This window comes from Castor canadensis, chromosome 10 (assembly GCF_047511655.1).
Source record: "Castor canadensis chromosome 10, mCasCan1.hap1v2, whole genome shotgun sequence".
NCBI classification, from domain to species: Eukaryota; Metazoa; Chordata; class Mammalia; order Rodentia; family Castoridae; genus Castor; species Castor canadensis.
The window spans coordinates 61,719,766-61,791,854 of record NC_133395.1 but is presented as its reverse complement, the minus strand read 5'-3'; the positions used below and the strand labels follow the sequence as shown (position 1 = coordinate 61,791,854).

At 40.2% G+C, this 72,089-nt stretch overlaps 1 protein-coding gene, 1 non-coding gene and 1 pseudogene across 10 annotated transcripts; 1 reads left to right on the top strand and 2 right to left on the bottom strand.

Moving 5' to 3' along the window:
* Positions 1 to 27,225: 27,225 nt before the first annotated feature.
* Cysltr2 (cysteinyl leukotriene receptor 2) lies at positions 27,226 to 62,693 on the bottom strand. Of its 9 annotated transcripts, none has more exons than XM_074043397.1 (6): positions 62,449 to 62,693; positions 52,576 to 52,680; positions 47,492 to 47,620; positions 44,490 to 45,061; positions 37,205 to 37,277; positions 27,226 to 30,765 (listed from the first exon to the last, which is right to left on the bottom strand). In XM_074043397.1, the coding sequence occupies exons 5-6, from the start codon at positions 37,219 to 37,221 to the stop codon at positions 29,754 to 29,756; spliced, it is 1,029 nt and encodes a 342-aa protein (XP_073899498.1). In that variant the 5' UTR covers positions 37,222 to 37,277; positions 44,490 to 45,061; positions 47,492 to 47,620; positions 52,576 to 52,680; positions 62,449 to 62,693; the 3' UTR covers positions 27,226 to 29,753. The 9 variants fall into 9 exon arrangements, with proteins under 9 accessions (XP_073899498.1, XP_073899500.1, XP_073899497.1 ...); XM_074043399.1 differs by having other exon boundaries at positions 44,490 to 44,591; XM_074043396.1 differs by having other exon boundaries at positions 44,490 to 47,620.
* On the top strand, positions 41,532 to 48,699 carry LOC109691113 (small ubiquitin-related modifier 1-like; annotated as a pseudogene).
* Positions 62,694 to 65,721: 3,028 nt separating the features above from the next.
* LOC141413206 (small nucleolar RNA SNORA51) lies at positions 65,722 to 65,853 on the bottom strand. The gene has a single exon (XR_012438014.1). It is a non-coding gene; the product is annotated as a small nucleolar RNA SNORA51 (small nucleolar RNA).
* Between the last annotated feature and the right edge of the window lie 6,236 nt (positions 65,854 to 72,089).

Below are 72,089 nucleotides of genomic sequence, written 5' to 3'. Positions count from 1 at the left end.
GGGAAAGACACAGATTGTTTTGGGGAGCTATTGGCCAAGTGGATATAGTTAGAAGCTATCAGGCTCTTGAAATATGAAAATTAATTGAATTCATTTGATGGATGAAAATCACTTCAAATAAGGATAATGTGATAAATAATCCCTTACATAAGAAAAACAGTAATTTCAATGCCACACGTGCCTCATTTTGAGGATTGCTGAAATGTAAAAAAATCCAAGTTTATAAAGCGAACAGAATTAATGATAATGAAAAGGCTATGTCTGGCTCCAACATACTCCACCAAGAGACAGGGGCCAAGATCTGCAGTTTGTCTCAGATGCCTGAGCCCAAAGTCGCTGAGTCCAAAAATGGTTGAGAAGGGGAAGCGGAACGCTCGCATAGCGCCCCCTGGTGCTGGTTTCAGACACACCGCCTGAGCCCAACCTCAGCTGGTTCAGAGACCTGGCTTCTGGAATTTTCCTTGTGAACCTCCAGGGACTCTGCAGCTCAAGCCCTTTCCAGTAATCAAACGCTACACCACCCACCAGGAGTCCTTCCAGCCCCAGAGGACCCCACCTCCAGGAGTCTGCAGTGTGGACTCTTGCTGAGTGGCTTCCCACCCACCACAGATAAATGCAAACGTACAGTGGACTGAACACCTGTGTCCCCGTGTTAGCCTGGCTGCACTCCCCCACCCAGACCTCTCAGCCCTGCTGAACGCTGCCTGTGGGCCAGGCCTGGTGCAAGGAGCTTCATAGCTGTGCCCTTCAAGCCTTACAGAAACCTTGCTGAGATTAAAACCAAAACCAAAACTGACTTCACTGTACAGACGAGTAAACTGGGTACAGCGAGATTAAACATGCTGTCTGTGTCACATGGTTTGTAAGAGACAGAACCAAGACTTTAATGCAGGGGAGGGAGGATCCCAAATCTGCACTTTTAATGACCCTACATCCTCTAAAGAGACATACTACTCTCTCCACTGTAATTTGAGAAACAAAGGCTTATGGGAAGGGAGGGTTAATTAGCTAAGCTGAGGACACAGATGATAGGAATGATTTGGACACAAGTCTCTTGCCAAAGTTCGTGTTCATTGTACAGCAGTTGGTTTAGAACAAAAGATGAGTAGACAGACCTACATAAAGAATCAAAATCATTCACTTGCTGGTTTTGGCTCTTGGGTGAAATTAACCTTTGAAAACATGTCTACCACTTAGAGCGTTGAAGTTTCAGTGGGATAAGGAAGGTTCCGGCATAGCACACAGGGAACCATTTCTGGTTCCATCCATATCCTTTGATAATGGCCAGGGAAGCCCTGTCTCCTCCTGAGTCCTCACCCTGGGCCTCTCTGTCATCTCTCTGAGGACTCCAGGGTTCCTCCCATTCCTCTGGCTTCATTGACCCCTCACTGCAGCCTCCATTGCACCATTGCTCACCTGGGAGTCTCTGAGTGGTCCAAGGTCACTGACACCATGGTTCCTCCCTTGTGGCTACCACACCTCGTCAAACTGGTCAACCCAACTATGAGTCACCCCACAACCTACATGACTGTGTGAGGCCTTTGATGATTCAGACACAGGTCAAGCTCAGCCTTCAGAGTTCCTGCTTCTCACCTCCGGGTTTGCTTTCACATCCCAGCTTCCTGAGAATGCTCTGAGTCCCAGAGGCATAGCCATCTCTGAGCTTGTATTAGATTCCTACAGCTGCTGTAACAAATGATTACAACTCTAGTGGCTGAAAAGAGCACAAATTTATTCTTAGTTCTGGCGATCAGATGTTCCACAGGTGTCTCTTGGGGCTAAAATTAAGATATTAGCAGGACTCTGTTCCTTTAAAGGTGCTTGTGTGTGTGTGGGGGGGGGGAATCCATTTTCCTGTCTTTTCCAGCTTCTAGAAGCCACCTACATTGCAGGCTCGTGGTCCCTCCTCTATCATCAAAGCCAGCAGCCAGATACCTTCAAGCCTCTCTCTGACTGTCTCCTGCTTCTGTTATCCATCTCAGTCTCTGACTCTCCTGCCTCCCAGTGTCTCTTGTGATTATATTGCCTTCCCTCATCCTCTATTCATCTCAAACTCCTCCTCAAAGCCCGTTTTGCAGTGTAAGATTCTTGGAATCAGGACATGGGTATCTCTCAGGGGGCTCTATTTCAGCTATGGCAGTGCCCCTTCTGTGAAAAAAGTATCTGAGTGTCCTACTTCCTGTACCACAAATACATACACTTGCGTGGGAAGCAGGAGGCACCATAAGGGACACCCAAAGCAAGTCTTCCTGCCTTGAAGTTCCTGAGATGAGTCACAAGCCCATTGATCCATCCGGCTGGAGAGGGCTTGCCCACCATGCTCCCCCTTCCCCAGGCTAAGCAAGTAGGTGCAGTCCTCCAAGGAGAGAAATCCAGTTTAGCATTTTAAAAAGTCTTTTAGTGATGAATTCACATGTCATACTTGTCTGAACCCATATAAGGTACCACACCAAGAGTTCAACCTTGGTATCTGAGCGGTAATGATGAGTCAATGTAGATTCGTCGATTGTAATAAATGTGTCACTCTGGTACAGGATGTTGATAGTGGGTAAAGGTGGGACTGGGCACAGGAGCTGTCTGTACTTTCCACTCAAGTCTTCCTGTGAACCAAAAACTTCTCTAAAAAAGATAGCATTTTAAAAATGTCTTTTCAGGGAAGAATGATCTCAGAAATGTTCATGCAAGGGCTGGCAATCATTCCAGCCCTTTGAGAAAGGAGATCATAACTTCCTTTAGCTTGATATCCTGAGAGTCACACAAGTGTCTGGTCCATGGTGAGGAAAACCAAGGCTGTGGTGAGGATTCTTGCAGCCTAAGGTCACCAGCTGTGCCAGTGACTTCTCCTACAGAGAGATGGCTCCTCCCACAGCCCAAAGCAAAAGCAGGCAACTGGAACCCAGCACTCCTGGGCCCTGTGCCAAGAGCTTCTGTAATGTCTCCCTTCAAGCTCGTAGTAAGAGTGGGGCTCAAAAAAAGGTTGAGTTACTTCCAATCTATAGGACGATGGGCCTGGATTCACATCTAGGCTTGCGTAGGTCCAATGTCCACGCCCGGCTTCCATCTTCAAAGCCAAGACTGAAGAAGAGCAGTTTTTAGTGTGTGTTCTGAGCTCTGGATGTGGAAAATGATGGGGATGGGGAGTAGAAGGGAGGAGACGGGAAGGGTGGAGCTGCAAACCAGGAGAAGTCCCTAAAGAGAGTTAGCCATTGAAAATGACCTCATATATTCATATGAAAGCCTGGTTGCCACCCAGTTTTGAGGAAGCCAGACTGGACCACATAATGGCTTCAACACAGAGAGGCAGCAGAGGGCGCTGTATAGACATGGCGCACTTGGTCTTGTCCTGGCCTATGCAACGCCCAGAGTAGGCGCCCAGGACTGAACCAGGGATGGAGATGTGTCTTTTTTAACTACATTGGTTTCTTTCCTAGAGATCAAGAAACACAGAGAATCTTTCTCATCATTGCAGAGTGAAGTTTGTCTCTTGTAAAATCCTTAAGTCTTGTGGCCCTCTTTCTCTTCCATAAAACTTCACTTTGCCACAGTGGGTGTTAAGAGGCTATGCAGAAAAGCAGGCACAGCACAGAAAAGTGGGCGTGTCTGGCCCCAACTTTGTCTATCAACAAAGATGAGTTTTCTCGTGGGAATGTAAACTAGCACAACCACTCTGGAAAAAAATTTGGAGGCTACTTAAAACACTAAACATTGATCTACCATTTGATCCAGCAATACCACTCTTGGGGATATACCCAAAAGACTGTGACACAGGTTACTCCAGAGGCACCTGCACACCCATGTTTATTTCGGCACTATTCACAATAGCCAAGTTAGGGAAACAGCCAAGATGCCCCACTACTAACAAATGGATCAAGAAAATGTGGTATTTATACACAATGGAATTTTATGCAGCCATGAAGAAGAACGAAATGTTATCATTTGCTGGTAAATGGATGGAATTGGAGAACATCATTCTGAGTGAGGTTAGCCTGGCCCAAAAGACCAAAAATCGTATGTTCTCTCTCATATGTGGACAGTAGATCAAGGGCAAACACAACAAGGGGACTGGACTTTGATCACATGATAAAAGCGAGAGCACCCAAGGGAGGGGTGAGGATAGGTAAGACACCTAAAAAATTAGCTAGCATTTGTTGCCCTTAACGCAGAGAAACTAAAGCAGATACCTTAAAAGCACCTGAGGCCAATAGGAAAAGGGGACCAGGAACTAGAGAAAAGGTTAGATCAAAAAGAATTAACCTAGAAGGCAACACACACGTACAGGAAATTAATGTGAGTCAACTCCCTGTATAGCTATCCTTATCTCAACCAGGAACACTTGTTCCTTCCTATTATTGCCTATACTCTCTCTTCAACAAAATTAGAGATAAGGGCAAAATAGTTTCTTCCGGGTATTGAGGGGGTTGGGGTGAGAGGGAGGGGGCGGAGTGGGTGGTAAGGGAGGGGGTGGGGGCAGGGGGGAGAAATGACCCAAGCCTTGTATGCACATATGAATAATAAAACAATTAAAAAAAAGATGAGTTTTCTCTCAGTCTCCCTTTTGTCTTCTGGAAGCTAAGATCATGGCTGTGTCTTAAAGGTCTGTGTTCTGAAGACCAAGGAGACAATACAGAAAAGGCTATTGTGTGATCTTGCCTATTGGTTTAGTCTTAAAATCCCTTTACACTCTTAAAATTATTGACATTATTATTAAGCTTCTGGTCATATAGGCTTGAACTAACAACTTATGCATTAGAAGCTAAAATTTATTTCTTGGTTAAATTTCTAGTTAAAATACTTATTTGGTTAGTAAAAATAACAATAACTCCGTCACATGCAACATAAAACTTTTTTTTTTTTTGGTGGTGGTGGTACTGGGGTTTGAACTCAGGTCCTTGCACCTGCTAGGTAGTCACTCTACCACTTGAACCACCTGCCAACCCTGTTTTTGTGGTGGGTGTTTTTGAGATGGGGTCTCGAGAACTATTTACTCAGGACTGGTTTTGAACTGCAATCCTTCTGATCTCTGCCTCTTGAGTATCTAGGATTACAGGCGTGAACCTGGCAACATAAAACATATTTTAAGAAAAATTATATCTTCAAAATAAAAAAATAGAAAAGTGACAGTGTTCACCATTTTTGCATATCTCTGGCTTATTAAAGAACAGCTGCATTTGTACATGTTTCTACACTCAGCCTGTTGTGACATCGTGCCTCTCTTAGCCTCTCAAAAAACTCTAGCATACATTCACAAAAGAATGGTAGTAAAAATGTGAATAATATTTTACTACCTTGTAATAGTAGCTCTGACCTATGCGCTTACAAGCAGTACTGATTACACTGCTTCCTGCGTGGAGTTGTAAGTAAGATATTGGGGTCAGGCTACAGAGGTGTCTCATGGTAAATCCCTGCCTGTAACACAGGAGGCTGGTCTAGGAGGTAACTTAGTGTTTGGAGAAAGCTTCTGCTATGAGGCTATAAGCGATGTTACTTAGCATGCTGACAATCTGATGGCAAATAGAGTAATTGACAAAATGAAGCAGATATTACACAGCTTGAAGGAACCTGAGATAATGTATGCCAAGGTGATGTCTATCCCCGACATACAAAACAAAAACAAAAACAAAAACAACAACCACAAAAAAAACCCCAAAAAACCTGAGAAGCCACTCAGAGAGCAGTTGGTTAACCAGACATTTTATTTCGAATTAACATAAAATCTGCCTTTCAATGACTCCCCATGGTTTCATTTCTCTCCTGCTTTTGATGATGAGATGCACTTACTGTGTTTCCATCTCCTGCCCAGCAGGTATCTGAGCCTGAAGAACCTTGTGTTAACAACCTGCTGCCTCCTGCTGAGACCTGTGCATCCTCCATGGGGCTGAACCATCCTGTGACCACCCAGCACAGCTATGGGTACCCAGTAGCACCAGGGCTTCCCCAGGCCTCCTTCTACAGAGAATAAATCCAGGCAACTGAGTCAACATTTCAGCAGCAGAGCCTGGGTCTCTGTCAAGGTCTTTTTCAGGGGACTCTGTTACATGGGTGGCTTCTCCTCCTTCACTGAGCTTCCCAGCCATCTCCTGTAACAACGCCCCCTTCTCTTGATCCTTTGGCCTTTCTCAGACCTCTTTTAACCCTCATTCCTTCTCTGGTTCTCTGTCTACCCAGCCTGCCTCCCTTTCATCGTCCCCTTTCCCTGTCTAACTCCACTTCTCCATTTAAGCCCTTTTTCCTCTATTCTCTCTCCTCCTTGTGTCAGGTGCTAGGGCCATGCTGGCTAGTTAGTATATAATTAACATGCAGTCTACAAAGTAAGTAGTTTTTCAGATGAGAAAAAATTAAGACACAAAGGAATAAGTGCTTTGCCCAGGACTCCCTAGCTGGTCATGGATAGGATAGAATGTGACCCCACATCTGACTTTCTACCTCATCACTTCTCTCTCTCTCTCTCTCTCTCTCTTTCTCTCTCTCTCTCTCCACACACACACACACACACACACACACACACACACACACACATTTCTCTCAGTAATAGGAGTTGAACTCAAGGAATCTTATTTGCTAGTCAAGTGGTTTGCTACTTGAGCCACCCTGCCAACCCTTTTTTCACTGGTTATTTTTGAGATAGGGTCTCACTTTACACCTGGCCAGCCTAGACCACAACCCTCCTATTTATGCTTCTGTTTACATATTCAGGATGACAGATGCACACCACCATAATCCTTCAGATCACAGCCCCGGCATAACTTGGGATGACAGGCATAAATTGGAATGACCACTGAGCCCATTCATTGGTTGAGATGGGGTCTTGTGAACATTTTGCCTGGACTGACCCCAAAGAGCAATCCACCTGATCTCCACCTAGGATTATAGATGTGAGCTGCCACACTTAGCACTTACATCTCTTTTTGCTTCTTCATTTGGCACTGTTCCTGTTCACTTATTTTCTAATATGCTACCTTTGCTAGGTCTCACCCCTTTATACACACATCTATAAGGCACCCTGGACATTTACCTTCCAGCAGACTGGGTACCTGTGGTATGCCAGGAGCTGCTCTAGGCACAGAGGAGGAGGCAGTGAGCAAGCCTTATGTTATGGAACTTTCCATCTCACTTCCTTTCTATACTGGCTGTTGGCACATTCAGGCTCCTTTGCTTCACCTGTTGTCCTCTGTCTTTATCCCAGAAACTCTTCTCTCTGGGTAGATATGGTCTGGACAAAGTTTTCCTGGGTGCTTTGTCTTTGGCAAACCCTGCCCACCCTCTCCTCCTTCAAGGCCACTTTCCTGCCATGCCTCATTTTATCCTAAGCCATTATGATGTTAGCCAGCCACAAGTCACTCTATTCTTCCTCACTCTTACTATCCATACTACTACAGGAGAAAGCAATGCAATTTCAGGGAAGCTGGCCTTTCCGGTGTCTCTCACATATGGCAGCTCTATCCTCTTATTGTCTACAGAAAGCTGAGAACTGGCATGGCTGGACAAGTTGCAGTCATGGCACTTCCAGGCTCTGTCTGAGATGCCGCAGTCCAGTGGAGCCCATGGAGCCCAGAGGCCCCTAAGGTCAGGACCTGAGTAAGAAAGAGCCAAGTCATAGAAGGAGAAATTTTGGTCAAGTGCTCTGTTCATTCATAAACATTCATTCATTTATTCAGTTTATTAAAAAAAAAAAACTTAATCGAGTGCTTTCTTTGTTCTGAGGACTATTCCAAGCATGGGACTGAACAATGAGTGAAATACATGAATCTGCATTTGCAGAGTTTGCAGTGTATTAGGAAGCTCAAACCATAAGTAAATAAACATATGCAGTTTTGTCAGATAGTGATCAATATTATAAAGAAAGATAAAGTAGTGTCTGTAGATAGAGTCTGGTAGATCTAGAGGATGGGCACTGTTTTAGATAGCATGATCTGAGGAGAACTTTCTGGAAGGAGTAGTATTTAAGTAATGTGTTAAGTACAGTCAGGGAGTGGCCCAGGCAGATATCTGGGAGAGAACATTCTAGCTAGAGGAAACAGCACTTGTAAAGTCCCTGAGGTGGGAGTGTGCTTGCTGACCGTGAGGAGAAGCAGGACGCCAGCAGTGTGGGATGGAGGGAGGGAGAGAAATGAGATGGGAGCTGTCACTTGAGAATTGTCGAGTCATGCTATGTAGTTAGGATTTGCGCTTAGGACTTCTGACCCCAAATATAATGCTTTTCTTATTGCACCATACCGCCTCTGGAAAGAGTTATCATAAAGAATAGTCTAGCTTTGCAGGTGAGCAAAAATGATCACCTGAACTCTTGATGTTTGTTTCAGCTTACTTGCAAACCAACCAACAAGCAAAGCAAAAGCAATAAACAAAATCAAGAATACACCTGTAATCCTAGTTACGCAGGAGGCAGAGACCAAGAGGGTCAAGTTCAAAGCAAACCTGAGAAAATAGTTTGAGAGACCCCTATCTTAAAAAAAAAAAAAAAATCCATCACAAAAAAGGGCTGGTAAACTGGCTCAAGCGGTAAGAACACCTGTCCAGCAAGCATGCAGTCCTGAATTCAAACTCCAGTGCCACCAAACACCAAAACCAAACCAAACCAAAAAAAACCACACACATACACACACACACACACACACACACACACACACACACACGGACAAACTTCCTAGTAACTCCCTTATTCTTTGTAGAGGTGTGCCCCAAGTTCTGAGTCAGTGCTGCCCATGAGGGGTGAGAAATCTGCCTTCAAGAGGAGCCCAGACATATATCAGAAAGGAATGTGCTCCAGCATACAACAGAGCAACTTGCACACCCATGTTTATAGCAGCACTATTTACAATAGCCAAGCTTTGGAAACAACCCAGCTGCCCTACAATTAATGAATGGATTAAGAAAATATGGTATTTGTACACAATGGAGATTTATTCAGCCATAAAGAAGAACGAAATTATCTTGTTGGCAGGTAAATGGATACAACTGGAGAACATCATGTTAAGCAGGTGAACCTGGCTAAAAAAGTCAAAGGTTACATGTTTTCCCTCTCATGTGGAAAATAGACCTGTAAGTTAAATGTATCTATAAGTACATATATGATCATATATATACATACATATATATAGTGAGAGAGAGAACAAGATTGTATTAGTGGGTCTGTCTGAAAGAACAATGGGAGGTGAAAGAGGGAAAGAAAATGCTAGAGACTGAAAGATATTGAAACAACCCCTCTATATATGAGCATAATACAATGTAAGTTGCTGAATATTAGGGGAACATGATGATAGAGAAAGAGTAAGTAACTGGGGATGGTTAATTTGATTAAAGCACAATATATACAGGCCTGAAGTAGCAAGGTGAAACCCCCTTGGACTATCAATATACACTTAAAGAAATGAAGGACAGGAGAGCAAAACAGGTCTTTTCTAGGGGTGAATACCAGTGGGAGGGAGGTGGGCATAAGGAATGAGGATGACTTTGGAGGATGTATTTTGTATTCAGATATGAAAATAGAAGAAAAAAACCTGCTGAAATTGTTCTAAGAAGGTGGAAGGGAGAATGGTGGAGGGGATAAATCTCATTAAGATATATTGTAAGCACATATGTAAATATTACAGTGTATCCCCCTGTACAGCTATTATATACTAATAAAAAAAAGAGAGAGAGAGAAGCCCAGAACCATTGGGCTGAGGAGGGTCATTGCTATAGTTCGGATCTTGAATGTCTCCCAAAGGCCCATATATTGAAGGCTTGGTCCTCAAGCTAGTCCTGTTGGGAGGTGGGGCCTAATGGAAGGAAGTTAGGTCATTGAGGGTGTGCCCTTAAAGGGAACATTGGAACCCTGGCCTCTTCCTTTCTACTCTCTCTTACTTCCCTGTCACCATGAAATGAATAGACCTCTTCTGCCATGAGCTCCCATGAGGATGTACTGTGCTGCTACAGGCCCAAAGCCACAGGGCCTAGTGACTACAGACCGAAACATCTGAAACCATAACCAAAATAAAGCTTTTTGTCCTTGAAAGTTGATTATTTCAGGTATTTTGCCATGTTGTGGAAAGCTGACTAACCTAGTCATGCTGCCCTCATGGGCTCTGCCTCCAACGTATTGCTATATACACTTATGGACCGAACTGTGACTCCCCAAATCCTATATAGAAATCTAACTCCCAAGGTCACTGTATTTGGAAATAGAGCCTTTAGTGGGGTGACTAAGGTTGGTGATTAAGGGAGGACAAGGCCTTAATCAGAGCACTCTCATTATAAGAAGAGGGGATGATCTCTCTCTCTCTCTCTCTCTCCACAGAGAAGAGGTCATGTGAGGACAAGCAGCCAGCTACAAGCCCAGCTGAGGCCTCACCAGAAACTAACCCTGACAGCACCTTGATTTTGGCCTTCTAGACTGCAAAATTGAGAGAAAATAAATATATTCTTTCATCTGCCCAGTCTGTCGTATTTTGTGATGGCAACCTAAGAAGACTAATCATTACTCCAATGAGCCAGTTACTCTGTGCTCTGTTTCTCACTGCATCATTGGGCCTCTAGCAAGCTTGGCTGTGGCCTATCTCCATCAAATTGGAAAGGAAGGTTCCCTCTGACTTCCAGGATAGGCAATTTTGTTTGCAGAAGAATTGAAGAAGGGGTGGTTAAGAATCCAAGAAGCTTTAAATTGTTTGTGTTCTGTTTGTTCAGAATATGGGGAAGATGATGCCAGAACTTTGAGTAAAGTTCTAAATATAAAATTCAATTCAATAAATAAATGCTGGCATCATCTATATGCAATGTGTTATACTAGAAAGGATACAATGGTAAATGTGTCTGCAACCCTTATAGGAAACGTTTCTCAGTAGTAATGCATGAGTATAAAATAGTTGTGACAACATTTTGGGAACATGACATTTTAAAAACAGAGGGTTTTTTCCATAATATTTATACTCGTATTACCCACTTAGCGTGAGAGAGCGTTTTTATAATCATTACAGTATTCTCTAGAGATGTTAAAACACTTATAAGTTAATATATTTATGAATGTAGTTGGACATTTAAAAGTGACAGATTAGGATCACAATGTTTAAGTATTCAGGGAAATTTACTTTAGTAACTTACATATTTCGATTTATTAGTTTACCTAACTAATAGTAGTTTGAGCGTATTGTTGCTCATTTAATGTTCAGAAAAAAGCTAATCATTTAATAAATGCATGCAAAAGACTGGCGCAAAGTAACAAAAAAGAGGCGGAGGGAAGGACTGAGAGTGCAGAGTAGACAGCTGTAAAGAAGGAAAGCAAAATTCTCTGGGGCACTTTTGTCAAGGGGTGTAATAAGACATTTCAGTTGCTATTAATCACTCTGGTCTTCAGCCTGTGTTTCTTTGGATGTGACCTTGTTATGGCTGTACCCCAAGACTGCCTGGCTTTACAAGGATAAATGTGTGAGGAAAATGCACGGGATCATTACAACAAAGCAGCATTCTGTTGTACCATCTAAAGACATGGAAAGACTTCCCATCTGGGAACTTTCATTGCAAATTTACAAATGATCTACAATGACTTCCTAGACAGATGGACAGACAAAAATACACAATGAACAGAGGTGGGAATATTTCTTGGTTCCCTGTCACATTGCATTCTTAAAATGCTTAAAGTTTTCTGACCTCTTACTAAAATAAGCAAAATTTCCTTGAGGGCTTGCTCTCTACCCAGGTCTTCACTGGTTGCCTATGCATATGTTGCTTCCTAATGCTTATCTTTGCAACAGTGTGAGGCAGATTTTAGTCTTTTCAATTTTATGGAGGAGGAAATGGAGGCTAGAGAGACTGCTGTCCCTGCCTGAGAACTCTGAGGCCTGAGTTCAGGAATAGGTTTCCCAAACGGCAGAACCCTGGTCACCCACCACACTAGCCTGCTTCCCAGAACCCTTTGCTTACACATTTTATTGATCCATAGCTTAACCCCACAGTTCTGTGGATTTCTCTTTTTTAAAGCTTTGTGTCAAAATGCTAACCAACCAACACAGAACAGAACTCCAAGCCTTTGATTTCAACCATCCCTAGTGAGCAGGTGCCAGGACTGAGTTCAACCAAGTTCAGATTCCTTACAGTTTCTAGCACACAGCTTCAATAGTCCAACATTTTTCTTTTGAGATTAGGGCTTTCTTCTCATGTTTCTAGAAGTTACATAAATATACTGATACAAGAAGCTGCTTATAGCTGTCTGCATATAACAGGTTAAGGAGACCCAGAGAGCTTTGAGTCCTAAGGAGCTTGGCTTCCAAGACATCACTTCTTACGCAGAAAGGACTGAAGTCATTTGTTCCAGGAGTCCCAAGGGGCCATCTGGAGTTTTCCACTGGTCTGCTTCTCTCTCATCACAAGGGCAAATGCAGACTTCTGAGCTCCCTTCTGTCCAGCATTGCATTGGGCTTAACATAATCACTGAGATCTCTTAAGTAGCAATGAGCATATGCTATTTTCAGAACACTCAAAATAGCAAAATTCAAATAAAGGGAACAAACAAATCAGGGAAGACTCTAAACACATAATGATTAGTTGTTTTAAGTAAAGGTTCACAGATAACTTCATTTATGTGGCAAGCTCCCCAAAGGCATTTAAAATATAATTTGAATAATAAAAATCTTATGTATACAAAATATGAAGTAGCATATGATAGCATATATTTCTGTGGGATTTTATCAGTGGACTTCATAATTTATTTTGTCTTTGTGACTAGTTTGCAAGTTAGGGCAAGTATTGCTAGTTCCATGTTACAGGTGAGAAAGCTAAGGCTGAGGGAGCCTTGCCCAAGGTCACAGAGCTTGAAAGTGTCAGAGGTGAGGCTAGCTGTCTGCTCATTTGAGTCCTCATCAAAATGCTCTTTCCTTTATAAGCACACTGCTTTTTAGATTTATATTTTTCCTTCAGGCAGAACTGCGATATTTAGCAACTATTTCAGAGTATATTTAAATTTGGAATGGGGAACTATGTGTAAAAAATAATTTGACTTCCAGAGAGACTATTTGGAGATCTATTAGTTTCTGGAAAATTCTGTCTGAATCACCAATGAAGCTTTTTGTATTCATCAGGATTCAACAGAGAAATCAAACCAGTAAGATATGGATATGGATATATATATATCCATATATACACAATAAGTGTATGTATATAAGTGTATATACATATATATATAAAATGAGGAATTGGCTCAAGGGATTATGAAAGCTGAGATGTCCCATGATCTGCTATCTGCAAACTAGAGACCCAGGAAAACCAGTGGTATGACTTTCAAAAAAATTTTGGTGGTACTGAAGTTTGAAGTCAGGGCCTTACACTTGCTAGGAAGGTGCTCTACCACTTGAGCCATACCACCAGCCCCCAGTGGTATAATTTCAATGCAAGTCTAAAGGCTGAGAACCAGGAGGATTAAAGGTGTAAGTCCCAGTGTGAGTACAAAAGGCCAATGTCCTGACTCTAGCATTAAGAGAGAGAAAAAGAGAGAGAGAGAATTTTGTTCAGGCCCTTCCTCAATGAATTTTATGATGCCATTCTCTTTGGGGAAAGCCTGCTTTACTCAGTCCCTTGTTTCAAACACTAATCTCTTCCAGAAACACCCTCATAGACACATCCAGAAATAACATCTACCCAGATACATTGACTGGGTCCAAGGCCCAATCACGATTGATAGAGTAATAATGTCGCCATTTTGCGAATCAGTGGCCATTTTATCCTCAGGCTTCACTTCTTGAGAAATGAAGCCTCCCCCAGGCAACCTCAACCCCAAAGGCAGCTCCACCCTTAACAGAAATTCCTGCACTCTAAGACAGCTCCACTCCTAACAGAGACTCCTGTGCATGCGCTAACTTCCTCAGGCTCCCTCTTCTATAAAAGCCACATCTAGCTCAGAGTCAGTGCTGCGCCATCTTTCCCCGGCCAGCCTGACAGCTGGAGCTTGTCATTAAACCTTGCTCTTGGACGTGAGACTTTTCTCATGAGCTTTCTTTGCGAGCGGCATTTTTCCTAACAAAGATAACACACAAAATTAACCATCACACTTAAAAAAAAAATAGGCCAGACTGTAAACATATTTAACAGAATTTTCGGGTATAGGTTTTGTTGTTTTCAGCCAAAACTGGGAGGCTCCAATGTGGCCAAAGTGTAACACTCTGAGGACTGGGGAAGAGAGTCCTAGATTTGCAATGTGAATGGCTTATTTACTCAAAGTTGAAGCCAGTTTCTTGTAGGCAAACTGGATAAAATTAAATTTGTGCTTTTTTCCTCTAGCAGAGAAGAAAGAATGAGTCACATGCAACTGACAATCAAGAATAAAGTCTGCTTTGCTTTAGGACATGGTTCTACACTAATATTGGAAGTCCAGCCTCTATTTTCTTTCCAGAATAATGTTCCTCGTACAGAGCTTCAGTCATTAGGCAGCTTCACTCAGAAGTCTCCCATGGGTCTCCATTGCCTCCTGATTGCAACTCACCTCTTTGCAGCACACTGACATCCTTCAGAATCCCACACAACCTATTCTAACAGCCTGTGTGTGCTCCTCTGCTCCTTTCTGGGATCTATACATCCACCAGTCTGCACCACAATTTCCAATAAGCACAAGATTTCATTTAGGTCTTCATCTACATCCTGCAACTGAAATGCCTTTCATTTTTCCCTTCTGCAATTTACCTACTTAATTCTACCCTCTTCTCTGAGGGCTAAGCCAAATGCAGTCATGCATCACTTTAAAGATGGGGATAAGTTCTGAGAAGGGAGTCATTAGGCAATTTCATAATAGTGTATATGTCACAAAGTATGCTTAGAAAAACTAGATGGCTGCAGGTTTGCTGAGTGATATAATTTTAGGGGACCACCATCTTACAATGTGGTCTCTCACTGATGGAAACATCATTATATGGTATGTGACAATTGTCCACTTTCTAAAAAACTTGAACTAGAATTCTTCCTTCTCTATGCTCTGCCAGTGCTTTCTGTAACATCCATCACTTCCTGAGTTATGTCTTGGTATTTTATGTATGTATTTTCAGTCCTTTGCTACTCCATGTCTTATTCATCTTTATCCCCTTAATGTAGCCAGGATGGTACTCACAAAAGAAGTGGATACCCAGCAAAATAACTTCATGGAATTGAATTGAATGGTAGGTCTCATATTTTGGAGGTTCATTTCAAGTAAAATTATGAATCCTTTACTTAAGAGTCTGACTTAGAGGAAAATGAAGGAGGAGGGACTCGGCGGGAGGATGCCTTTTGTATCACCAATCCCCTAAGGATCTCCAAATCATGATTTTAACTGTTCTAAAAGGTGATATTCTAAATGAGTGATTGCGAATCCCAAGATGGCGGCTAGAGGGAGGAAGCAGAAAGCGTGCCTCCCAAAGTAAAACCTTGGAGAGATGCTGGAGATACACCTTACAGGAAAAACCACCAAGAAGTTGCAAAACTTTGACTTCTCCACATCTCCAGCCTGAGCATAGCATCTCCACTTCACATTAAACGGAGAAACCAGAAGTGCTCCTGCACCGCCGACAGACGCCAGCGCCCAGACAGCTTGGGAAGACGTGGACCACAAGTCTTTTTCCCCTTTGCTGAGACAACCACAGAACTACTTCTGAGGCACCATCTCCAGGATTGGAGGCTGAGGGACGAACAACAAAATTATTAAGACTGAAACATTATTGCATTTGAACTAAGAGATTTTATATATATATATATATATATATATATATATATATATATATATACACACACACATATATTTTTTCATTTATTTATTTTTTATTTATTTATTTTTATTTATTTATTTATTTATTTATTTTTTATTTTCAATCCTCTCTCTGTCTCTCTAATGCCTGTTCAGCTTACGGTTGATTAGTACACGATCTCTCCCTGTTTATATCTTTGAAACTTTTTTTTTCTTTGTTTTGGTTTTTTCTACTTGTTTATTTGTTTTTCCCTTTTCCTTTAACTTCTTTGCTTTCCCAATCCTCTCACCCTTCCATTCTAAATATCACCAGTGCTATTATTACAAGCTAGAAAATGCTTAATTACACACAGTACAGGGACAATAACAACACCAAGGGCAATGAAGGGAAGACAGAAAAAACTGGGAAACCAGTTTCCCCACAGCAAAAAATTAGTACAGGAACCAGAGGGAAATGAAGAAAACAGATACTCAGATCCAGACTCCAACAAAGTGAAGATAAACTATGCCAAAGAACCCAATGAAGCCCACAAGAATAATCTAAAACAAGAAGTACTACAGGTAATCAATGAGAATTTTAGAGATGATACTGGATATGGTCAACCAAAATGTACAGGAGACACTCAAGAAATTCCAAGACAACAAAAACAGAGAATTTGAAAAAGCAAAAGAAGAAATAAAGGAAACCGTAGAAGCACTGTATAAACACCAAAGTGAAACAAAGAACATGATTAATAAAGAGATAAATGAACTCAGGACAAAAATAGACAACATTAAAGAGGAAGATACTCAGGATAAGGAAAACCTCAGAAAAAACAACGAAACAGAATTGCAAAACAAAATGGAAGGCCAATCCAGCAGAATAGAACAAACAGAAGACAGAATCTCAGAACTCAAAGATGAAATGGTAATTAAAGGAAAAACCAAACAACTCAAGACCTGTGAAAAGAAAATGCAAGAACTCACCGACTCCATCAAAAGACCAAACCTGAGAATCATGGGCATCGAAGAAGGAGAATGTGAAATATATTCAACAAAATAATAACAGAAAATTTCCAAAATCTAGAGAAAGATAGTCCCAGACAGATGCAAGAGGTCTCCAGAACACCAAACAGACCAGATCAAAATAGAACTACCCCACGGCATATCATCATTAAAACAACAAGTTCAGAAACTAGGGAAAGAATATTGAAGGCTGTAAGAGAGAAAAAACCAATAACATACAAAGGTAAACCTATCAAAATCACAGCAGACTTCTCAACAGAAACATTAAAAGCAAGAAGAGTGTGGGGTGAGATCTTCCAGGCACTGAATGAAAATAACTTCAACCCCAGGATACTCTACCCAGCAAAACTATCATTCAAAATAGATGGAGCAATAAAAGTCTTCCATGATAAGCAGAAACTAAAACAACATGTGACCACAAAGCCACCACTACAAAAGATTCTTCAAGGGATTCTGCACACAGAAAGTGAAACCCAACATAACCATGAAAAGACAGGCAGCACCAAACTACAGAAAAAGAAAAAGCAAGAAAGTAGAGAGTAACCTCAACTTAGGTACACACAATCAAACCTTCAAACAACTAAGAAAACTAAATGACAGGAATCACCACATACCTATCAGTACTAACACTTAATGTACATGGACTTAAATCCCCCATCAAAAGGCACCATTTGATGAACTGGATTAAAAAGGAAGAGCCAACAATTTATTGCTTACAGGAGACCCATCTCACTGACAGAAATAAGCATAGGCTTAGGATGAAAGGCAGGAAGAAGATTTACCAAGCCAATGGCCCCCGAAAACAGGCAGGAGTAGCAATACTTATCTCTGACAAAGTAGACTTCAAACCTACATTGATCAAATGAGATAAAGAAGGACATTCCATACTAATAAAAGGGGAAATAGACCAAAAGGAAATAACAATTATCAAGCTATATGCACCCAATGTCAATGCACCCAATTTCATCAAACATACCCTGAAAGACCTAAAAGCATATATTAACTCCAACACAGTGGTTGTGGGAGACATTAACACCACATTATCATCAATAGATAGGTCATCCAAACAAAAAATCAATAAAGAAATCCAAGATCTAAAATATGCAATATATAGATCAAATGGACCTAGTTGATGTCTACAGAACATTTCATCCAACTTCTACACAATATACATTCTTCTCAGCAGCCCATGGAACCTTCTCTAAAATAGATCATATCCTAGGGCACAAAGCAAGCCTCAGCAAATATAAGAAAATAGAAATTATACCATGCATTCTATCTGATCACAATGCAATAAAACTAGAACTCAACCACAAAAGTAAAGACAAAAAACATGCAAACGGCTGGAAAATGAATAACTCATTACTTAATGAACAAAGTGTCATTGATGAAATGAAAGGGGAAATTAAAAAGTTCCTGGAAAGAAAACACAACCTACTGGAACGTATGGGACACAGCAAAGGCAGTCCTGAAAGGAAAGTTTATAGCCATGAGTGCATATATTAAAAAGACTGAAAGATCCCAAATCAATGACCTAATGATACATCTCAAACTCCTAGAAAAACAAGAACAAGCAAATCCCAAAACAAATAGGAGAGAAGTAATAAAAATAAGAACCGAAATCAACGAAATAGAAACCAAAAAAACCATACAAAGAATTAATGAAACAAAAAGTTGGTTCTTTGAAAAAATAAACAAGATCGACAGACCCCTGGCAAACCTGACTAAAATGAGGAGAGAAAAAAACCAAATTAGTAGAATCAGGAATGCAAAAGGGGAGATAACAACAAATACCATGGAAGTCCAGGAAATCATCAGAGACTACTTCGAGAACCTATGTTCAAATAATTTTGAAAATCTTAAAGAAATGGACAAATTTTATATACATATGATCATCCAAAACTAAACCAAGAGGAAATTAATCACCTGAATAGATCTATAACACAAAATGAAATTGAAGCAGAAATCAAGAGTCTCCCCAAAAAGAAAAGTCCAGGACCTGATGAATTCTCTGCTGAATTCTATCAGACCTTTAAAGAAGAACTGATACCAACCCTCCTTAAACTGTTCCATGAAATAGAAAGGGAAGGAAAACTGCCTAACACATTTTATGAAGCCAGTATTACACTTATCCCAAAACCAGGCAAAGACACCTCCAAAAAGAAGAACTATAGTCCAATCTCTTAATGAATATTGATGCAAAAATCCTCAACAAAATAATGGCAAACCAAATTCAATAACACATCAAAAAGATTATTCACCACGACCAAGTAGGCTTCATCCCAGGAATGCAGGAGTGGTTCAACATACGAAAATCAATAAACGTAATAAACCACATTAACAGAAGCAAAGACAAAAACCACTTGATCATCTCAATAGATGCAGAAAAAGCCTCTGATAAGATCCAACACCATTTCATGATAAAAGCTCTAAGAAAACTAGGAATAGAAGGAAAGTACCACAACATTATAAAAGCTATATATGACAAACCTACAGCCAGCATTATACTTAATGGAGAAAAACTGAAACCATTCCCTCTAAAATCAGGAACTAGACAAGAATGCCCACTATCTCCACTCCTATTCAACATAGTACTGGAATTCCTAGCCAGAGCAATTAGGCAAAAAGAAGGAATAAAAGGAATATAAATAGGTAAAGAAACTGTCAAAATATCCCTATTTCCAGACGACATGATCCTATACCTTAAAGACCCAAAAAACTCTACTCAGAAGCTCCTAGACACCATCAATAGCTATAGCAAGGTAGCAGGATATAAAACCAACATAGAAAAATCATTAGCATTTCTGTAAACTAATAATGAATAAACTGAGAAAGAATATATGAAAACAATTCCATTTACAATAGCCTCCAAAAAAATCAAATACCTAGGTGTAAACCTAACAAAGGATGTGAATGACCTCTACAAGGAAAACTATAAAATTCTGAAGAAAGAGGTTGAGGAAGACTATAGAAAGTGGAGAGATCTCCCATGCTCATGGATTGGTAGAATCAACATAGTAAAAATGTCTATACTCCCAAGAGTAATCTACATGTTTAATGCAATTCCCATCAAAATCCCAATGACATTCATTAAAGAGATTGAAAAACTACCATTAAATTTACATGGAAACACAAGAGGCCACGAATAGCCAAGGCAATACTCAGTCCAAAGAGCAATGCTGGAGGTATCACAATACCCGACTTCAAACTATATTACAAAGCAATAACAATAAAAACAGCATGGTACTGGCACAAAAACAGACATGAAAACCAGTGGAACAGAATAGAGGACCCAGATATGAAACCACACAACTATAAGCAACTTATCTTTGACAAAGGAGCTAAAAATATACGATGGAGAAATAGCAGCCTCTTCAACAAAAACTGCTGGGAAAACTGGTTAGCAGTCTGCAAAAAACTGAAACTAGATCCATGTATATCACCCTATACCAATATTAACTCAAAATGGATGAAGGATCTTAATGTCAGACCACAAACTCTAAAGTTGATACAGGAAATAGTAGGAAATACTCTGGAGTTAGTAGGTATAGGTAAGAACTTTCTCAATGGAAACCCAGCAGCACAGCAACTAAGAGCTAGCATAGATAAATGGGACCTCATAAAGCTAAAAAGCTTCTGTTCATCAAAAGAAATGGTCTCTAAACTGAAGAGAACACCCACAGAGTGGGAGAAAATATTTGCCAACTACACATCAGACAAAGGACTGATAACCAGAATATATAGGGAATTTAAAAAAACTAAATTCTCCCAAAACTAATGAACCAATAAACACATGGGCAAGTGAACTAAACAGAACTTTCTCAAAAGAAGAAATTCTAATGGCCAAAAAACACATGAAAAAATGCTCACCATCTCTAGCAATAAAGGAAATGCAAATTAAAACCACACGAAGATTCCACCTCACCACTGTTAGAATAGCCATCATTAGCAACACCAACAACAACAGGTGTGGTGAGGATGTGGGGAAAAAGGAACCCTCTTACACTGTTGGTGGGAATGTAAACTAGTACAACCACTCTGGAAAAAAATTTGGAGGCTACTTAAAAAGCTAAACATTGATCTACCATATGATCCCCCAATACCACTCTTGGTGATGTACCCAAAAGACTGTGACACAGGTTACTCCAGAGGCACCTGCACACCCATGTTTATTGTGGCACTATTCACAATAGCCAAGTTATGGCAACAGCCAAGATGCCCCACTACTAACAAATGGATCAAGAAAATGTGGTATTTATACACAATGGAATTTTATGCAGCCATGAAGAAGAACGAAATGTTATCATTTGCTGGTAAATGGATGGAATTGGAGAACATCATTCTGAGTGAGGTTAGCCTGGCCCAAAAGACCAAAAATCGTATGTTCTGCCTCATATGTGGACAGTAGATCAAGGGCAAACTCAACAAGGGGATTGGACTTTGATCACATGATAAAAGCGAGAGCACACAAGGGAGATATGAGGATAGGTGAGACACCTAAAAAATTAGTTAGCATTTGTTGCCCTCAATGCAGAGAAACTAAAGCAGATACCTTAAAAGCAACTGAGGCCAATAGGAGAAGGGGACCAGGAACTAGAGAAAAGGTTACATGGAGAAGAATTAACCTAGAAGGTAACACACACACACAGGAATCAATGTGAGTCAACTCCCTGTATAGCTATCCTTATCTCAACTAGCAAAAACCCTTGGTCTTTCCTATTATTGCTTATACTATCTCTTCAACAAAATTAGAGATAAGGGCAAAATAGTTTCTGCCAGGTATTGAGGGGGTGGAGGGGAGAAGGAGGGGGCGGGCTGAGTGGTAAGGGAGGGGGAGGTGGGGAGAGAGGAGAAATGACCCAAGCATTGTATGCACATATGAGTTAAAAAAAAAAAGAAGAAAATGAAATTATTTTTAATTTTTCTATTTTGTAGCCAACAAAAGGCTGCACTTGAGTAGGCAGAAATGGGATTCAGGCTGTTGGAGGGGCTGGGAAAATTGACCAGGTCACTGAGATTGGCAAAGGGAGAGACTACTGGGGAGCCACAAACTGTAAGAACTAAAACCAGTTGACACCAGATACTCAAATTTGCAGAAAAGACAAACCAGTGTTACAAAATCCTATAGGAAAAAAATGCTCCATTGGTAGGATCTCTGGTGACTGGGTGAATTAATTTTAAGTGTGGTATACAGAGTACAGAATAAAGGGGAAAACTTTAGAGAAACTAAAAACAAAGTAAAAGTGTGAACCCTAACAAGGGTAGAGACAATAAGCCCTTTCCCTGTGAGAGTATTTTCCAAATTCTAGTGAACTTGTCCTACAATTTTCATGACTTTGTGAGATGAGAGAACCTGGAGATAATACCTAGATCCCACCCAAGATGAGAATTCTAATAGAAGACCCTTGTTGTGTAACAGAAAACCTGAGATTTAGTGGCCTAAATCAACAGTGTATTACTCTATGGTTGACTGGTCCCCCCTGGGAAATTCTCATTTGGGGTGTGTCATGGGTTAAAACCATTGGAGGATGGGGTTGGAGTCTTCTAAAAGGCTTGGTTGTCTGCTCAGCAGAGCTCACGCACATGGTTGGTGGGTGATTCTGGCCATTGGAGGGAAGCTCAGCTGGTGTGGTCAACCAAAGCATCTTTACATCATCTCTCAGGTAGCTTGGTCTCTTTACAGAATGGAGTGTAATTCCAAGAAAGAACATCTTCAGAGATAGTTGCAAGAGATCTAGGCAGAAGCCTCAAGGTTTACTATGACCCAATCATGGAAGACCCAAAATGTTACCCTGCTATTTCCTACTAGCAAAATAAGCTGTTATGCCCAGTCCATATTCAAGAGGAAGGAAATTAGATTTTCTTCCTTCCTTCCTTCCTTCCTTCTTTTCTTCCTTTCTTTGCTCTCTCTCTCTCTTTCTCTCCTCTCTCTCTCTCTCTCTCTCTTTTATATAGGTTCTCACTATGTAGCTGAGAGTGACCTCAAACTCATGATCCTCTTGCCTCAGCTGTCCAAGTGCTGGGATAACAGGTATACAACACCATGCCTGGCTTCTACTTCTTGATGTGATGAACAGCATGTACTTACAGACAGAACAGCAGAAGAGCTAGCCTCTTCTCTCAGCATAAGGATACACAAGAAATAAATCTGCTGCCGAAGACAGCTACAATGCTCTTGCCTGTCTGGACCCCTCCATATCCTGAAAGATTTTAGTTACTAGCTGATTATTAGGGATCCTATGGCCAGAATTTACACTTCAGATGAAGTATTTTTAAAAATTAAGTGGTGAATTTAATTTAATGTGGTCCCTGGATTGTAATTCATCCAAAAACCTTGCTGACATAAATGCAAAATCTCTCTGGAGAAGAGTCAAGATAAGCTTTAAAAATTCCCATTAATGAAGTTCCAAAGAATAGGGGCCCTTAGTTAAAAATTACAAAACCTATCATGTCACCATTGTTGAGAGGCAGCAGAAATCAGAGACAGAAGGGTCAGATTAGCAAACACTTCAAGATGAAATCATCAGATCCAGAATGTAAAATAAGTGCATCTTCATTAATGAAGAGTAAAGAGATTAACAAGAGTGAGAAACTATTAATTATAACCATGCCACTATGAGAAAATGCATTTTTTCAACCATGCCACTTTGAAAAAAATGCATTTCTAGAAATGACAAGTAAAATGACAGTATCCTTGGGGAATTGGTTTCAGGACTGTCCACCAATACAAAAATCAATACAAAAATGCTTAAGTTCCTTATGTAAAACAGTGTAATATTTGCATATAACCTATACATATTTGCTTATGTACTTTAAATAATCTCTAGATTACTAATAATACCTAATTTGATATAAATGCCATATAAATAGTTGCATGCTGTATTGCTTAGGGAATAATGACAGGAAAACTCTGTGTGATTAGTACAGATGCACTTTGTTTTCAAGTATTTTCCATCTGTAGTTGGTTGAATCCATGGATGCAGAACCCACAGAATTGGAAGGCCAACTGCAATGGAGATAAAAAAATGCAAAACATAGTCTTCACAATAGATTAGACACAGAATCCAAATCAGGTTAATGAAAAAGAAATCTATACTTCAACACATCATAATGATCCACATCAAGTGCAGTTGGTGAGAACATGAGGTCCGAAACTGTACTGACTGGGTTTTAGTACTGACCCTATCATTTGCAAGATCCGTTTGACAAGTTACTTCAAGCTACCTCTCTGTGACTCAGTTTTCTCATCAGTAAAATATGGTTAATAATATGTTTAATTTCTTTCTTTTTTTATGGTACTGGAGTTTGAATTCAGGACTTTGTACTTGCTAGACAGACACTCTACCACTTGACCCCATGCCTCTAGCCCTTTTTGCTCTGATCATTTTGGAGATAGTGTCTTCCTTTTGGCTCAGACTGGTCTGAACTGTGATTCTCCTACTTCATACTTCCCCCCATGGCTATGTACCACTATGCCCAGCTTTTTTCCATTGAGATGGGATCTTGTAAACTTTTTTGCCTTGGCAGACCTGGAACCATAGTCTTCTGGCTCTTGGCCCCCGCATAGTTTTCAATGACAAGGACGTGCCACTGCGCCCGTCCATTCTTTGAGATGGGGATCTCATAAACTTTTGGCCCAGGCTGGCCTCCAACTATGATCCTCCCAATACCAGCCTCACCTGAGGTAGGATTACAGGTGTGAGCCACCAGCACCTGGTTTAATTTCTTGTATTACATGAAAAATGCACACGCAGTTTTTAGAAGAAAGCTTGCTACTGCTATTAAAGGAATGGCTGCTGCGGAGCTGACATCTTATCAGCAACAACAAACAGCAGAAGATGGTGGACCAGTTATCAATTTGCAATTCTAGATTTGCACACATACTTATCTATATCTTTGTCCATTGTTCCTTCTTGCATTTCAGACTGTCCAACTGTTGCCACTTTTCTCTTGTCAAGAACACAAAATTTGTAATTGCCTTTAGTAAATGAAGATTTATTTGTATTTCATTCTCTAAATTTTCTTCATATGAATGTCACATGAAGCCACTAGGCTTAAACAGGTTAAAAGTCTCAAATGCCTCCAAGGAAATAGATCTATGGGAGTTCACATACACTGCTGGCAGGGTATAAATTGATAAAACATTACAGGTGGTTAGAGTGTTTCAGGTGTCCCTCAGTTCTTGGATACGATGCCTGATATTAGATAGGTACAGAAAACACACACACACACACACACACACACACACACAGTAGGAACATAGTAAGGAGTGATTTATTAGCAAAGCAAAAGCATACCTGGAGATGTGAGGAGGGTAGTTGTATAAGTCAACCTGTAGAAGCTCTTGAGGCCTGGGGTTTTATCCAATAGTGGAGGGGTTTCTAAGTGGTATGAAAACCAAGGACCCTCCTAAAATGGTTTGATGACTACAAGGCTGCTGCCCGAGTATGGGAAGTCCCGAGTATGGGAAGTCATATGCCTGTGCATTTGATCCTCTTTGCCCTTTCCAGTTTGACTTTGATCTGGGGAGTGGGCTCCATAAGGAAGATACAGGGTCTTTATTTAATTGATGGTCCAGGGTGTGAGCTATTTGGGGATATAGAATGGAATCTTATAGCCTGGGGCCGTATCTCATTCTTGCTCATGTCTACCTAGCTTCCTATGCTAACAAAACCAATTTGGAAAAGAGTTGAATAACACCTGAAATGTTTATCATGAACGCATCCTCAAGTGTACAATCTGGAAAATACTTTATGTGTGTGTACTGAGAGACATGAATGAAATATCCATAGAGCATTATTCTTAACAGTAAAATACAGATGATAACCTAAATCTCCATTAACAAGATTATGGATAATTAAATTGTTTGTCATCCAAGCAGCATCATGATTCTCAAAAAAAAAAAAAAAACTGAGTGGAAAAAGTTACTATATTATTCCATTTCTAGAAAGTATAAAAACATGCAAAACTAACTAATATTTTGCATGGGGACATAATTTACATGGCAAGATTATAAATAAATCAAAATGATCGTTAACAGGAAATTCAGTCTAATGTTGATCTCTATGAGCAGTGATGTGACAATGATTGTGGCAGTACTAATAATATTTTATTTCTCATGCTAGGGAGTAAGAACAGGTAACAGTTTTATTCTTCTATAATGTACATATTTTTATTTATATGAACTATCTTGTGACTAAAGAATGAATGTGACCTTCTAATCAAATAAAAATGGCTCCATATCATCATAGTTAATTTTAAGAACATTAGTTTATGACAGACTTTAAGCACCCATTCCACTTGGCTAATGGGAACTTCAGTCTTGGTTATTACAAGGATTCCCCAATTTGTAACAACTTCTTTCTCACTGCATTTTTCACTGTGGTTTTTATTTGTTCTCCTTAAGCAGCTACTTCCATCTACTTTGGGGTCGAAGATCTTTGGAGTGACCATCTCTCCATATTCTTGGGCTTCCCACTGTTCTCCCCCTTCTCCCCTGAATGGGTCTCAATTTCCAAACTCTTCCAAACAGAAAATCATCACCTTTACCAAATCTCTTCTTCTAACCCACTTTTGCCCAGTTTAATATCGTCTCTACTTGTGAATAAGTTGTGATTATTCAATATTCGTTAAATTATTAAATCTTTAAATTTAATAAAATTTAAATTCCAATATTTAAATTTATTAACATTTTTATTAAAATTAGTGCTTGCTTCTTAATTCCCTATTGAAAAAGAGCAGTTCCAAATTCAACCAAAGTTTGCACAATAAAAATCCTTTCTTCCAATTAAACAATTTGTATATTTGCTTGAGGAGGTAACTAATCTCTCAAACAAAAAAAAGCTATGAGTAAAACCCCAAGACACTCCTGGCCTTCACTTTGGTAGATAAAGACTTCTGTTTTTGTCTACCTTCTCAGGAACAACAATCTTCACCAACTTCAGGCTTCTGGTTGGAAAAAGGAAGAGTCATGGGGAAATGAAAAGTAAAAGTTATTAAGAGTCTCTCTCTCTCTCTCCTTTGCCATGTCAGTGTCCAGGCTTTTTTAAAAACTCAGAATTAATTTGAATTTTTGAATTTAACTTTAATTTTATTTCAACTATGTATGTTCACAGATTGCACAGTTAAACAGTTCTTAGAATGAAAAGAGAAGTCCCCACCCTATTCTTCCATCACCAGCAGAAGCAGTCCATTCTTTTTGCTGCTTCTTTTGATATTCACCTCCTGTTACTAAGTAACATATTTCTACAGCTACTTGTCATTTCCCAAACTTAGACAATGTGCATTCTTTCTGATGGGAACTCAGGTTACTTACACCTCTTTCTTACACTGTACATCTTCTCCCCTCATTTCCTGGGAAAAAATCGTATCACAGTATTTCTGTATTTCTGTTATTCTCTACGTAGATATTATTCACAGCCGAGCCATGTAGTGTACTATAGTTACATTCCTTCTTTTATACAACAGTTTCTTTTTCTCTAGCATTTAAAAACTGCATTGTCTTTTTACTTGAGTATTTTCTATATGTTTGCCACTAGTTCATCTCAAGCTCTCCAACAAAATATAAACTCCTCTCAACATGTGTGAGTCAGTTGGTTTATTGAGGTTTTTTTTTTTTTTTTCTCGTGATATCTCCTAGAATCCTTTGAGATTCCTGCTCCAACTTTCATGAGTCACTTTCTAACCTTGCTGCACATCAATATCCTGGTCATTTTCTTCTCTTTTCCTCTATGTTGGATTCTTTGTTTCATAGCTGCTATGTTTTATGCTGTCTTGATTCAGTCTCTTGTTTTGGAGAAGCACATCCTCCAATAGCTTTCTGATGAAAGTACAAGGTACCATCAGTATCTGTCAGCCTAGAATAGGGAAGTTTCCCCATAAGCAGATGTTCCAGGGACCTGTCTTGACAGCTATCCATCTGTCTGTCTTCATTCTGGTAGCTGAATAGGGAAGGGTGCTTGGGTCCTCGTTTAGGATGAAGACTGCTTCATTCCCTCCCTGGCTTCAGAACATTGTCTCCCTTCCAGCCCCACCGTTCCAGGGGTCAAGAGCTCCAAAGAGAAAACCTTACTTTTCTTGTGAGGATGAGGAGTGGTATATACCTGGTAGTATAACAGGTACTAAGAAACTGTTTTTGCTAAAAAGCAGTGACCCCTCACTTAGGCCTATGAGTTAACTAAGAGCAGGAAAAAGCTAGGCATCCTGTTTCCACTTTGCATTTGTCTCCATTGTTCTCTCTCCTGCAGGCACCTTAGATACCGAGAACAGGACTCATCAATAACATCTTTATGATGAGGGACTGAAACTACCTCCAAGGATCAGCAGAGCCACCAGGACAGACTACTTCATATGACAACGAAGCTGCATCCTGGAACAAGAGTAATCATCTCATGGGAACCAGATTGCTCCCCTCAAGTGATGATGCAATAACAACTTTTCCAGAGCCCCTGGCAGAACCAGAACTGAGATAATAACTAACCAGGCCACACTTTCCCTAGAACTGCTTAATTACTCATGCTTCCTTCTCCACTGCCCCAATTCTTCCTCTATTTAAACCAAAACCTCATGTCAGTACCTCAAAGATGGGTTGAAATGCTTTCTGCCTTCTTCCCATGGCACGCACCGGGTGCATTAATAAATCTCCTTTCTCTGCCCATCACCTGTACTCATGTCTATAATCAGCATCTTGGAGTGACCTATGGATCTAACATATTGGAAACCCCAGTGCTAGGCTCCTGGCCTAGGATAGTGGTTACAGTGGGAGAGGCATGGCTCTTAGTCAGGCTTTCAACCAATGTTCCTAGAGGTTCACAATGCTTTTGCATGGAGGCCCTTAAATTCTTACTAGCTGTGTGACCTTAAATGCACTTCTTAACTTCTCTGAGCTTCCATTTCTTCCTCGGTGGAATGAGCTTTGGTATGAGGGTTATGTTGGATTAATGAGTGCAAAGTGCCTGGCATATCTTCCCAGCATGGGGAGGGTGCTCAGTTGTTGGAAGTATAGTGGCCATGGTGGTACTTGGTATATCCTTTGCCTTGTTTCAGTGGACAGAAAGAATCCGCTCCCACTATCCAGTACTCTTTTTATACTTTCTACCCATGTTCTGATGAAATGTTAAGAGAATTTCAGAGGTACAACAACCTGTGCAACTTGTTCTTTCCTCCACCATTTCCCTGATTGCCCAACCCAAACCCTTACAGCCACCTCCTTTATTCTGACTCCCATCCCAATGGATTAAGGATCAGGAGTGATGACTACAGTGAAGTCAGTTCAAACCCAGTCTCAAAGTAAAATTGAGTTACATGTCCATGGTCCTCCATCTCCCCTATTCCATACACAATACTATCATCCCCTAGGGCAGTGGCCCACCCACCTTCTCCAGCCCCTTCTATCCTTACTAAAGAAAGAGGCAAAGAAAACATTCTTGCTTTCACTGTGCTACATCCCCTCTCCCAGGGAAAATGAAATTCCTCCTTCCCTACTTATCATTAGCTGTCTTTTGCCTCAATGCTTCTCCCCCCTGCTTTCTCTCACTGTCCTTGTTTGGGCTTTGACTTGCTTTGTTGCAGGGAAGACTTCCTCTTCTTAGTCAAACCCTCCCCTGAATTCTTAGGATGCTTTTCTTATCTGTGCTGGGTCCTCCAGAAGGTTTGTTAATTGGCTGTATGTCAAAGGATTTAATAGGAAAGGGGGCTGGAAGCTGGGGATGTCTTAAAGTTAAGAACTGAGAATGCCTGATGGGCCAGATATCTGGCACGGATTCTGATGAAAAGCAGGATTCACTGTGCTTAACATGTTTTTCCCAATTGGATGTTTCAGTATGCAAGACTGTAATAGAGATTTTTACCTCCTACATCCCTCATTTAGGAACTACTGACAATGCACCTGGTGAAATTCCTGACATAAGTCTTATTAACAAAAGTCATGTCAATTAAATGATGAGAATTAATACTTGTTTGGAATGATGTAGATACAAAGTAATTTGGAGATTCCAAGTAAATGAAGGTGGACACCAAGACACATGAACAAGCCCCACCTAATAATGCCCTATGCTCTTGTTTCTGTTTTCATCTACCCACAAATAGGAAAGTTGCACTTAGTCTTTGTCTTCTGTAGATGATTTTTTCTGAATATAGTCTTTAATCTATTCTTGAAATTCTCTCCAGCAAAGTAATAGAGAAAAGGATTGATGCAGCAATTGGCTGCAGCCAAGGACAATGTGATGACCACGGCTTTATGCAGCCCATCTCCGCATGAATCCATGTGCCATGTGATGAGGTGGAGGGTCCTCAGTGTATGATAAGGTAGGAAGCACAAGAGGAAGATGATCAATGCAATGATGATGGTGATCAGTGCCTTCTTGTGAGATGCACGCAGACTCAATTCTGGAATCTCTTCCTTTAACAGGACCCGGATGATAAGCAGATAACAGATGCTGAGAGTGAAGAATGGGAGCAGGAAACCTATCACCAAGGCAACATGGTTCATGATCAGCAGCTTATCACGTTTTTGGGGATTCAGCTCCAAACATAATGTGATGTTGCCCTTAATATCAGAGCCAGTCTTCAGAAGCACTGATGAAGAAGCCATGAAAAAGATCCATATGATCCCACAAAGGATCCAGGCACTCCTGATGGTGGTGACGTGGAGGAGCCGAAATGGGTGAACAGTGGCCAGGAAACGCACAACACTCAGCACAGTGAGGAAGTAAATGCTGGTGTACATGTTGACATACAAGGAGTACGACACAATTCTGCAGGCCAGGTCCCCAAATATCCAGTTGGAGCCTCTGAAATAATAGTGAGCTCTGAAGGGCAGAGTGGTTGTAAACAGGAGATCTGAAATGGCCAAGTTGAGCATGAAAACATTCACAGATGTGGATTTCTTGTAAGGCTGCAGGAAAACATATACAGAAAAGCCATTTCCCAAGGCTCCCAAGACAAATATTATCAGATATACTATTGGGTAAAATTCTCTCTTAAAGTTTTCAATCGTACAGTTCCTGTTATTGCTAAAGGTTCCATTTGGTTCCATTTCAGATGTGGTGCTGGATACAGGCAAGGACACAAGATTTCTCTCCATGCTGGGTTAAAAAAGAAACAAGCACAAAAAAGTTACTCTCTATATTTCCTTTTTCCTTCTTAATCATGATAATATATTTCTAGATTTAAATGAAAAAGGGGGAAATACTAGTTTTTCTCTGAAACATGAGTTGAAAATATTGGTTAAGTCTTTACTATAAATTGCTCTGTATTTCAGGAGAAATTTCATAATTTATAGAATCTGGAATGATGGATAATTTATTTGGATGAAACTGAAGCCTTCAACTTGAGGAATTTTTGATTTTGTGCTCATGTTGATAGGAGTTCCTTCCTATCATACTGCAGCCTAAGTCTACTGGGCAGCATATTTCTCATCAGAAACAATCAGGGACAGAAGAAAGTGGGATGACATTTCTCAAGTGCTCAAAGCAAAGACTCTCCAACCTAGAGTTCTTCAACCAGGAAAAAAATATCTCTGGGGTATGAAGAAAAAATAATGACTTTCTTAGGTGATAGAAAACTTTTTTTTTTTAACCAGAAGACTTATCCTAAAAGAATGTCTTAAGGAAGTTTCCTAAAAAGGGAGGAATCAACAAAAGAAGTAAACCTGGAATATCAGAAAATAAGAAAGAACATGATAAGCAAAAATATGGGTAAGTTCAGTAGGGTTTCCTTTGTTTTGAGTCTAAGTCATATTTTATGTTTGAAATAAAAACTATATACTGCCTGATGTGGTTTTAAATGATTTAGAGAAATTATTTAAGATAACTGTACTGTACATGAGGGGAGATAAAGAGAATATAAAGGGAGGTAAAGTTTCTATACCTTATTCGAACTGGTAGAATGATGATGTTAATAGTCTGTGATAATAATGTTTATATAAGGCATCAACTAAACAGCTATACAAATATATATACACTCAAAAACTGCAGATAAATTAAAATGAAATTTTTAAAAGTTCAAGTAACCAACATGAAGGCAAGAAAACTAAAACAGATAATACAAATAAAAAAACAAAAAAATAAAATGTCGAGTATATTAAAAATTATATTAAACATGAATGACCTAAATATACCAATTAAAAGATAGGTTGGCATACTGGAATATTTGAAAAGCCCCGACTATATACCATGTACAAAAAAACTCACCTGAAAAAGCAGAACTTTCAACTGAAAGTAAAGTAGAAGGATGGAAAACACATGCCATTGAGATGAAACCACATCTTGGGAGCATACACACACACACACACACACACAAACCTCAATTGAAATAATATGGAGTGTATTCTCTAACCAACATAGAAGCAAAGTAGAAATCAACAGCAGAAAAGTCTCTAAAGATCTGGAAACTAAACAACACAATTCTAAATAGTCTGTGGGCCAAAGAGGAAGTTTTGAGGAAAACTAAATAATAGGTTGAACTGAATGAAAATGACAATACAACATAACAAAATTTGTGAGACATACCAAAAGCAGGGCTGTACAAAACCAAACACATACATTATGACATTTAAAAAATCCTTAAATCAATAGTACAAGCTCCCACCTCAAAAAGCTTTGAAAAATGAAATAAAACCAAAGCAAGGGAGGAAATAATAGAGATAAGATCAGAAGTCAAGAAATTGAAAACAGAAAAAATAATAGAGAAAAATCAATGAAACCAAGACCTAGTTCTTTCAAAATATCAATACAATTTACAAACCTCTAGAAAGACTAAAAAGTAGAGTAGCCAGAAATTATCCTTATCAGGAATGAAACAGGGGAGATCAGGGTATCTTTAGTAAAAGATACCTTAGGCATCAAAAGGATGATAAGGGAATACTATGGACAACTCTACAAACATAAATTTGACAACTTAGATGAGATAGACTAATTCCTTATAAAATACAAACTATCCTAACTTGCCCAATATGAAAGAGATAATTTAAATAGCCCAATAATTGTTAAGGAAATTGAATTCTTAATTTAATACTTTCAAAAAAGAAATCTTCAGGTCCAAGTGGTTTCACTGACAAATTCCACCAACTATTTAAGAAAAAACTGACATCAATTCTATACATATTCTCTCAGAAAATAGAAAATGAGGGCAGACTTCACAATTTATTTTGTGATGCTATTATTACTTTCAAATCAAAACCATGTAAAGATAATGCAAAACAAAAGACTGCAGGTTAATATTAACAGTATATCCTTGAGAAAATACTAGCAAATACAACTTGGCAATACATAAAAAGAATTGTATGCCATTGTATCAAGTAAGATTTATTCCATGGATGCAAAACTGCCTCAATAGTCAAAAAACAGTCAATATAATCCACATTGACTGGCTAAAGAAGAAAGATCACATTGATCCTTTTGATCATCAATACAAGAAAAGCATATGACAAAATTCTATACTTGTTCATGATTGAAACTCTCAGAAAAAAAAGAATAGAGGAGAACTTCCTCAATTTGAGAAAAAGCATATGCAATACTCCTACAGACAATGTACTTAATGGTGAAAGACAGAATGCCTTTCTCAGCAAAGATCAGGCACAAAAGATGGATGTCCACTGTCATGGCTCTTATTCAACATAGTGCTGTAGATTATAACAGTGAAATAAGGAAAAATGGAATAAAGGTCACACAAATCAAGAAAGGAAGAAATAAAATACTCCAATTTTTAGATGACACAATTTTCTTTACAGAAAATCTCGAGGGATCCACAAAACTCACATATACACACTCCTCTTGGAACTAATAAATGGATTCAACAAACTAGCAGAATACAAGATAAACATACAGAAATCACTTATGTTTTAATAAACCAGCAATGACCATGTGGACACACTGAAATTACAAATGCAGTATATTTACATTCTTTCAAAAATAAGATAAAACATTTATGTGTAAATCTAACAAAGTATGTGCGGGACATGTATGTGGAGAACTCTAAATGCCAAAGAAAGAAATCAAAGTTTTTAACAAACAGAGGAACATACCACATTCATGGTTTGGAAGACTCAACAGAATAAAGATGTCAGTCCTTCCCCAATTGATATAAGGGACTAATGCCAATCCCCATAAAATCCTTGTATGATTTCTTTTTGTAGATATGGTCAAGATTATTCTAAAATTTATACAGAAGGCAAAAGAATTTGAAAAACAAAATATTTTGAGAAAAAAGACTAAGGTGAGAATAGTCAATCTATTTTATAACTACATAATAAGACGATATGGCATTGGCTGAAAGACAGACATGTAGACCAAAAGAACAAAATGGAAAACATAAAAACAGACTCACACAAATCTGCCCAACTGATTTTTGACGAAGGTGCAAAAGCAATTCAACAGAGGAAAGATAGTCTTTTCAAAGGTGCTGGGAAACTGGATATTCATGAGCAAAAGAATGAGCCTTTACTAAACCTCCCAACTTATACAACAATTAACTAAAATAAAATATGGATTTAATGCAAAATATAAATTATAAAATTTTTAGGAAAAATGGGAAATCTTTGTGATTTAGGATTAGGTAAAGAGTACTTAGACTTGAAACCAAAAACATGGCCCATAAAAGGAAAAATTGAAAAACTGGATTTCATCAAGATAAAAAAGCTTTTTTTGAGACAGGGTCTCACCACATCCAGCAAGATAAAAAAAAAAAAAAAAAAAAAACTTTTGCTCTGCAAAAAATCCTGTTAAGAGAACAAAAAGAGAAGTTAAAGAATAGGTGAGAATATTTCAAACCACATATCTGACAAAGAACTCTGAAAACTCAGCAGTTTAAAAATCCAATTAGAAAATGGTTTAAAAAAAACCATAAACACTTCAGAGAATTATGCAGATGACAAACAAGTACCTGAAGAACTGTTCAACATCATTAGCCATTAGGGAAATGTAAAATAAAACCACAATAAAATATCACTACCAACCTATTAGAATGGCTAAAATAAAAAACAATGGCAACACCAAATACAGAGAACATAGATCACTCACATTTTACTGATGTGAGACAGTCATTCAAGAAACAACCTGGCAGTTTCTTTAAAAACTAAACATGCAATTGTCATACAATTCAGTAGTTATATCCTGGGCATTTATCCCAGGGAAGTGAAAACTTCTTTTCACATGAAAACCTGTACATGCATGACTATGATAGTTTTATGTGAAATATTCCCCAAATGGAAATAATTCAGATATCCTCCAATGGTTAAACATACCATGGGACACTATTCAGCAATGAAGAGTGAATTGTTGATACACTTAATAACTTGGATTAATCTCCAGGTAAGTATACTACATGAAAAACAAACAGAACCGGGTATGGTGGCAATCCCAACGCTCAAGAAGCTGAAGCAGAAGGGTCATAAGTTCAAGGCCAGCTGGGTTACATAATAAGAACCTGTATCCAAAAAGCAAAACAAAAACACTCTCCAAAATTTCCAGTGAACTTGGGAGGATGGTAGATGTGGCTATAAAATGGTGGCTTGAGGAATCCTTAAAGTTAAAGGAATAGTCGTGTCATTGTCCTGTCTGTGATATTGTACTATAGTTTCACAAGATCTTACCTTTGGGGAAAGAGTACAAGAGATTTCTCTATTATCTCTTACAACTGCATGATAATTTATAATTACTTAAAAATACAAGAGTTAAATTTAAAACACAAGTTAGATGTGGTTTGAACAAGATATGCTGGGAAACCTGCAGAATTCCATCCAGAAAGAGCAGCTCAGTAGTACTTGTAGAAAACACTTAGATTTCACAAAGTCTTTTCCCCCCTTCCCTCTACCTCACAACATACCTTCCCCAACCTGTCCACACTCTGAATTTGGAGAGATGACCCCAAGACAGATAAGAGCTTGCTGCAAGTAGTAATGAATGCAACTTGTCCAAGTGCTAGTGTGTTTCTGGTGGTCTCGGGTTGGGGAGCAGTGAAAGAAATGGAGTTCCACTAAAATCCATCGGAAATGTCCTCAACCTAGTATAGACCTCCAAGACCCATGCCCAGGGCTGGAGAGAAGTTCACATGAATCAAGCTCTAATATTTTATTGAGAACCTTCAGCAGTGGGTTTATTTTCTTAGGAATAAATCCTAGGAATTTATTATGTTAATTGATAAATTTGAAATGTTTAGTTATCTGATCAGACTTAGAAATCTGGTAAGTTGGAAAAACCATTCTTTAGCCTACTATCTGTTTTATGGACTACTGTCCTAAGAATTGTTAGTGTATCAGAGGAAAAATCTATAGGGAGAGTGTAGCAGGGAGGAGGATCAGAAAAAAATAGTCTAGGCCTGAGTCCTGAGAAAGTAGCAGGGAGGTAGGGACAGCATAGAAGGGAGGTAGGGATGGCATAGCAGAGAGATAACACCTGAAAAATCTAAACAGGAGGAAGATCACGTAGCACTAGGGAGGGGAAAGTCACATAGCACTAGGGTAAAGTAGCCAATAAAATTAAATATAACCATATACAGATTAGACCTTGCTTTTTGCTTCTGTAACCTGCTTGCATGGTATATAAGGTGAGACCCCTTTGTTCTCGGGGCTCAGCCTTTGAACACGAATCTGCTGAGTCTGTGCTGGCACAATAAAACATTGCTTCCTGCTAATTGCCTCAGAGTCTCGTATCTCAGCTAGCAACCTCCCTCAACAAGAGGACAAGCAAATGCCCTAGTCTGTGGTCCAGCTGACCTTAGGGGATGAGAGTGAGGAGGCCTGGCACTGTTTACAACAACTATTCTTTGAATAAACTTGGCTCCCTCATTTCTAAACTTATAAGGGCTTCCTCTGCCTTATCTTCATAACTGTGAGAACTACTTTGTTTCTTTTTCAGTCCTGATTGGAGATAATCGACCTTTGCCCAAACTCCAGATACACAAGGTCAGACAAGGGCCATCTTAGAGACCATTGCAGCTCTCAACCCGCCCTTCTTCCAGGCCAGATACCTACTTCCTCCAGGCGTCCTCACGCATGCTTCTCTCTACAATGGCCACGGTTTCACCAAGGCCAAGTGGGACTGCTATGGCCACTCTGCGGAACTCTGACATAATGAAGAGGATTTACTTGAGAGGCCCTTTAGAACAAAAAGTAAACTTCAAGAAGACAGCTCTTGTTTGCCTAAGAGAAATTCTTTTGCTTAAATGTGGAGATGGGGTAGCCCCAACCTTTATGTCCGTTCTTGGGAGATTATTTTATTTTATTTTTTTAGGTTATCATTGAATATTTTCTTTCTTGGGGGATTACTAAGAGTTGACTTTCCAATTAGGAAATTGATAAAATTGCCAAGGGCTTAAACCAATTTTAACACAACTCTTTTTTGTGTTATATTTTGAACCCTATTTTTCTATATATAAACTTTATTCCTTTTCTTTTTGGAGGGAGCATAGACTTTTTCGGTATTCATTTCATGTTCATCTGAAGCTGGCTTCTCTTTCTTTCCTTTTTTTCCTTTTTCTATATTCTGCTTCCTTTCTGTTCTCCTATCTTAGGAAATTAATGATTACCTTATCAAAAGAGTCATTTGCTTTTTATGTGCATGTTCCGTGAGGATTTAGTCCAGATAAACAGTCAAAATGTCTGAAAGAAAGCAGAAGTTGTTAAACTATATCTCTTTTGGTAGACACCAAAAGTACATTTCCATAACAGCCTTTATTATTATAAGAAAAGAAGGAAAGGCATTATCTTCAAGTTAAAGGAAGAATAAAATTTAGGCATGATTCCGAGTCTTTAGAATAATTATTTTAATATGAAAGCTCATGTAAGTACACTATTTTGGTTTAGACAAGGCCCTCATGGTTGAATTTCTATTGATTAAAGTAGATTTCCTACATCGGTTGTATAATTCCAGAATTTCCATAACTTGTTTAAAACTTAAAATTATACACAGAAAATTGTTTTGATAATAGTGAAAGGTTTAATTTTATGAAAGTCATACAAAGCTATAAATGAGTAGGAATTATTAACTAAAATTGTAATTTCCTGATAACTAACTTTAAGATCTTAGACAAATGATTAATTACAAGTAATCTTTGGAAGCCTAAATGATTTTAAATAAGAAACAGGTATACACCTTGGCCATTAAATATAATTTTTAACTTTAATTCTTAAAATGATGAGAGATAAAATAAGCAAATGGTACTTACTAACACTATATGTTTATATATCAAAATTGTTTAAATTTGATGAAATAAATGCTAGTAGATGGGAAATATCTACACATTTTTTCTCCTTTTGTGCATGTATGTGAAGGAAAAGAAGGTTGGTAACTTTGGTTAAAGATGATAATTAACGTAAATGGTTACTACAGTTTGACTATGGGTAGTGAAAAGTGTTAAGGGCTTGTTCCTCAAAGCAGTACCACTGGGAGGTGTTGTGGGACATGGGACCTACTGGGAAGTCCTTAGGTCATATAGGGAGAGCTTTTGAAAGGGACTGTAAGGACCCCAATCTTTTCTTCCTTTTTTTTTTTTTTCTTTCTGGTTGATGAGGTGAACAATGTGCTCTGCCATATACTCCTGCCATAAGGTGCTGCCTTGTGTGAGGCATAAAGAATGGGGCCACCCCACCATGGACTAGACTTCTAAAACCATGAACCCAAATAAACCTTTTCTCTTAAAAGTTAATTGTCTCAGGCATTTCAGTATAGTAATGGAAAGCTGACTACTATGCAGAGAAATACTTACACATGATAATGAATGTGATTTTCTGTTTGTTTAAGAACTTTAGGAAAGTTAAAACAGTTCATTGAGTGAGTAAATTTAATACATTTTACACATTATTTTGTTTAATAGATTCCATTTTAAAGCTATAGTTGAACTCTCTAAATTTTTACTTATTTGTATATTTATGTCTGTGTATACCTAAATGTATAAATGTAAAGGCATTTTAATAAAGTCTTTACTAAAGATTACATAAATAATATACAAAAAATAAACTTAGAATTTGGGTCTTTTTTAATATAAAGTAACATAAAAATTATGCCTGTATCAGGAAAGACTTCTTTTTTGTGAACAAAATACTGTTAACTTTCATTGCTTTTGACATACTTTAAAACCATTTTTAAAAAGATGCCTTGTTTTAACAAAAATAAAAGATCAGATCTTAATAACTGTTGTCAATTGTTGTATGTTTTCACAATGTTACCTACAATTATTTCTTCACCTTGACATTATTGGTACTTATAGCTTACATCTTTTCTCCTTGACCACTTATTCTAGATTCTTCCTTTCCCAAATTCAGTCCCCCAATATCAGAATAATTGAGCTATTGACATGTCTTTGGACCTCAAACTACCTTTGGGTTTTGCTACTATGGCCATTAACAAATTGTTCTTGCATCCTATGAAAGGAAGGACAATTAGATTTCTAAATATCTTTTCAGCTTCAACTAACCTAAAACTATTGTGGGAACTCTTTTGTTTACCAAACACTAATAATGAACTGATAGATAAAAAAGAAAGTAATCTTTTCTTAATTATACTTAAGTGAAATATGCTAACAGAAATATCTTCTAAGGCTGACACACTTTTTTCAGTTAAAAAAAGCATGCCCATGTATAAGCAGAGACATTCCTATAGCACTGTGCATCAAAAGATGGAGGCGTGGCTCAAGCAGTAGAGTGCCTGGTTTGCAAGCAAGAAGTCCTGAGTTCAAATTTTAGTTCCTTCAAAAAACAAAAAAGAAAGAATTTTTTTCCTCTAGGATTTTAAATTCATGAAGCCATTTTTCTTTTCTTTTTTTTCATGAAAAGTCTGAGCAGCAACAGTAGGGGCTCCCAGTCAATTATGTGAGGATCATCAGAGAGCCCAGTTCACTGCAGCCTTGCATTATGTCCAGTGGCCCCTGCACAGCTGTCTTGACTAAGAGTCCAGCAGCTGCAGCAGGACTATTGAAACCTTCAGTCAACATTGTCAACTCAGGTCCACTAAATTTAGTAATTTCTCTGCTTTTGTTGATAGAAAAAGCAAACTCTGGACTTTCAGCTAGTCACCCAGCCTCCTCTGCAGTGTGTTGATTTCCCTTCACAGGTCACCAACCATGACCATGACTCTCTAGGCCCAGTGGCCCTTCCTCCCCCATGAGTAGAACAAGATGCCATGATGGGAACATCTGTTACAAAACTATCCATGCACAGACCTTCTAGAGTATCCTTAGAAATCTCTGATTTAATTATTTTTGTTGTTGGTTCATACTAAAAAGGAAAAACTAAGAGTTGCTAAGTACATTATACTATTGCTGACTTGAATTTACCCTTGGAATACAAGCTTCTCCCACAAATAAATTCAGAAGGCTAAATTAATTGCCCTCACCCAGATCTGTCAGCTGACAAAAGACAAGTGAACAGATATTTATACTGATGTAAGTAAGGTGCATGAATTTGGGTGGTTCATGAATTTAAAAAGCTTTAGAAATAAGGAGATCCTTGCTGCTATAAGAAGCACTAAAAACAGAATTAAACAATCTTGAGGTGCTTTGCTATGACCTAGGGGAGAGATCTGAGCAGAACTGCTTCTTAGTAGCAGAGAAACACTGGCAACGATATTGAAGCAACGCTAATGGATCATTTCAAGGGCATTGCAAGGGTGTTGGTTGCACATCCTACCCGCATCCACGCAAGCCTGGGGACATTGTAAAAGTAGAACCTGGACAACCAAAGTCTCAAGACCCCTGTGAACAACTCCTGAAGGGTCTTTGAAGATGTTATGGTTATTGTTGTTTTTCCCACAGTGTGTTGGGGTTTCTCTTTGCTGGGGAGCTATGTCTGAAATGGTAGAAAACAAATTGCTTAATTATATATTCCCAATTTGGGAAATCCTAACTCTCCCCTCCAGGAATAGAGACACACAGTTCACTGATATGGTAGGAGCAGGAAGGTTTTACCTTTTCCACAGAAACGTCTCTGTCCTTATCATCCATCAACATCAAGAGATATAATGGGAACCATGGAAATTCTAAAGCCCTCTAGCTGCTGGTGGCCACTGTGCTCCGTGACTTGATGACAGTGAGCTCAGCCTCCTGGGAACTCACAGATCCTCTCCTGCAGAGCACCTAAGAGGCTGCCTCATGCACTTAGGGACTGCTTTCAATCCTTACTTGATGCTATCCTGTTTCAATCTGATGGGACAACTGCAAGAAAGTTATATTTTTAAAAGATCCACCTAAACAGCCTTTGGGTGACATGAACCCTAGATATTTGGTCTTCTAGAAAAGACATTAGAGGACTGAGCACAATGACTCACGTCTATAATCCCAGCTATTTGAGAGGCAGAGAACAGGGGATTGTGATTTGAGGCCAGCCTGGGCAAAAAGTTAGCAAGACCCATCTCAACCAGTAAGCTAGGTGTGGTGCTACATGCCTATCATCCCAGCTGCGAGGAAGTTGTAAAAAGGATTTTGGTCCAGGCTGGCCCAGGCCAAAACAGGAGACCCTATTTGGAAAAATAACTAAAGCAAAAAGGACTGTGGATTTGTCTCAGGTGCAACACCCTGAGTTCAAACCCCAGTACCACCTTTAAAAAAAAAAAGAGAGAGAGCGGGGAGAGAGAGAGAAAAGACATCAGAGAAAAACTCTTTTTGCCTTAGATTCATGTTTCCAACTAAAATAACATATACCCTCCTACCCAACTACAGGAAGTCCATTCTTTGAAGAGACCTCCAGCTGAAGACTTTTTGAAATTCCTCAGATGGTGTTGACTTACAGAAGTGGACAGCCCCCACCCAAAACAGGTGTTGTGCTGTGGGGAAGGGACATGGGTTTGTGAATCCCAGAGCGAGGTTCTGTCTGCCCGAGGCTGCTGCTGTGTGGAGACCCCTAGGTGAAGCCACCATCATCATGTCTGACCAGTAGGCAAAACCTTCAACTGAGGAATTGGGGGATAAGAAGGAAGGAGACTATGTTAAACTCAAACTCAGTGAACAGGATATGTGAGATTCACTTCAAAGTGAAAATGACAGCATGTCTCAAGAAACAAAGAATCATACTGTCAAAGATAGGGAGTTCCAATGAATTCCCGCAGGTTTCTCTCTTAAGGTCAGAGAATTGCTGATAATCAGACTCCAAAAGAGCTGGGAATGGAGGAAGAAGATATGATAGACATTTATCAGGAACAAATGGAGGACAGTCACTCAACAGTTTACGTATTCTTTCTATTTTTTTTCTTTTCCCCAAATCCTTTTTTATTTTTAAAAATAGTTCTTTTGTAATGTGGCATTCAAAATGGAATTGAATACTGGCGCTCCATCTCTTTAAAACATCTGGTAATTTGAATTCTAGGGCTCATTATTCACTATTGTTTGTTTTCATGGTGCTGATTTTTGGTGCTCAAACCTCAGCCCCCTTCATATTGCCCTCTCATTTTGAAAAATTACACATGTGCACAGAGAGGCCACTTTTGTCAGGACTGTGCATTTTCAGGTTTGTGATAATAAAAAGATCAACCAATGTGACTTTCCAGTTGGCCCTAACGCTCTAGCACGTGCTTGCTTCACTCCTGGACTATGACTTTCAGAGAGACTGAAGTTTTTCATGAAACTGAACTGTGGGAAAATGACCGTTCCCTAACTGGAAGCTACTTTTAAAGTCTGAGGGTCTGGGCCAAAAGAAAAGAAATATCAGGTTTGGAGTCAAGATGACAGGCATAGTGTGATTAATGACTAACCCCAAAGATGGCTTCACTGAAGAGAAAAGCATAAGATTACAAAATCTTGTCAGAAGAACCCAGAAAAGTTCTAATTTTCATTAGCAGTTAATAAAGTTACTCACACAGAAACAGAAGTGTACCCAACAGAACACTGCTCCATTCTGATTTTATTTGTACTTTTTGAACTGGGACATGGGTTTTAAATGGACATTGTCTATACCACCTTCATTAAAATGAATAGTATTTGTAAAAAAGTTAAAAAAAAAAAAACAGCTTACATGCAGACAGAATAAAAAGAGTTTTCTGATTTTTTTTTTAATGGTTGTGGTAGGGAGGCACCTCACTACCCGCTACCTCCCACTCTCTCAGTTGGGCCATAACTCCAGTTCTGTTGTTTGTAGTTTGTTTTCTGACAGGGTCTCTGCTTTTAACAGAGATCCTCCTGCCTCCACCTCCCAAGTGGCTGGGATTACAGACATATACATCTACACCAGGCTGATTTTGAGGTAGGATCTCACTAATTTTTGCCCAGGATGGTCTTGACCCACCATCCTCTTATATCTGCCTTTGGTGAATTTTCTGATTTTTCTGACAGGGAACTTTCTTTCCCTGTTATCTGGTACCCATTGTATTGATTACTGAACTTTGGTCACCTCTATTCACTAACATGATCTCCCTTGACTTCATCTTGTCATTTTGGACCCAGTATGATTTTTTGCCACTTAAGAAAGAAGCAAAACTCCCTGATGCATTTTGCTCAGACCATAGGTACTATTCTTAATCTAACTAATTGCTGGCAAAAATTTAATCACTGGCTTTAAAAATCATTTCAAAAAAGATAATTTTAGGCTGAGGATGTGACTGAAATGATAGAGTACCTGCCTAGCAAACACAAGACTCTGAGTTCAAACCCCACTACTATAAAAAAAATATTTAATCATAGGTATCAGTCTTAAGAACACAGTACACTGATTCCATGTCGATAAAATACTTCTAGGTCCTTACAATTTTATCAGCAAGACCTAGCCCTTCAGGAGTGGGGGCAAAGATGGGACATAACACTTTAGGAGTGAGGACAATGATGGTGTTTCTTTTGAATGAAAATAGTCACTTCATCTCCCTCAGAGACACTGCAGCCTACTTTTGGGGCCCATTTGACACAACTGGTGAAATCTGCCCATCTCAAGTGACACCTCCACCAAATATGGAACAAGGTTCATTCCTGTTGTAGCCAATGACTCTGAAACTCTCAAATCAATACCTCTACCCCACTAGGACAATCCTGATAAGGACATCAAGCTTACACCCACCTGCCACACATGCATTTCTCTCATGTATTTGGATAATTGTTAGAGATGTTTTAAACTACCACCCCTTGAGTTAGTGACTCAAGTGTCACCCAAAGAATCCAGAGAAACTTCTAAGAGGCATCAGAGAATATGTGAGGGAACTCTTGGAGGGAGACCTGATGCCCTGTATCACAGCCTTGGGAGGAACAACAGCCACAGCTAGGATAGTGCATCTGGAGACGATCATGCAAACAGTTTCTGATCCTGGAAAAAGTCATCAATCACACAGCTTCTGCTCTAGAAGCCAGGATTAAATTTAAATCCATTAGGCAGTGTTGTCATGAAGAATCATGAGCCACTGAGAAATTTAAGCTAGAGTAAACACTTCTGGGTTCACTCGCACAAATACTCAGAGCAGTCCATGACTAGATGAAGAGCATCCTGGATGTCTAGTCAAAAACCAGATGGGTTGGGGGACCTATTTTGATTGTCTGAGCATGATGTGGGTCCCTGTCGTCAGAATCTGTTATAAGAACTAAGGATCATGTTTGTTTCTGCAAACTGCTGCTTCTTTGAATCTACCCCAAATTACTTAACTTCAGCACAAAACCTGTAATGATTCCTTTACAACATCTTCTTCCTCAGACACTCTGGTTTCCAGTTGTTTGAATTTAGAAAATAGTATTTTTTTGGCATCACTGGGGTTTGAACTCAGGGCCTCACACTTACTAGGCAGGCACTCTTACTACTTGAGCCACTCCACTAGCCCCCGGTTGTTTTAATTTAGGGTCTTTAGGATAGAGAGCACCCCTTCAATGATTAGAAAAGACACAAAAGAGAAATAAAAATTTTCTTACTTACAGGTCTGGAGGGTGGGTGAGGTACACAGCTCATCTGGAGGTCATACATATGGAGATCAGGGAGTACAGACAGGAACAGAGAGACGAACCCACAGGCCAATCCCTTTATTAGGTACAGGGCATCCCATGGACAGTTCCAATTGGAGGGTTAAAGGAAGTAAACACAAGTTCCAAGAAAAACACTGTGACTGAAACATGATCACTGTGACCTAGCTTCACAGTCCATGTGGGGTATGATGACCAGCGAGACCAGTCAAGTAGGGCATTAGCTATCCTATAGGAAGATGTCACCAGGAAATGGTTGTACCGGGCAGATATCTGAATTAACCCCACTGAGAACCTGGTGGTAGGGCGTACAACTGGAAACATCCAAGAGCGACTGAGTGCCACTTTGGGCATGAGAGAGTTAAACTAGTATTTGAGAGGGAAGCTGTACAACATAAAATTACAAGCGTGCACTGCACCACTGGTATGCATGCTTCCTGAGATATGAGGCCACAAACTCAGCCTTGGTCGATCATAGGCATGTTCATAATGACCTTTGAACCAGACCCTGAGAATTCCCGTGATGGTCTAAAGAGTAAAAGAGACACAGTAAAGCATTAGTGTAACCTACTCCAAGAAATGGTTTATAAGCATATTCCTTTCTCTCTTTTCTTTTTTTCCCCAGGCAGGACTGGGACTTAAACTCAAGGACCTGTGTCTGCTAGGTAGGTGCTCTACTTCTTGAGTCACACTTCCAGCCCTTTTTGCTTTTTTATTTATTTACTTTTTGTGGTACCTGGACTCGAAGTTACTCAGGGCCTTCACCTCCAGCCACTCTGCTAGCCCTTTTTGTGTTGGGTATTTTCAAGATAGGGTCTCGCAAACTATTTGCCCAGGCTGGCTTTGAACCGGGATCCCCCTGATCTCTGCCTCCTGAGTAGCTAGGATTATAGGTGTGAGCCACCTGCGCCTGACCCTTTTTGCTTTAGTTATTTTTTAAAATAGGGTCTCACTTCTTGCCTGGGTTGACCTCAGATCATGATCTTCCTCCTGTACTTCCTGCATAGTTGGGATAACAAGACATGAACCACCATGCCCAGCTTATTGGTTGAGATGGAGCTTTGCCAACTTTTTGCCTGGGCTAGCCTCAATCTACCATCTTCTTGATCTTTACCTCCCAAGTAGCTGGATTTGCAGACATGAGACATCACAGTCAATTTATAAACATATTTATGACACACCAGTAATATTTTTTAAATTTTCTTTCAGAAACCTATGTGAAGATGTAACTCACAAAATTGGGTTGGTCTGAAAACAATGTTAAAAATATGAAAGGTTTAATTTTGGGTCTTTTTGTTTGTTTCTTTCTTTAATTCAACTCTTCTTAAAATATCTTTCACAGACTACAAATCCCCTGAGATGCTCAATGGTCAACTCAGCCTGAGAAACACAGCAAGCTCTGGTAACCCTTTCTTGGACATTTATAATGCATTTTAAAGGATCTAGGGGCCCTACAGAAAAAGAAGCTTTATTTGCAAAGAATTTCTCTCCACTTTTTGGATTATGAAATTTCTTTTGCACATTAACACATTCTAACACTCCTCAGAACTAATGTCCTACACACTGTTACTATGGAAATGCTGTTGTTATTACATAATTTATCTGGAATACTATTTTAATAGATGGGAAAGAGAACCCCGCCCCCAATCTGATGGCCAGATCAACCAAGAAGGGAGTTGGGGAGTGCAGGGTTCAGTCATTTGGAGTCAAGGAGTGCTAAACACTTACTATTCGGTGAATTAGCTTTTCTGAGCTCCCCTCACTTCATTTGTAAGATGGAGATTGCAAATGAAGAGCTACCCTAGCAAAAAGGTGGTTTAAAACAAGAGAATTTTATTCTCTTATAGTTCGGGGGGGCTACAAATCTGAAATCAAGTTTTCTGCAGGGCGTGCTTCCCTCCTATGCTGGAGGGAAGAACCCTTTCTTGCTTCTTCTAACTTCTGGTGGTTACCAGCAATGCTTTGCATTCCTTGGCTTGCACACGTCACTGCAAATTGACTCTGTTGTTGCATGGAGTTTTTCTTCTGTCTTCACATGACCTTTTCTGTGTGTGTTTGTTTCTCTGTATCTTCTCTTCTTTTAACAACACTGATTACATTAGGCTTAGGACTCACCTTACCTAGTATGATCCCATTTTAACACAATCCACAAAGACCCTATTTTTAAGGAAAATCACCTTAAAAAGACCCTGTTTTTAAGGACAGAGTGTATGTGTGCTACCCAGGATACTTGGCACTAAGTGAGGGTGATGACTATCCCACTGTCATGGATGAGTAGAGATGATCTAACCTTAATATCTATCATCCCATTGGCCCCCAAGGATGAGTTGATAGCATTGACTCAGATTTATACATGAAGTGTGAAAAGTTAACTCCTCTCAGCATTTGTTAGAAAGGCGTGTTCTACGTATTCCAACATGTTTATAATGAAAAGCTCTGAAGACCATACTACTCCTTTGCCCTGAGTCTATTCCTTCCAGGGAACTCTCTGATAAGCCTGACTTTGAAGCAAGGCATCTGTTGGAATCTTAAAGAAAATTTATATTTAGTAGGACAGGCAAGAGTCTAAAAAAAGTAGAAACAGACTTGAAATCAAGTCCTTAAACTCTTTGACCATGAAGACCACCACTTATTCCATCTAAAGTTTAACAAGGTGTGAAGTTCAGTGAGAAGGGCCACCTGGGAGGCTCAGGACTTGCTCAGCCATTGATTCCTCCCTATGGGGGTGTGGCAAGCCTTCAGGGACACTATGGGCTGGAGAAAAGTCCCTTATTACAAGCAGGGCATGGAATTCAGCAATAAGAGTTCATTGAAAAAGATGATAATAGGTGGTTCACCAAGGAGTTGAGTGGAGCATGTGGACCCACACCAGACTTCTGCCACATGGACTCCTGGAGCACATGGGGAGGGATGCAGAAGTCAGTGAGGAAGTCAGTCTGCAAAGCATGTTGCACTTACCATCAGGCCACAGTGCAAGGTGGCCCTGAGTCTTGGAGAGCATGGATGCTAGACAAAACCCTGGGCACATCACTCCAAACAGGGATGCCCGGACAGGGGTCCATATCCCTAATGAGTTGGGAACCAAATCTCAGGAATAAAAGAGAGAGCTAATTTTAGAATTAAGCAATGAAATCAGGATCAGATCAACACCACAGGTAACACTGAATCTGAGTTGCTTAGGTTGGTCTGCCTGAGGGTGGGGGTTGGTTCTGGGCTGGTGGGGAGAAGGAGAGTGGGGTGGGTACATGACTGTCAGACAGCCCCAGTTGTAGGGAGAGGATGACCACAGAATCTGAGGGCATTGATACCGAGAGTATCTTATTCCCTAAAAAGCTAAAAAGAGAAAATAAATATTCATACTTCTTAGAAACCTCATGTAGCTAAAGACCACTGACAAAAAGCAGGACAGCCCAGATTCAAAATTCCAGCTAGTTCAACATTTTCTTTGATAAACCTTTAAAATATTTTCATTCTTCTTTTCTGCCCATGTAAAATGCACTTGGTTATACCACACTACAACTTTTCACTAAACTGTAAGAAGAAAGAAAACCTTACATGCTAGATTTTAGACTGTAAGACCAGCCAGGCCAATTAAATATGTGACAGGAAGCTGAGAAGTCATGTGAAGAGGGGATCATTTGACAGCTTACATTCTACTGCCTCAATGGGAGAGGACCGTGCATGTGCACAGCTTACTGCACTGAGAGGAGACTCAGAACAAAGAAAGAACAAGACTTCATCTTCAGTATTACTGGTAATTAAACAACAGCAAAGGAACTGGGAAAAGGAGCAGCAGATGGAGATCCCATATTTGAGTTATGAAGATTGAACATGCTACGTGACCAGTTAAAGCCGATGAGGATGACTAATTTACGTGGATGTTGCGTTCATAGCAAAGTTGCACAAAACTTCACAGAAGTTATTTTTATTCATGTTTAGTAAAACATATCTTTTGATGCATTCTCATTAGACTTTGGAGCAGAGTCCTCTCCACCCTCTCCTATCAACAGTGACCTTGCACGCACTCGTGTGCCATCCACAATTCTTAGAAATGGACCTGTGTCCTTCCCACGGAGTCTGGGAAGACCAAGGTGCTCAGATACATTGCCTCAGACATAGGACAGCAACACACTGACTCAGAACAGCAGCAAGCCGTGTGCAAGTAGACAGCCAGTTGCCCCAATGTGGTAAATGACTAAAGAACAGATAGTCTTCTGAAGAACAGAGGTTGGTGCACATGCGTCATCTTTACAAGGAACTAATCATGAGATTTTGTGAAGAGGAGCCCTGGGAGAGGATAGCAGTATTGACCTGTCAGACAGGGAAAATCAGTATACCTATGATGCCAGCAGCCTCTCCGGTTGCTACTAGGTGACATTCTAAGTCTTCTGCTTGGCCACGTGTCTGGGATTCCTAACTTCCACGCTGAAAATCCTCCTGGTATATTGATATCAGGGCCCTCAACTGTCTGAATGCATCAGCTGTCCTCACTGCTCCTCAGTCTTCCCTGCCCCAGGACTCTGGGAAAGTGCATTTCCTCTGTCACTCCACCCCCACCTCAAGCCACAGAGGCTCATTCATGCAAAAAGGAGCAATGGCAAACTGCACTGTTTTCGCTCTGTGCCAGACACTCTGCCAAGCTCTGTGTGTGCATAAGCTCAATTAATCCTCAACAGCTCTTGGTAGTTTTACTTAGTCATAGTTCTAGGCATTCTGATTTGATCATTTCATAGATGAGAAGACCGAAGAGCTCAATCATGGAATAGCTTGTGTGCCCTAGTTTACTCCCCAGTTTGTGGTAGAATGGGGCTTGAGCCCAGCTGCCACCTCTCCACCACCACAGCATCCCACCTTTCTCTGAGCTGCATATTCTAGGCCCTGGGTATGCAACAGTGAAGAAAACACAGTCTCCAATTTGTAGGGTGGTGAATGAGCTGTACGTGTTAACAGCCAGCACTTGTGGAGCAAGAAGGGCCATGAGAAGAAAAGGTAGAGTGCTATGGGACCATGTCAGAGAGGAGGCAGCCAGCCTATGGTGGGATGAGGGAGAGTTACCTTGAGGTTCCGAGCAGAGAGGTTGGCTAAGGAGAGAGAGTCAAGGATTCCTGGCAGAGGAAGACTAGGCATGAAGGCCCAAAGCCAAGTGCACATGGCAAGTCTGGGGAAGTGTAAGTAATTTGGGGTAGCCTAGGAAAGGAATGCAAGACTCAAGAAGGGCCTGTGTCAACACTAAGGAGTTTAGGTTTTATCCTGAGGGCAGTGAGAACTCCCAAAAGGTGGGGAGCCAAACTACATTTTAGAGAGGCAATTCTGGCAGAAGAGAGAGGAGGCGAGCCTAGGGGCAGAGACAGACATGCTCCCATGAGTGTCCAGGGCAGAGGGATGAACAGACCTAGATGGGATTGAGAGATAAACAGGAGTGAGAGTGTATCTGACCATGGAAGGGCTGGATGGGCAGTCAAGGAAAAGGGGGGTTAAGGGTCCTCTCCAGGGAAAGTGGTGACTTTCATTTTAAAAATGAACAGATGAAAAAGATGCTGTTTGGGGGAAGAAATGAGGAACTTGATTTGGGGCATTTTGAATCTGAGGTGGTTATGAGACAGGCAAGTGGACGTGTGATACTGCAGTCTAGAACTGAGGTGGAGTAGGTGGGTGAGCCTGATGGAGTTAGGGACCGTGGGCCATCAGCCCTAGATGGAGGCTGAAGTCATAGAATAGATGAACTCACACAGGGATGTGAGAACAGAGAAGGAAAGGGGATCAAGAACAGGAGCTTCGGGGACATCAACAATTAATGACAGGCTGGAAAGATGAAGGAGAAAGACTGAGCAGTTGATAAGAGGTGCATCAAGAATGCAATGCCACCTGAGCACATGCTTTAAGGAGGAAGGAGTGGTGGACTGGGGTAAACAGCACCAGGGGATTTAGCAACCAGAGGATATCAGTGACCAGTCAAGTAGGGTAGAAGCCCTATGGCAGGAAGCTGATTAACAGAGGAACAGTTGATAAAGTAACCACAGTAGGGGAGAGGATGCTCATGAGGTCTGTGGAGGGTTTGTTGCTGGAGGAAGTTTGAGTCAGGGAGGGGCGATGCAAGCCATCTCTCTGGAGACACCTTGATTCTTACTCTTGGTCTGTCTCCTTCCTATGGCTTCAGTTTTTACCTCTGTTCATCTCTCTTCCTCTCTCTTTAAAATCATACACCTGAGACATGGTATAGTAGACTGTATGGATTACCCATGAGGAATGCATTCCAAGAACCCCAGCGATTGACTGAAATTATAACCAGTACAAAGAAACTACTTTTGAAAAGCACTGACTCCTCAAATGTCCAAAGGGTAACTAAAAGCAGGAGAAAAGCTTGGCAGCCCCACCTCCATTTTGCATCTGCCTCTTTTACCCTGAAATCACCTTGGGTTCCAGGAAGGGCAGGACTGATCAATAATATTTTTATGACAAGGGAACAAAACTATCCCCAAGGAAAGGATTAGCAGAGCCCTGCATGACAGACCCCCGCCCCATTTGAAATGAGGACAATTACCTATAATGAGGAAGCTGTACCCTAGAGCAGGAGCAATCATCTCATGGAAACCAGATTACTCCACTCAAGTGATGACAGTGATAACAACTTCTTGGTAATCCCTTGCAGAAGCAGAACTGAGATAATGATCGACCAGGCCACACTTTGCCTAGGACTGCTTAGCTATGCATATCTCTCTCCCCTGTCCCACTCTTCCTCTATTTAAACCTAAAGATGGGTTGAAGTGCTAACTGCCCTTTCCTGTAAGCCATGTAATAAGTCTCCTTTCTCTGTCCTGGACCACTACTAATCTCTTTATTTTGCTTACTGGGTAAGTGGCTGAACCCAAACCTGTGGAAACCCTGGAGTTAGGCCTCTGGCCCCGAACTCCTGGTTTCAAAACTATGAATAGTAAGTACTAAGCCCTAGACAAATGTTTTTCTCTCATAGGCTCTGCAGCATTAGGATCAGAGTTTATTGTCCTTCCATGTTTTGTGCCTTGCATCACTACTTTTATGCTTTGAAGCCATTGTTATTATCATTTTTTTTAAGACTATGTAGCCAAGGCTGGTCTGGAATTCACTATGTAGAAGCTCAGGCAGGCCTTGAAATCACAATCTTCCCTCACTACCTCCCTGCGGCCATTATTAAGTAAAAAAGGAATGACTTGAACACAAGCACTGCAATACCAATACAGAGACTGTTGATAGCAGAGACTGCTACTAAATTATTAGTAGGCAGGTAATGTAGAGAGAATGGCTACTGTTGAGCTGGTGGTGTGGCTCAAGTAGTAGAGAGCCTACCTAGAAAGCGTGAAGCCCTGGGTTCAAACCCCAGTATCACCTAAAAACGAAACAAAGCAAACAAACAAACAAAAACCTTCCAAACAGAATAGAGACACTTGACAAAGGATGATTCAACAACCTAGGCAGGTCGGAGTGGGAGAGCATGAGATTTCATCATGCTGATCGGAACAGTGCATAACTTGAAAATTAAGAGTTATTTCTGGAATTTTCCATTTAATATTTTTGAACCATGGCTAACCACCTTTAACTGAAATCACATCTAAGGTGTGTGTGTGGGGGGGGGTTACTCTAAGAGCTACTTGAAATCCAGTAGAACTGGAATTTGACTCACAACCTTCCCACTTTCTAGCTGTGTAACATTTGCTCTCTGAGCTTTAGTTTCTTCTTTAAAATGAAGCTAATATGGCTAGTTCCTTAGGATTGTCTGAGTTTTAAGTGAACGGATGTGTTTGCTCTGCATAGCAGATAGTCTAGCAAATGCTAGCTTCCTCTCCTCCTACCTAATTCTGTGACCTGCTGAAATTCTGTCTCATTTCTCTTTGTACTTTTACATCTAAACTCCCTAAATCAATAGTCACTCTATTATCATTTCTCTCTTGTCTTCCTCTTCCTAATCTATACAATATGGTTGTCCCAGTGTGTTAGTCATTTTTCGTCAATGTGACAAAATACCTGAGAAAAACAACTTAAGAGAAGAAATATTTATTTTGGCTCACAGTTTCAGTCCATGGTTTCTTGGTTCCATCCCTTTGGGCCTGACATAAGGCTGACCATCATGGAAGGGAGGGTGTAGTGGAGCAGAGCTGCTTTCCTCCTGGCATCTAGGAAACAGAGAGAAAAAGAGGAACATCCAGGGGTTACATACACCCTTCAAGGGCATGCCACCAATGACCTACTTCCTCCATCATCACCTACCAATAATACCATCAAATTATGAATCCATCAATGGGTTAATCCATTGATGAATTCAGAGGTCTTTGGTCCAATTCCCTCTCAATGATGGCTCCACCAACTGGGGACCAAGCTTTGAAGCATGGACACTTCATTATTATCTACTTTTTAAATAAGTGGAAAAATTGAGACCAGGAGAATATAAGTAACTTTTCCTGAATTCTAACTGAAATACACTCCCACATTTCTAGGTGGGAGAATAATCTTATTTGGAGATTCAGCCTCTGCCTCAAACTCTGTCTGAACTTACTTACTATTGATCCTGCTCAACTGATGGCTGCTATTAGGATATTTTCTTTAATTCTTCTTGTTTTTATATCTCACATCTAATCAAACTACTGGAGTTATCACAATTGTTTTATACAAAGTGTCTTTAAATCTATCTTTAATATATATGTACAATAACTTTAGCTTTAACAATATAACTTTAATATATATATATATATAATAAAACTTAGATTTTGTCAGCCGATGTCCAGAAGCCATAAATATCTCCTGACCTGTACACAGTTGCTAGATTGAGCCCATTAAAATGCCATTTTCATTTTGATGTGAACCTGTAATTGCCTATTGGGCCAAATGCAAATTCCTCTACCAGAAACATAGGGCTTATCAACACTTGGTCCCAGCCATACCTGCAATGGTCACATTTGAGAGTCAATACCAAGAAACTCTCATATGTGAGAGCCATACAACGAAATGACCAATGGTGGAAGGAGTACAGAATCCTGGGTCCTGGTCTGCCATTTTCTAAGTGGGTGGCCTTGAACAAACATGTGACTTAACTCCTCTGGCAAAGCTCATCTTTTGCAAAGATCCTGGGGATGATGATGCCTGACCCCATATCTGAAGAGGGCTCTGAGAGGACCAAATGTATCAATGCACGTAAAAGGCACTTCGAAAACTGGAGTTGGCATTATTGTAGTTATTTAGAGTTCCTTGTGAGACCAGACAGCCCAGACCTGGATTTGCACTTTGTGTGAATGCGCGTATGTGTGTGTGTGTGTGTGAGTGTGCATGGTGCCAGTGCCTTGCACCTGGTAGACAAGTGGTCTACCACTGAGCTACATCCCCAGCTGATTTACACTTCTTCTTGCATGCCCCTGTGCCTTTCATGCCATTCTCCTTGGTTTCTGCCCTACCAATCTCCCCCACCTACCTTCTTACCCAACCTGCAAGGTACCTAACTTTGCCAGGCCAAATCCTCCTCTTTCTTGAACATCCCCATTGCCTTCTGTAAGTACCTTATCCAACTAACTCTTCTCACAATGATTTTTATCCCAAAACTTTAGAACATGACTTCAATTTTAGCTCCCAGGACTACTACATACTGTAGAACTCCAAAAAAGACATTCGTTTTCAGTTCATAGAAATGTCCAGAGGCAAGAACTGATGGAAGGTGATGGAAGCAAATCTGCTACTTCCTAGCTTTGAGGTCTTGGCTAAGTGACTTATCTTCTCTGAACCTCAGTTTTCTCATCTGTAGATGGCATAATGAACGTGACATCTCTCACAAAGAGTAAGTGCTCAATGATGATAACCGTATTTTTAAACTTCAAATTGAATTATTATTAAACTTCAAGTATTAAGGATGCAAATTTTTTAGGGCATAGGTAAAAATATAAAGCAAGGGCTGAGATATGATTTGATGTTTAAAAAGTTGGGAAGGAGCTGGGGGCGTGACTCAAGTGGTAGCTGTGTAGCAAGTGTGACACCCTAAGTTCAAACCTCAGTACCATCAAAAAAAAAAAAGTTGTGGAAAGAATGACAGTGGTTGTTTTCATCTCCACAGAAACAGTAGGAAAGAAGGGACGATCACAGATTCAGGGTTTGAATCCTGGTCCTTTCACTTACTAGCTCTATGAACTTGTGCCTCAGTTCCTTACCAGGGAATCGGGACAATGATAATAACAGTCCTTATATCATGACATTATTGAAGGATGCAGTGAGATGACATAAAAATGGTTGTTAGGCCACAGCCCGGACCATAAAAAGCACCAGAGAAAGCTTCAGCAAAAAAAAATGTCAGCTGTTGATACTGCAAAAGTTCCCAGAATTAGTTCCATGAAGTTTTGTGGAAAGAATGCAACCCTTTGGGAGTGGATTTGTCTCTCAAAACCTCAGAGACCCCAGAGTGCTGAACTAACATGGCCTCAGTATTAGTTGCTTTTGTGTTGCTGTAACAAAAATACCTGACATAAAGAACTTAAGGGAGGAAAGATTTATTTTCGTTCATGGTTTTAGAGGGTTCAGTCCATGTCACTTGGTCACAAGCACTTTGTGGGCAGAACATCCTGGTGGCAGGAGCAGGAGTGTGTAGTGGAGTTGCTTCTCCATGGAGGATAGGAAGCAGAGCATGAGACAGGGAGGGGCCAGAGACAAGATACCCTCGGGGATACATCCCCGGTGTCCTACTTCCTCCAGCTAGGCCCCTCCTCCTAAAGGTTCCACCACTTCCCAAAACAGCACCACCAGTTGGGGACCAAGTGTACAATACATGAGCCTGTGGAGCTCATGTATTCAAACTACAACAGCACCCAAACAGGGACATATCATTGCAATTCCTTTCTATCCATGAAATCCATGGCAGAAATGCAGACTTTGTAGACTGACCTTTCTGGACTTCCAGAAATGGTCTTGCATTGTCAGAATTTTTTCAAAGAATTAAAGTGAATTAAGCTTTAGAATCAAAACAGAAATAAAAATTTAAAAAGCAACAAATATTGCAAAATCTCTTGAATGAGGAACTGAGCTGGCCTCTGGACTTCCAGAGTGAATGGAGGAGGAGACCAAAAATACAGGGCTCATTTCCATGGACTCAGCACATCGGAGAATTTTGCTGCTCTGATTTTTCCTCTGGTCTGTCACTCTCAAAGTGCATCAGGAGCCCTAAAGTGCAAGCCACCATGCTCATAATTGTCAGCTTGCTGAACACCATTTACTTCTGTAATGTAGTTACCATTCTGTAATGTAGAACACCATTTACTTCTGTGGCAATGTAGTCAGCACCTTGGCCCATTGGGGGAAAGGTTTGCTGGCTGATCTGCTATAAACCAGAACTCTTAAATAAGCAGCTAGGGTGCTGGAGATCTTGGGGTGAGAATTCTCCATTCCCTTTCTCTGTACAGCAGAGACTCTCAACAGCTCTGAGGCAGGGAGGGCCTTCCTGTGTAGGGGCCAGGGTCCTGGTACTTCACACTGCAGGGAGACTGAAGTCTCTCCTGGAGGGCCTGTGCAGAGTTTTGGGGTCTCACTTTTACCCTCTTATTCAGAGATCCTTAAGTTCAGATGCCATATTAGGTCTTCTTCTCTTGGATCCCAACCAAACCATGTAGTCAATCACCCTCACTCGCCTTCATTCTCAACAGAAAGCAATTTTAGGTCTTGCTCATGGGAGCAAGACCACACAGTCCTGGGGTGGCTTCAAGCCCCTAGGAGCAGTCTGTGAAACCATTCTGCTTTCCATCAGGGAAGATCTGAATGAGCCCTTGTGGGAAGGGTGAAGTGATTTTAATGAGCAATTACCACAACAGGTAGGGTCCCTGTGGAGCACCAAACACACAGAGAATTTTCTTTTTTCTAAACGCTTAATCTAATTGGTTCTTCTATAAGTAATAGTTTCATCCTTACATTCCTCAGGAATCCACCAGGACTGGGGGAAGGGGTTAGAGATATTGGAGGATGTTGGGTATTCGTTACTCAAGTCAGACCACCTTCCTGACTAAATTCTAGAATGTACAGAGAAAATTTACAATACCCCCCTCCCCTCAAAATTAACTCTCAATTTCGTTATCTTGGCTTCCTATTTTGTTCTGAGGATCAGGCACACCCTTTTGTATGATATTAAGTTTTCTAGTTAGAAAATTTTCTTAAAACCATAGTAATTAGATTATTAACTGTCAATGATTCTTCCAGGTACTGAATCATGCCCTTTGGGCTGTGTCTTCTTCTTTCTCTTTCGAGCACTTTCTCTAACCCATGAGAACTCATAGGAGCCACCTTCTCTGTCTGGACTCTGTCTAAGGCTGTGGAACCTTCTTGAAACCTTGACTGTGAATAGTGCTGGACACACACTGGCTGTGGCTTTCCACTGAAAGGAGAACTTAGCCCAGACCACAGAACACGTACATGTAAGAACATGGTATCTTACACCACAAATAAACTGTACGTGGAAATTCAGAAGAGACACAACAAGAAGATGTGTGTTGCCAGAGCTGCTACTAAGTCAAAGATACGGGTGGTGAGAAAAAGACAGTGTAGAAAGTGTGTGCAAAAGTCAGATCCCATAGGTGTCCTCCCTGGGCTGAGAGTTTAATGGTAACTGCCTCTTTTGTGTCTTTGCTGATAAGCTTTTCCCTCCAGTATCTTTATTGGTCCATTTGCACACTGTTCACTGAAGTTCTTTTCTAGAGAGTTTTCCTGTGCAAAAAGTGCCTCCAAATTATGGCATATTTGCAGATAACAATTCCCCCAAAATTGGAGCCTTTCATAATTTCATTCATCCTTGTGTTATTTGGAGGGACAAAAACTCTCAGATTACTACTGATCCCCAGGGATGTAGTGGGAATGGGAGCCTTGCAGAAGGCTGACATCTAAGTATGGGAGGGGTACCCTCCAAGAACAACATGCTTGTCATTATCTCTGACATGTTTCATCCCACGAAATCCCCCTATGTCTTTCTCTGATATTTTCCAAAAACTGGTTTTTCTTCCATATTCATCCTAGCCACTAATATTCAGCCACCACACACACATACAAAAACCACAAATCAATGCAAAGAGAACATATAGAGAGCTCTTACCTCCTTGGAGATATTTTTAAAGCATTATTTTGACTATCTGACAATCATATCTTTCCACTCCTTGGTTATTCTGATATATGAGCCTATCATGCTATGGATTTAATTTTATAGAAAAAAAAAACCTCAAGATTTTTTATTTCCCAATGTACTTCATCAGTGCATTAAGGAAGATTGGAAATAACTTATTAACCTAGTATCTGACCTATTAGTAAGTTCACAGAATTATTCTGTATCAAGTCTCTAATTCCCAAGTGTTCTGATTCCCAATACAGAAGAAAGATCAGAGATAGCAAGTGCTCTCTCAGAAACTGATATGGTTTAGATATGATTTAATTATTTAATTTCAATGTCCCCTATGTGTTTGTTGTAATTGAAAGCTTTATCAGCAGAATGGTGGTTTGGAGAGGTGTTGCAGACATTTAAGAAGCACCTGCCTAGCAAGCGCAAGGTCCTGAGTTCAAACCCTAATACTGCCAAGAAAGAAAGAAAAGGAAGGAAGGAAGGAAAGAAGAAAAGAAGGAAGGAAGAGAGGGAGGGAGGGAGGGAAGGAAGGAAGGAAAGAAAGAAAGAAAGAAAGAAAGAAAGAAAGAAAGAAAGAAAGAAAGAAAGAAAGAAAGAAAGAAAGAAAGAAAGAAAGAAAGAAAGAAAAGAAAAGAAAGAAAGGCCTTTAGGTCATTGGTGGTATGCCCTTGAATTGTGGAGCTCCAGACTGACAATTTCTCTCTCTCTCTTTCTCTCTCTCTCTCTGTCTCTTTCTCTCTCTCTCTCTCCCTCTTTCTCTCCATCCCTCAAGATGTGACCACTTGCTCTGACACGTTTCTGCCATGAAGCCTGCCATCCTCTGACCTCACAAGAGACCAAACCAATAGGGCTGCCCAATCTTGGACTTTAAACCTCAAAATCTATGAGCTAAATAAACCTTTTTTTCTTTATAAAGTTAGTTGTCTCTGACATTTTGGAGTAGTAATACAAAGCTGACTAATACAGAAACCATTGCCATACTCATTCTGATAAATTTCTAAATGTTAGTTAGCAACAGGACACTCCCTGTCTATAACCAGGGTGACTAAATGACAGGACTCGGGGGCTTCCCCAAAGGCCATTTACCCACTGTCTTTCTCTTCTCTCCTGTTTCACTGTTGACAACTTAGAACTTTATACTAAAGATGCAAAAATCTCTGTGTCCAGCCCGGGCTCTTTCAAAGGATCCTTTCAACTTAGGAATTTTTCCCCTTCAACTTACTGCTCAGCCCCTCCTCATGGACCCCGCAATTAATAACCAGACTTCTTTGTCAAAGGAGGCAAACTGCCACCAAGTTATCAATCCAACTGGAGAGGTTTTCCTTTAGATATTATCAAAGATTACATTTTCTCCATCAGCAGATTAATAGAAGGAGGTTAATAAAGTTCAACAGAGATAAACATAAGCTGTAACTATAGTCTACATTCATTAGTGAATTAATTCATTTATGCATTCCCATTTTTTCCTCAGTACAGTCCACATACTGGGTGTTATACAAGACTCCATCTTCACAGACTCTTAGTCTAATAGACTGGAGGACACCACACATAACAACTCCAAAACAAGGAAGGAAGTGGTCAGTGCTCTGACAGAAGCACACATACAGTGCCAGGGGTTTCTGATGTGGATTGAAAAGCTCTCTAAGCAAGGCTGAGCAGCCACAGCAAATCCTTGCTTTTTTCTTTGCAGTATCTAGCTTGGCTGTGCATTAGCCAGAGTTCTCTGGGTAATTGCCCCGTCCCTTGAGGCCTTTATCTCACAGGCTTAGTTTTGGGGGGCTGGCACAATTCTGATCTCTGATATAGCAGAGCCAATTAGAAAAGCAAGAGGGGTCCTCAGGCTGGAATACACACAAGCTATGAACATGTCTGTGGCGGTCCTGACACCAAGCAATGAGTACGTATCATTCTTCCTCCAAAACAGTTGCTTACTGATGGAGGGAGTTCCTCTTAGATTCAAGGTGGATGGAGAGGCAGGAGGTATAATGAATGAAATCATGCACTTTTAAGTCAGAAGGGACCTGGGTTCAAGTCTCGACTCTGTTTTTTGATCACTTTTAGTATATATCACCCTTCTGAGTTTCAAAACTTTCATCTGCCAAAGGAGGGTTAGAGTGAGAATGGGTAAAGAAAGTAACTGAGACATAATCAACTTAGTTCCTGACACATGCTAAGTGCACAGTGAGTGCTAGCTAACAATCACAACACAACTTGTGACAACGTACAAAACTCAGAATTACATAGGAGAATTCTTTGTGATCAAGTGAAAGGGGCCATTTCACTTAGAAAAGAGCCACCCAGAAAGACATGAACAATTCTACTTAATTTACTTTACATTTGTATTACACACGTAGTACATATTTATAGTTAGAAAAAATAACAAGCTAATACAAGCTGAAATATATTTAAATTATAAATGTTAGCAACTAGACATATCTAAAACTTTGTGTATATAGTATATACTTCCTTTCCTCTTTCTCCAAATACACATAATTTTTTTTTCAGCAGCACTGGGGTTTGAACTCAGGGCCTCACACTTGCTAGGTAGGTGCTCTACCACCAGCCCATTTTTGTGTTGGGTATTTTTGAGATAAGGTCTTGAGAACTGCTTGCCCAGGCTGGCCTCAAACTGAAATTCTCCTGATCTCTGCTTCCCAAGTAGCTAGGATTTAAGTGTGAGCCCCTGGCCACTAGCCTGCATAATTATTTTTAAACAAAAATGGGTGCATGTTATAATACTGTTTTGTACCCTGTGTTTTTCTTGTCACTGTGTCATGGTACCATTCTTTGCCAAGTAATAAATATCAGTGTTATCATTTAACTGGCTAAAGACTGTATGTAGACAAAAAAAGTTTTTTAAATTAATTTCATATTAGTAGCTACTCTTCAAGTTATGCTCTAGGCTCAACCAGATTGGGCAAGTACTGGGTCCACCATGGGAATATCCTATGTTCTCTGTGCTTCATCTTTGCTGTCTTTAAAATATTGCACTTATACTGTCCAGGACTGACAGAGTGATTCAAGTGGTAGAGTACCTGCCCAGCAAGAGCGAGGCCCTGAGTTCAAACTCCAGTATCTCCAAAAGAGAAAAAAGAAGGAATTATACTATCTAGAACTTAAAGCTACTGCATTGACCAAATGAACTGATGTATCTAAACATGTTTGTAAATAGTAAAGTACATGAGTGTTTATGGTCATCAAAGAAAAGTACTAAACAAGTACTTTCCTCCATCAAATGGAAACAAGAAGGACTTTGTTTGGCATGCTGTTGACCAAGTTCAGCTGAATCAAAGAAGTGCATCCCTGCTGTAGGCTAGGAATGCTTCAGCCTGGCTTAGCCACCTTTTGTTGGCTCTCAGTTCTTGAGGTGAGAAACCAGAACACAGCCCTGACATCAACTTAGTCCACCTTCCTTATGAGGACATGGGATCCCCAGGCAAGGAAAATGCCATGTCTGTAGCACTCCTGGAATGCCTGGGTAGACCACTTCCTGCCCCTGAATCCAATCCATTGGTCTTTGCTTTTTCCTGTAGTGTGTTTATGACTGGCCAACTGGTAAATGCCCAGCTTGTGTTTGATCTTGGAGGTTGCAAAAGAAAAGGAGTCTGGCTGCTTTAGCAGGGGCTAACACATACTGGGCTCAATTTTGATACATTTAGAGCATTCTAGAGTCTCAGCTTCTCTAACTGAAGACAGGTCCACATTCTTAAAGTAATAGCAAATTGAAGCTTGCAAGTAAATTCTGATCTCAAGAGCTTAAGTGGTTGATGTAGATGACAGAAATTTCTAGAAGTCTTATGTATCCCACACATTAGCTCTATAATTTGCATTATTTAAACAGTATTAAAAAGGAGATTTGGGTGGCTTCTCTGAAATTGTTTCTCCTCTTCACTTAATACATATTGCTCTCAGGTATGTGTCAGAGACAGGGAAACCATTTTAATAATCTAAGTCAGCTGTTTTTATGCTAACCACTCATTAAACGCATGTGGGAAGGTTTTGGAACACAAAAATACTACCAATGACTGGCTGATCCCTCAAAGCAGAGTTTCAGTTATTTGAGGGTCAATTTTCTAATCTCCTCAGAGTCAGGGGATTCTGGCTAAATGCACAGCCACAGGTGGCAAACACTGATGGAAGTCGAAAGGGAAGCAAGTTACAGGCTCACACTCAGGTACTCTCTCACTTCCATTCTGCCTCTGGGCAAAACCACCACAATACACATGCACACTTGCAATCTCCTCCCCACAAAAGCAAGAACCTCAGTTGGAAAGTGTGTGTGTGTGTGTGTGTGTGTGTGTGTGTGTGTGTGTGTGTGTGTGTGTGTGAGAAATGTGGGTTTATAATTTTATCTTATGAAATAAAATTACCCAATCTATGAAAAATAGAGCTGTTATATGGGGAAAAAAATAGAGGAATGCTTGAATAAAGTACAGTAAATCTCAGTGCAATATTATATAGCCATTAAAAATTACAATTATGAAGAATTCATAGCAACATGGATAAAGTAAAAGCTGTAATAGACGAAATGGGTATAAATATGGACACAGCTATGAAAATCAAACTAAAATTATACACACACAGATAGAAAGACTAGTCGAGGTTATCTGGTTTTGCTTCCTTCTACTTTTTTTTACTTTCTCGATATTTTTTTAAGCTATCATATATATGACAAAAAAGACACTGATAGTAAAGCAAAATAAATTTACTTTTCACAAGTTATTTCTCTATGAAATGATCACCAAGGCACAATTCTCAACAATGAATTAACAAAACAAAACAAAACAAAACAAAACAAAACAAAAGTAAAGCCCACCTGTAGGTTTCTGTCCTTCAGCTGCCTTGGCTTTCTTTCTCTCTCTCTCTCTCTCTCTCTCCCCTCTCTTCCTTCCTCCTGCCTCTCTCCTCCCAGTCATTCAGCTTGCTCACTTAAAAAAAAAGTGAAACAGCCAATTACAGTTTATGAACAGTGTCAACCAATAGCAAGAAAAGAAGGAAATTTGGGCAGCTGTTTATGTGTGCTGGTGTGGGGGCTAGGGTGGCTTCCTTCTTAGGAAAAAGGGAAGATTTTCATTCAGGGGCTAACTCTACAGTAAGGAACCCTGAAATTGCCTTGCCCCCTAACAACTGGTTTTTAAATTTTGTTTTGTTCTTTATTAACATCTTTCACAAGAGCTCAACAGGATGTGAGAGACTAGAGTTGGGTATGGAGTGGCTTTTAGTTCTCCTAAACGGTTTCTGTTCCCATGACAAGAGCAACATCTGCTCTGCCCTGTGCATCCAGCTCTGTGCAGTTGTTCCAAACACTCCTGTCAGTCACTTGCCTTATTGCTTGCACTCAGATGGAGGCCTTACTCATTCTGTGGAAAATTCTCTGGAAGAGTCACCCCTGACCCCTATAGCTCACATAAGAGGTCCTTTCTCAGTCCTCATCTCCCTTCCTATCTTGTTTGCACAGTTAACCATGGATGCTTTTTGGGATTTCTTCCTTCCCCTCTTGCTCCCGGTTCTTTTGCCACCCTTCAGATTGCTTCTCCTTTACCTTTTTTCTGATACCTTTTTTTTCAACCAAATTTCCAGATGTGAGCTTTCCCCAAAGATCTGTCTTCTGACCTCTTCCTTCCCTCTTCTCTTGCTTTTGTGTACCTTATCCACAACCATTGCTGAATTTAATATGGCCCAATTATTTCCTGTCCCAAGCCTACAATCCCCATCTAAGCTAATGACACCACAACGATTCAGTCAGTTAACTCAGCCATAAGCCTATAGTCATCCTTAATACCTCTCTTTCTCCCACAGCCTACATCCAAGACAATATGTTCCATTTGTTCTACTTGCAAAATATGTCACAAATCTATTCATTTCTCACCATCCCCATCCCTGTTCAAATCTTTATCATTTCTTGGATAGAAAGTTGCTGCAAGCTGGAGGAGTGGCTCAAACAGAGGAGTGCCTGCCTAGCAAGCTGAGGCCCTGAGTTCAAACCCCAGTACCACCAAGAAAAAGAAAGAAAAAAAACCCTATCACTACAAAGAAAGCTGCACTAATGGGTAAATCAAATGACATTGAGATTACATAGCACCCCAGTCAGAATGACTATCATCAAAAAAGCAAACAACAACAAATGCTGAAGAGGATGCACAGGGTGGGTAGGGAAGGGACCTTTACATACTCTTAGAGTGAATGTAAATTAGTGCAGCTACTATGGAAATTACATATTTGATGGAAAGTAAGTCAGCATACAATAGAGATACCTGAGCACCCATGTTTATTGCAGTACTGTTCACAATATAGCCAAATTATGGGATTAACTGATGGATAAAGAAAATATGGTATATAGATATATACACAGTGTAGTACTATTTAGTCATAAAGGAGAATAAAATTATGTCATTTGCAAGAAAATGGTTGGAACTGGAGATCATAATGTTGAGAGAGATAAGCCAAAGTTGGAAAGACAAATTTATGTTTCCACTCATATGTAGAATCTAGATCTAAAAATAAGAAGGAGGAGGAGGAGGAAGGAGGAATGAAGAAGGAAGAAGAAGGAGAAGGAGAAGGAGAAGGAGAAGGAGAAGGAGAAGGAGAAGGAGAAGGAGAAGGAGAAGGAGAAGGAGAAGGAGAAGGAGAAGGAGAAGGAGAAGGAGAAGGAGATGGAGAAGGAGAAGGAGAAGGAGAAGGAGAAGGAGAAGGAGAAGAAGAAGAAGAAGAAGAAGAAGAAGAAGAAGAAGAAGAAGAAGAAGAAGAAGAAGAAGAAGAAGAAGAAGAAGAAGAAGAAAGAAGAAAAGAAGAAGAAATTGGAGGAGGAGATAGGGAGGGGAGGAGGAGGGAGAAAAGGAGAGGAAGAGGGAGGAGGAGGAAAATGTAAAAGGGAGATTTTGGGAGGACCAGTGGGAAAGGATGGGAGGAAGGAGAAGCTGATGGAGGGTGAATATGATTGAAGTACATTATGTCTATATGTGGAAATAGCATAATTAAACCTACTAAAAACTGTTTAAAAAAAAAGGGAGGGAAGGTGGGAGGGAGGATATGAAAGAGTAATAGAGGGATGAATTTGCAAGTATGGAAATGTCACAACGAAGCCCCTTTGTACAATTAATATATACTAATTTTTTAAAAAAGAAAGAAATCAGCAGTGGTGGAGTGCTTGCTTGATATGTGCAAGGCCCTGGGTTTGGTCCTCTGTACCACAAAAAAAAAAGATAATGAAGTGAAGACAATAAAATGAAGAAAAAAATGCAAGCTGCAGTAATATTAAGAAATAAAACAGAGAAAAACACTTCTCCAAATGGAAAAGAAATAAGTAAAATGATCTGTTCGTAGAGAATATCATACAGTTAAAAACCTAAAGATTCTTTGCAAAAAAAAACCCTGCTAAAACTAAGAAACAGGCCAGGTATTATAGCACATACCTGCAATCCCAGCTACTCAGGAGGCATTGAGGCAGGAGGATCACAAGTTCAAAGCCAGCCTGGACAAAAGCAGTAAAACCCTGTCTCAAAATAATAAAAATGAAACGGCTAGGAGCATAGCTGAAGTGGTAAAGCAGCTGCCTAACAAGCTCAAGTTGTGCATTCAATCCTCAGTATAGAAAAAAAAAAAGAAAACAAAAGGAAAGGAAGATAAAAACCCTAATAAAGAAATTGAACAAGGTTACAGGATACTAAATCACATGAAAATCTGTTGCATTTTTATATATTAACAATGACCAATCCATAAACGAAATCAAGAAAATCATTCCATTTATAAGACATCAAAAAAGAATAAAATACTTAATAACTAACTTGACCAAGAAGTTGACTTACACACTAAAAAATATAAAATATTGCTGAAAGAAATTAAGGAAAGACATAAAAAAATAGAAAGACATCTATATCCATGGGTTGAAAGAATTTTTTCAATATTGCTACTTTCAATACAAGACTATTTTTTCAAATATCTCAATTCTCTATAAACTGACAAAAAATCAATACAATTCCTATCCAAATCTCAATAATGTATTTTCAGAAATAGAAAAAATCCATCCTAAAATTCATATGGAATCTAAAATGACCTCTGAATAGCCAAAATAATCTTTTTTTCTCCCACCCCATGTCTCCCCATTCACAACACAGACCAGGCACAAGGCCTGGGCTGAGATGTATATGGAGTAGGTTTACTTTCCCTCCTCTTTCTATACAATCAGTATAAGAACATGGCTTGTTGTAAGTACCAGGAGGCCAAAGTAATCTTGAAAAGGACCAACTAAGCTAGAATTCTCATAGTTCCTAATTTCCAAACTTAGTACCAAACTACTGTGATCAAAACAGTGTTGTCTTGGTATAATGACAGACATGTAGGCGATGAAGTAGAATAGAATAAAGCCTCTCCACACACAGTCAAGTGACTTTGAAAAGAGTCTCAAGACCATCTAATGGGAAAAGACAGTCTCTTCAACAAATGCTGAGAAACCTGGAAAGCCACATACAAAGCAATGAAGCTTACACAAAAATTATCTCAAAGTGGATAAAAGGCCTAAATATAAGAGCTACACTATAAAAGCTTTAGAGGAAAACAACAAAGCTTTATGATGATTTAGGATTAGACTATGATGTCTTGATTGTGACTCCAAAGGCATAGACAAAGTGAAAATACACAGTCAGGAGTGGTAGCACATGTGGGCAATTGACGAGGCAAAGAGGATGAGGCAGGAGGATCACAACTTCGAGGCCAGCCCGGCTACACTTTAAAAAAGACACACAAATTGAATTTGATAACAATTAAAAACTTTTGTGCATCAAAAGACATTAACAACACATGAAATGAAAAAAGTATTTGCAAATCGCATATATGATAAGGGAATAACACCCAAAATGTATAGAAAACTCCTTTTTAAAAAAACAATTTAAAAAATAAGCAAAAGACTTGAATTAGATCTTTCCCCAAAGGGAAAATAAAATTGGCCAAGAGGGGCTGGAGGCGTGGGTCAAACAGTAGAGCACATGCCTTGCAAGTATGAGGCCCTCAGTTCAAACTTCAGGACCACCACTTAAAAAAAAGTTTTAAAAAATGGCCAATATACACATGAAAAGATGTTCAATATCATTAATTGTTAGGGAAATGCAAATCAAAACCACAATGAGATACCACTTTATAACTTTATACTTTATTATTTAAAAAAGCAAACAAAAAAATTAAAAGAACAAGTGTAAGCAAGGATGTGAACAAACTGGACCCCTTATGCACTGCTGGTAGGAATGTAAGATGGTTCAGGTGCTGTGGAAAACTGTATGGTGAGCTTTCAAAAAAAGAAAAATTAAAAGAATTGCCATATCACCCCCACAGACTCCTAGCCCCTTTAGGTCAGAAAGTGCTGGATGAGGACCACAGAGGTGTCCCTAAAGCATGGCTCTAGGACAGTGACTCCTAAAGGTAAGTCTAAGAGCGATTCTGCCTTCCTGGTCCAACTGAAGCCCCACTTCAGGTCCTATTCCTGTTAGTTGCCCCCCATGCTCCAAACTATCTCCAAGAATAAAAAAGCACTATTTTAAGGCTGAGTGGAGCCCAAATTATAAACAGCAGGAGTTTAAGTATGCTAGGAAGAAATTAGCAAATACTTTCTTTAAAATAAACAAGGAAGGCTGTTCCTTTTTTTTGCTGATAGTTTATTTTCAGGCACTGGAACAGACCTTGAACATCATCTAATCCAACCTTTTATGAGTCATGTCCAGGCACAGTAAGCAGCTCAGTCACAGCACACAGCTAGGTAATGTCAACACTTCAGGCCAAAAAGTTTGCTCACAGTCTGCAATGCTGTCAGCCCTACCCTCTCTTCTTGTGCCTCCCCTGACTCCAAAGCCATGGGAAAGCATGGCCCTGGCTCATTCCTCACCCAAGTTCCCCTCCAACCCCTGAAACCACGAATGCCAGTGATCTGCCCCAGTCTTGACTGTGGCCTGGTTCCAAGAGCCAAATGTGAGAATCCTTTCTCAACCCCTGTAGCTCTCAAATCTTGAAACATGGAGGAATAAAGAAGAAGTCTTCCTTGAAATCTCTCTGCTGCTGCACCAATGAAGAGGAAGGAGGCTACTGGAACCAGTATAAGCAGGTCCTATAATGACCATGACAAAACAATGAGGTGACCTTACCTTCCCATCCAGGAACTGGGATGGGGGCAGGTAGTTCCTAGTGCAGTGTCTTCATGCAATTGTAGAAGGGGCTGGGGCCCTTGATGTTCCTGGGGCTGGGGACAAGGATGTTCCTGGGCTGGAGACTTATTTCTAACATTTGATTAAAACCACTTGGAAACTCACAGTATACAAATTTTTTTTTATCATTTTTACATTTACTCACATGTGTATACATTGTTTGGGCCACTTCCCCACCCCCCTTCCCCTACAGTATGCAAATATTACATTACCAATCTCACCTGGAGGGGAAAAAAGAGCTTGAAAGAATATTTAATTCTCCAAGCAACCACTAGAGATTTTTATTCCTCCAATAAATGAATTAATGTCCATTTTATTAGAATAAGCAATGTGAAAAAAATCTCAGCTCTGTGCTCCCAGAGCTCCCTCTTGCATGTCAGTTTCTCAAGAAGCAGAACATGACATATGTCAGGAATGTGAGAAGTTGGCTGGGTGTGGGTGTGCACACTTGGAATTCCAACACTGGGGAGACCGAAGGAAAAGGATCAAGAATTCGATGGGGAAAAAAAAAAAGAAGAGTATAAGACAGATAATGAGGGAAATGCCTCTTTTTCTTTTCCCCTCCCTCTCAACTGTAAACCTCAGGGATACAAGTGGTCCCTGACCTATGCTTTTTCAGACTTGTGACTGGACCTAGGATTTTTTCAACTTCACATGATGCAAAAAGCAATAGGTATTCAGTAGAAAGTGTACTTTAAACATTGAATTCTATCTCTTCCTGGCTAATGATACATGTTCTGATTCTCCCTCACCATGCTGGACTGAGCCACAACTCCTAGTCAGCCCTGTGACACTAAAGTAGCCATTAATACGTTACAGTGTGCTGGCTTCTAAGCTAGAATGTTTGGTAGGTTGGGTGGATTCAAAGCATTTTCAGTTTACAATGGGTTTATCAGCACAACCCCATTGCCAGTTGAGGAACTTCTGTGGTTTTAGGACAGTCTGGGATCTCTCAGCACTCCATAGGCAGCAATGTCACTGAAAAGTACCCTCAGACGCTCTCTTTCTTTGTTCAACTTGGCCAGATACAATCACGTGTTTCCTTTGAGAGAGAAGCTGAAAGATGGGCTCCAAGAGACCCAACCAACAGCCCTTGGCAGGGAGCAGGCCCATGGTCCATGGCATGGATCATAAGGTTTAGGCAGAGCATGCTTTGTGGAGGGTATAAACACGGAAAGTTATCTTCACACTCTTCTCTTCTCCTAGGAGACCCTTCCCTCTCTTTCAGCCTGCCTTTTCTCAGACCCCTAAAATCTCATGCATTTATCCAAGGTCTTTCCTGCCCTGAGGACAACATTTAGTTAAGTCATTCAGGGAAAATTAATGACTGAGAATGCATCTGCCTGAGTGCATTTGCTGTTGCTATTACAAAATACTTGAAACTTCAAGGTAATTTATAAATGTTGGTTTATTTGGTTCAGTGTTCTGGAAGCTGAGAAGTCCAACACTATGACCCTGGTGTCTCTTCAGCATCTGAATAGGGCCTTCTTGCTGTGTTATAACATGGTGGAAGGTATCACATGGTGAAACAGAGCAAGTGTGCTTGCTCAGGTCTCACTTACTCTTCTTATAAAACCAATAATGCCATGGTAAGGGCCCCACTCTCATGATCTCAACTAATCATAATTACCTCCCAAAGGCACCACCTCTAAACCTCACCAAAATATACATTTGGGGATGAAGTTTCTAATACATGAACTTTTGAGGAAAACACTCAAACCACAGCAGTAGCATTCTAGAAATAACCCACAGAATTAGAGCCTTAATGAAATATATGATACAGAAGGGATTCTAAATGTACCAGTTTAGTTTTAAATCTGTAATTGTAAATTCCATTCCGGTTTCTTCCAAATCCTAAGAGTGGTGTCATGAGCCCTGTTTGTCTGAACCTTGGGGCTCTCTCTGGATGCTATGTCTTCAATCTCAATGGGTGAATCATTCTTCACTCCCACCTCTGTGACCCTCGCCAGGTGTCAAGTGGCTAGGTAAGAACACACCTGATGGCCATCCTTAGGCCCAAAGCACCCCCAAGCATCCCAAGCACCCCAAGATGCCTACGAGGGTTTCTACCCAACTCTGCAGAGCACATGCATGCTAGGAGCAGCACTGTCACTTGACTTCCCTCTGGGCTTGGCCCAGCCAATGTACTTGGTCATTTAAACAGCAATTACAATGGCAGCAGAGTTGATGGGCACAGCGGGGCTGCTGTCTGTCCTCCATTGCCATTTGGGAACATAGAGAGACATGGGAAGGGAGGCCTGTTTGCCCTCAGCTCCCTTCCTCCCTGCTCTGCTCTCTTCAGACCAGGGTGGGGAGCACAGCTTTAAAGCTCAGACGATAATGTAGAGCTTCTTGCTCTACTTGGCACAGGTGGGAGGTGGGAAGGAGTTTCTCATCAGTTCTGTAGGTGGCATTTTTGAGGGCATCTACATGTCTTTTGTGGCTCCAGCTTCTGCCTCTGCCTGTCTGTCCAGCCATGGTTGACTTCATAGCTTAGCAAAAGCCATTTCCCCCCGAGAATCCCTGTGGCCCAGGCATAGTGATAGCTTCTACTGTGCTAATCTCTGTGTTACCTCAGCCCCTGCTTGGTTCTCAGCTCTTCCGTCACCTATGTAAAATGATCCCAGTTTTAAATATTCAGAATGGGTTTCATGGTCTGTGAGACCTGAGGAATAAGCTGCTCTGATGAGCTCCTGGCTTTAAGAGGGGCACCTGTTCACCATATTCAAATGTTCCAACAGCTACTGGGAGCCTTCCATGTGCTGGACCCTTGCCAAGCTCTTAACACATATTTCTTTACACATATTACCATGAACCATACATTAGATGATCAAAAAGTGTCTTGGAGAGACTGGGTGCAATGGGACATACCTATAATCCCAGCCACTCAGGAGGCAGAGACAGGAGCATCACAGTTTGAGTCAGCAAAGTTAGCATGAGATCCCAAGCAAAAAAAAAAAAAAACTAAAAGTAAAAGGACTGGGGGTATGAATCATGTGGTAGAGAACTCACTCAGCAAGTACGAGGTCCCAGGACTACAAAGGAAGAGAGGAAAGAATATAGGGAGGGAGGGGAACCTTTATATCATGCTTACATTAATTTGATGCTTACGTTTATATGATGTTTAAATTAATCCCTAAAGGTGGGGGCAGCAGGTGCTTCTTAAACTAGGCATGTGCAATAGAATGGGCACAAGCTAACAGTTCAAGTACAGAACACCAAGAAACGTATCGTGCACTCAGTGTCTAAAGAGCACTTTGCATTGGCCTTAATAGCTAGAGACTTTAGAATTCCACAGAACCCAGGAAATTACATTATTTCATCCAAATCCTTAGGGACATCCCAAGCACCATGCCACTTAGGAACTGTGCAGACTAAATAATTCACTTTGCTTCTCACAGATGAGCCATGAGGCTCCTGCTGATGACAGGCCAGGGTACAATTAGTGCCGCGCTCCCCTCTGGAGGGGAGAGACTGATGCTATGGTTGCTGAGGGGTTCTGGGCTCCATCCCAGCAGCCTGCAGTGGGAGCTTCAGGAAAAGGAAGTGATGGGAAACAGGCTACTGAAGGAGGCACTCAGAATGATTTCCCACACTCCAGGGATGCAGGGTTTACCCCTCCTTCCTCTACAGGATATAAAAAGTCCCTTCTGTTTTGAGCATGTGAAATAATAGGGAGCCTGGAAACATGAAATCCCATGAAAACTAAAAGGGTATTTTAAAAACACAGTTAGATATAAGGCTGTAGTTCTGGAAAAAGTGGTATAAAAAAATAAATGAGTTTTTCCTTATGGACCAGAACCCAAACATCTGAGGCGTCTTCAGATGTCCATTGTCTTTACTGTGAAGACACAGTACAAGTACATGCATGTAGTACATGCTCAATAAATATTTGTTGTATGGATGAAGAAAGGATTGTTCCCATTTTATATCCAAGGAACAATCAAGTAACTGTTTAAAATTACCTTGATTTCAGGAATCTCTATCATTCTATCCTTGCCTCCTTCCTGCTCACTAGAACTGAAGAGTCCAGGTCTGGCACTGTGGTGGATATAAAAGCAAGTAGCCTGCCAACTCTTAAGAGATGTGCTCTTATGCAAAAAGTAGAGTCTATTGGCAAGGACCTTAGTAAGTAAGACATGTACACAAAAATTATACTCCAATCGGGCACTGGTGGCTCACGCCTATAATCCTACCTACTCAAGAGGCAGAGATCAGGAAGATCATGGTTCAAAGCCAGCCCAGGGAAATAGTTTTGGAGTCCCTATCT

Coding starts and splice junctions, on each gene's coding strand:
- Cysltr2 (XM_074043395.1), bottom strand. CDS start 36,748: ATGTCAGAGTTCCGCAGAGTGGCCATAGCAGTCCCACTTGGCCTTGGT. Junction 30,766..36,650: donor CGTGAGGACGCCTGGAGGAA/GTAGGTATCTGG, acceptor TTTTTAACCCAG/CATGGAGAGAAATCTTGTGT.